This window comes from Hippichthys cyanospilos, chromosome 3, assembly GCF_059441005.1.
Source record: "Hippichthys cyanospilos isolate Australia breed blue-spotted pipefish chromosome 3, RoL_Hcya_1.0, whole genome shotgun sequence".
In the NCBI taxonomy this organism is placed as follows: domain Eukaryota; kingdom Metazoa; phylum Chordata; class Actinopteri; order Syngnathiformes; family Syngnathidae; genus Hippichthys; species Hippichthys cyanospilos.
In genome coordinates this window covers 21,748,200-21,809,147 of record NC_142371.1, presented here as the reverse complement: position 1 = coordinate 21,809,147, position 60,948 = coordinate 21,748,200, and the positions used below count along the sequence as shown (strand labels likewise).

The 60,948-nt window shown below is 39.7% G+C and overlaps 6 protein-coding genes across 13 annotated transcripts; 2 read left to right on the top strand and 4 right to left on the bottom strand.

Moving 5' to 3' along the window:
* Positions 1 to 207: 207 nt before the first annotated feature.
* Positions 208 to 7,524, top strand: maneal (mannosidase endo-alpha like). 2 transcript variants are annotated; one of them, XM_088411018.1, is made up of 4 exons: positions 208 to 899; positions 1,947 to 2,056; positions 4,761 to 4,837; positions 5,625 to 7,524. In XM_088411018.1, exons 1-4 carry the CDS (start codon positions 425 to 427, stop codon positions 6,232 to 6,234), a joined length of 1,272 nt encoding a protein of 423 aa, XP_088267144.1. In that variant the 5' UTR covers positions 208 to 424; the 3' UTR covers positions 6,235 to 7,524. The 2 variants fall into 2 exon arrangements, with proteins under 2 accessions (XP_088267144.1, XP_088267143.1); XM_088411017.1 differs by having other exon boundaries at positions 209 to 899; positions 5,598 to 7,524.
* Positions 1,860 to 11,569, bottom strand: yrdc (yrdC N(6)-threonylcarbamoyltransferase domain containing). 2 transcript variants are annotated; one of them, XM_088411019.1, is made up of 6 exons: positions 11,303 to 11,569; positions 10,655 to 10,850; positions 9,532 to 9,646; positions 9,342 to 9,461; positions 8,920 to 9,050; positions 1,860 to 1,982 (listed from the first exon to the last, which is right to left on the bottom strand). In XM_088411019.1, exons 1-6 carry the CDS (start codon positions 11,472 to 11,474, stop codon positions 1,871 to 1,873), a joined length of 846 nt encoding a protein of 281 aa, XP_088267145.1. In that variant the 5' UTR covers positions 11,475 to 11,569; the 3' UTR covers positions 1,860 to 1,870. The 2 variants fall into 2 exon arrangements, with proteins under 2 accessions (XP_088267145.1, XP_088267146.1); XM_088411020.1 differs by lacking the exon at positions 1,860 to 1,982 and adding an exon at positions 7,523 to 7,989 and having other exon boundaries at positions 11,303 to 11,568.
* A 940-nt stretch (positions 11,570 to 12,509) lies between these two features.
* On the bottom strand, positions 12,510 to 23,197 carry mtf1 (metal-regulatory transcription factor 1). Of its 4 annotated transcripts, none has more exons than XM_088411571.1 (12): positions 22,975 to 23,170; positions 20,389 to 20,867; positions 18,865 to 19,103; positions 17,850 to 17,981; positions 17,632 to 17,705; positions 17,174 to 17,307; positions 16,924 to 17,001; positions 16,640 to 16,742; positions 15,983 to 16,557; positions 15,837 to 15,903; positions 15,261 to 15,535; positions 12,510 to 15,169 (listed from the first exon to the last, which is right to left on the bottom strand). In XM_088411571.1, the coding sequence occupies exons 2-12, from the start codon at positions 20,830 to 20,832 to the stop codon at positions 15,056 to 15,058; spliced, it is 2,235 nt and encodes a 744-aa protein (XP_088267697.1). In that variant the 5' UTR covers positions 20,833 to 20,867; positions 22,975 to 23,170; the 3' UTR covers positions 12,510 to 15,055. The 4 variants fall into 4 exon arrangements, with proteins under 4 accessions (XP_088267697.1, XP_088267699.1, XP_088267696.1 ...); XM_088411573.1 differs by having other exon boundaries at positions 12,510 to 15,152; XM_088411570.1 differs by having other exon boundaries at positions 12,510 to 15,535; positions 23,102 to 23,197.
* An 808-nt stretch (positions 23,198 to 24,005) lies between these two features.
* On the bottom strand, positions 24,006 to 41,718 carry inpp5b (inositol polyphosphate-5-phosphatase B). Of its 3 annotated transcripts, XM_088411034.1 has the most exons (23): positions 41,457 to 41,718; positions 40,873 to 40,952; positions 39,290 to 39,387; positions 38,977 to 39,006; positions 38,746 to 38,856; positions 37,551 to 37,694; positions 31,823 to 31,904; positions 30,788 to 30,958; positions 29,866 to 29,967; positions 29,640 to 29,754; positions 28,698 to 28,814; positions 28,429 to 28,616; positions 28,230 to 28,341; positions 28,052 to 28,161; positions 27,626 to 27,761; positions 27,144 to 27,254; positions 26,892 to 27,057; positions 26,562 to 26,797; positions 25,656 to 25,763; positions 25,462 to 25,546; positions 24,824 to 24,951; positions 24,628 to 24,739; positions 24,006 to 24,406 (listed from the first exon to the last, which is right to left on the bottom strand). In XM_088411034.1, the coding sequence occupies exons 1-23, from the start codon at positions 41,511 to 41,513 to the stop codon at positions 24,297 to 24,299; spliced, it is 2,709 nt and encodes a 902-aa protein (XP_088267160.1). In that variant the 5' UTR covers positions 41,514 to 41,718; the 3' UTR covers positions 24,006 to 24,296. The 3 variants fall into 3 exon arrangements, with proteins under 3 accessions (XP_088267160.1, XP_088267161.1, XP_088267162.1); XM_088411035.1 differs by lacking the exons at positions 38,746 to 38,856; positions 38,977 to 39,006; positions 39,290 to 39,387; positions 40,873 to 40,952; positions 41,457 to 41,718 and adding an exon at positions 37,774 to 38,068; XM_088411036.1 differs by lacking the exons at positions 37,551 to 37,694; positions 38,746 to 38,856; positions 38,977 to 39,006; ... (1 more) ...; positions 40,873 to 40,952; positions 41,457 to 41,718 and adding an exon at positions 34,588 to 34,738.
* Positions 41,719 to 42,623: 905 nt separating this feature from the next.
* On the bottom strand, positions 42,624 to 49,225 carry LOC148426252 (uncharacterized). The gene is made up of 9 exons (XM_088409637.1): positions 47,698 to 49,225; positions 46,977 to 47,066; positions 46,819 to 46,905; positions 46,711 to 46,748; positions 46,520 to 46,615; positions 45,779 to 45,935; positions 45,006 to 45,079; positions 44,659 to 44,757; positions 42,624 to 43,658 (listed from the first exon to the last, which is right to left on the bottom strand). Exons 1-9 carry the CDS (start codon positions 49,223 to 49,225, stop codon positions 43,401 to 43,403), a joined length of 2,427 nt encoding a protein of 808 aa, XP_088265763.1. The 3' UTR covers positions 42,624 to 43,400.
* Positions 49,226 to 54,883: 5,658 nt separating this feature from the next.
* Positions 54,884 to 59,892, top strand: LOC148426251 (uncharacterized). The gene is made up of 8 exons (XM_088411144.1): positions 54,884 to 55,092; positions 56,256 to 56,365; positions 57,068 to 57,152; positions 57,297 to 57,484; positions 57,568 to 57,637; positions 58,760 to 58,877; positions 59,409 to 59,645; positions 59,737 to 59,892. The coding sequence occupies exons 2-8, from the start codon at positions 56,282 to 56,284 to the stop codon at positions 59,792 to 59,794; spliced, it is 840 nt and encodes a 279-aa protein (XP_088267270.1). The 5' UTR covers positions 54,884 to 55,092; positions 56,256 to 56,281; the 3' UTR covers positions 59,795 to 59,892.
* Positions 59,893 to 60,948: the final 1,056 nt, after the last annotated feature.

The following is a 60,948-nucleotide window of genomic DNA, read 5'->3' as shown; positions in this document are numbered from 1 at the left end:
CATCCTTGAGCACCACATAGCTCAGCCCCTGATCCCAATGCATGTAGTCGATTTCCGAATGCAATTGAACACATCATGACGACGTGAAGCTTATGTACAGTATACGTACAGTATTTGATTTTTTGTTTAAACGTCTAACAAACCTCTATCTCCTTCCCCCGCTTGGGGTCGCTACAAATCACCAAGTGACATCCCGAACCGGAAGCACGAGCTCTAACTCCAAACCGGACTCACAGGCGCGTGCTCGTGCGCGCGTACTGCGATAGGACCACCCCCGAGCAAACTGGACGGGGCGAACCGGGCTGGCGAGCATGTAGACGCGGCTGCGTTTAGCCGGAGATGGGCCGCGGACAAGCCGGAGCCTCGGGCAACGGCTGATAGCTCGACAACGCATCCGCGCCAGAACCGGTACCGCCGAGCGAGCATGGGCCGACTGCGGAGGAGAGCTTGCGTGGCTCTCTTTCTCTTCGCGCTCTTCATCTTCGGAGCCATGATGGCACTCCGGACCCTCAAGACCGGGGACGGCTTGTCGGATCTGGTCCCCAACACGTCGGAGCGGCGAGCGGCTCAGCGGACCTCGTCGTCCTCCTCGCTCGGTCACCAGCGAACCAAAGCGGCCGCGGCGTCCAATTCGGGCCCGGAAGGGAGCATCTTCGATGATGTTCACATCTTCTATTACGCGTGGTACGGAACCCCGCGGGCGGACGGCAAGTTCGTGCACTGGGATCACATCCTGGTGCCGCACTGGGACCCCAAGATCGCGTCCAGCTACCCGCGGGGGAAGCACACGCCACCCGAGGACATCGGCTCCAGCTTCTACCCGGAGCTCGGTCCGTACAGCTCCAGGGATCCGGACGTGCTGGAGTCCCACATGGAGCAGATCGCGGCGTCGGCGGCAGGTACAACACATGGGCTGGGCCGGGCAGGGAAGTAATCAAGTACCAACATTTCGTTACTCTTTATTGCTACTTTGAGTATTTTAATGAAAGCAGAAGTAACTCAAATACTGTTACTTTTGTACTTAACAGAGTACGCATCCTATTTTCCGCACATTTGAAAGACGTTATCTGTACTTCCGGTTTTTGTTTTGTTCAGAATAGGCTTATTCTATTGCTTATTATTTATGTCAACATCTTGTATAGTTGACAGAATACTTAATTTTACTTTTGTATTGGAAGGAGTCAGATAGATGATTTTTGTCATCATTATTGCGAATTTAAGGAACTTTTACTGGGAGTCAAAATCCAGCACCATGGACAGCTCCTCACGCTTGCGCTGTGTGTTGGAGTCACTCGCATATTTTTGCACAACATTCTCTTGCTACATAGGCAATTTATCTTTTACCTCACATTTTTTGTCATACGTTTTAAGATCAAACAGGACTGAACGGGTCTGTGCAAAATTATACAAAAATAACATGAATCAGAAGCGTGAAAAAAGCCATGTCTATTTTAAAATATATTGTTCAGGCGCCATCTATCGGCAAGGCTGTCCCTATTTTACATCTAATAGTTTTACTACTTCACAAGTGGGTATTGTTAACTTCATGAAGAGATTTAGTTTGAGCTGTGTCTAATATTATGTCCAATGGCTCAGTTTGCTCAAATATTAATGCTTGTGTGCCGCTAGGCCAAGAGACACCAGAATCCTCGGTGTCCAGTAACAGCCTCAGCGGCTAGTGTTCTTGTGCACTTGAACACCAAATGTTTGTACCTGGGGGAGGTTACGCTACACCGCAACGTTAAGATGACCTCTGGCCAGCTGTCCATCTGCGGGAAAAAGTGCAGATAGGATGCAACGCAATCTGTTAATAAGACACTAGAGGCAGAAACATCCAACTGAGGACATTATCAATTTACCCATTATGGAGTTAAATCACATTATCACCAAGCAGAACAGTTGGGTCATGATGTCCTTCTAAAGCATTTGTTTTGATGTTTCTGCAGGGGTTCTGGTGCTGTCCTGGTATCCTCCCGGCATAGCTGATGACAACGGGGAACCCACAGAAGATTTTGTACCTTCTATACTAGATGCTGCATACAGGCACAATCTCAAGGTAAGAAAACAAAATCCTACTGTGGCAACAGAACAAAACAGATCAGGATGGAAACCGACAGGGCAGGACAAGACAAGACAGGACATAATACAATGGAACAGGACAGTGCCGGATGGGAGGACTTACGCTAAGATACAACAAAGAATAGTATAGTGAAGGAAAGGACAAGACACAACAAAATGGAACAGGACACAATTCAATGGGGTGGCCAGCTCAAAACAAGATGGGAGAAGCTTGGGCAGGATGGGAAAGCACAGGGCAAAAAAAAAAGGAATGACAACTGCCTATAAGAAGACAAATCCGGAAGGGACAGGATTGGATAGGATTGGTTGGAATAGGTAAAGTACAGGACAGAAGGGACAAGACACATGAAGATCACAGAGAGAGCAGAGTAGGACCGAATGGCTTAAGATAAGGTAAAAGAAAGGATAGTAGAGGACATTACAGAATGTATAGCGCAGGATGTGGCTGGACAGGACAGAACAGAGAGGAATGGGCAGGACTAGACAACAGGGAAAAATGAGACAACACAAGTATGAGTGAACTGCTCAGAAGTAGAAAACACGACATAAAGCAGGACAAAACAGGACAAGATGAGACAGCACAAGGCAAAAGTATACGAGAACCATCCGGAAAAAGGAAACCCAGGGTAGAATGGGACAGCATAAAACAGGACTGGGACAGACAAAAGTCAAGACAGGATGAGTTTAGACAGTCGAGGCGTGGACATGGTAGGAGGGGACAGCAAATGACAACGTATGTACTCGGACAGGACAGAAAAAGGTAAGGCAGGAGTGGACGAGATGAGACACGAGAGGTCAAGACAGGTTGGGAGAGGAAGATATAGGGCAGAATGACAGAGGACAGGACATTACAAGACTAGAAGGGAGAAATCAGGACAGGACTGGATTACATAAGACAACACAGAATGGAATGGGGGGGGACAGGACACAAAAAGGATGGATAGTACAGAACAGTATAAGGCCGTCTGAAACTGGACAGGACAAGAAAAGTTCAATCTAGTTTGTCTTTCTGGCCATGGTAAAGCAAGACATTTTTTGGGGGGGGCACTTTTCAAAGAATTGCTGAGTATGCAAATCTTCGAGGGCATGTCTGCGGTTGACGCTGACATTTCCGGGACTTGGGGAGGGACACGGATCAAAGAACTGCTGCTGCTGCAGTCCATCACCGTAGGGACTGAACGTACGAGCTCGGCGGTAGCGGTGGAACAATTGCCAATTAGGTCGGAAAATGGGGGAAAATAAGAAAGCATGCGGTCGAACGGTGGCCATTTTGAAAGCTTATAAAAATTTAAAACTCGTCAAAAAGGAGTGCTTATGTGAATGATTCCATCCAACTACTCAGTGAAGCTTGAATATGTTTGAATTGATATGCTCTTGAAAAGCTTCAGCGTCTTTCTTTCTGTTTGAGAAGGACAAAGACGGAATCGGAAGGGGTTTCACATGTCCCAACAATCGGCGTTAATAATGCAGAGACGCCATTTTTCGCTACACGTAAAGACAATCAACCGGCTGACAAGCGCAGTGGACGTAACAAATCCTCTTGGCGAACGTATAAAAGTCTACAAAATTTCATTTGCTCTTTTACCGATTCTATAATGCTTATAAAAAGTGTACACCCCCCCGCTCAAATGCCGGTTGAAGTCATTCCGTGAGCAATTGAAGGAGTGGAGGACAAGGTGGTGGAGGTGGTGCTAAAAAAGCAAGCAATGCACCTTTTTTTATTATCATTACATAAACCGAACACTATTTGAGCAGCACCCACACGCACGCGGGCAAGCCGCTCATGCATTGTGTCGAAGATCTCCGCATTTCTGCTTGACGGCGAGCAGAAATGATCCAGATCAAGCGCCCGATTTATTAAACGCATGCAAATCTGCTGGGAGTGAACACACAATTTGGGATTGTAGGAAATCAGGCTCGAAGCGAGGGCAGAGTGAGATTAAGTTTGGAGCAGTGGGGAATTTTGCATGGCGGGTCCCTGGAGTCATGATGGCCCCCTGGGACAATCTCTCATCCTGCAGGGGATTGAAATATTTCGCAGGGTAAATAGGACGGGAGAGCTGCCGGCAATTCACTGGAGCGCCATATTGTAATTAGCGTTGGGAGTTTTGTATACGAGTATTGCACAGAAGTAAGTACTGTATTTCATTTTATAAAGTGCGAGGAGTGCCACAAGAGTCACTGCCAAGTACAGATCAGTTTTCATGTTTATCGTCAGTTGTCATTCCAAAGAATACCTTAATTCTCCAAATATATATATATATATATATATATATATATATATATGTATATATATATGCACACTACACACATGTATATAGTATTACAAATAAATTTACTGTAATGTTACTTCATAAAACCTGACATTACAATTACATTTAACGGCTGATGTTTCCAACTCCTCAGACATTCGCCTTCATGTTTTTTCCCCCCTACAAAAGAAGTGTTTCAATGTTGATCATTAAATATTAAAAAAAATGCATCAGTGGCCTTTAAATATTCAACTTATGAACCTTTTCAGTATTCTGCGTTATTCTGGATCCCTTGCGACACCGCTGATTGTTTTTTTTTTCCAACCCTTTTAGTTCAGCAAAAAATGAAAGAAAGAAAATGGGCCATTGCAAGGCATACAATTTACATCAAAACGTGACTAGTGTTGAATATGATGTTTCCATCTGCAGGTGGCATTTCACATCCAACCGTACAGAGGACGGAATGAACAGAGCGTACTTGACAACGTCAAGTACATCATTGACAGGTAAGGCGCAGTGATGTCATGCATGGGCTTCTGCTTATATAAATTCTATTTTTGGAACACATTACATGCACTTTTCATAGGTGGGATCACTGGATTCATTCTCATCTATTTTAAGTAAAGAAAGAAACCAAGCCATTGTGGTCCAAAATAGCAAATGTATATGATAAATCATTTGTGTCAGTTATAAAAAAAACTTTGGAACTACATTGATAGCATTTTACATACAAATAACAATTGTCACCCATAACAAAGTGCATCAGTTTAAAATGGAAAAAAAGGCATAGTGTCAATAAGTCACTATAATACATGTAGCAAAAATTCATGTGATTCAAAACATTATTAATAGTAAGAGTGATTATTTACTGGTTGTGACTACTTGTACGATGAACAAAATGGTCTTGAGGCAATTTTTTTTCATGTTCCAATTCTTTTGCTCTTAAATTGAAATTATGTTGTCTGCGTTAATTTGCTGATGCCTGCAGAAACCAAAATCTCAGGAGTATATTACAGGTTTATGTCGCTATTTCTTTTGCAAATTATTTTCCTATTAAATTAGACCACAAAAAAAACTTTATATGAAAAAAAAAAAAACCAACCTCTACCACATGGATTTTTATTTTCAGGTGTATCTCACTTGATATTTTTCTTCCGTCTACTTCTGACCAGACCAAAAAAAAAAAAAAATTCTTTGTGAGTTCTGATTTGAGATGACAGTCAGCTTATAAAAATGGAGTTAGCCCACCTGTCCCTTTCACCAAAGGTACGGCGACCACGCGGCCTTCTACAGGTTCACGTCCAACACGGGGAAGAGCCTCCCCCTGTTCTACATCTACGACTCGTACCTGACGCCGGCGGAGTCCTGGTCGCAAGTGCTGACGGCCGGCGGCTCGCGCAGCCTGCGCGGCTCGGCCTACGACGGCGTCTTCGTGGCCCTGATCGTGGAGGAGCGCCACAAGCAGGAAATCGCCACGGGCGGCTTCGACGGCATGTACACGTACTTCGCCTCCAACGGCTTCTCCTTCGGCTCGTCGCACCAGAACTGGAAGGCGCTCAAGGCCTTCTGCGACGACAACGACCTCCTGTTCGTCCCCAGCGTGGGGCCGGGCTACGTGGACACCAGCGTGCGGCCGTGGAACAGCCACAGCACCCGCAACCGCGTCAACGGCCGCTACTACGAGACGGCCCTGCAGGCGGCGCTGGACGTGCGGCCCGAGGTGCTGGCCGTCACCTCCTTCAACGAGTGGCACGAGGGCACGCAGATCGAACGGGCCGTGCCCAAGAAGACGCCCGCCAGGGTCTATTTGGACTACCGGCCGCACGGGCCCCAGCACTATCTGGAGCTGACCAGGCGCTGGGCCGAGAAGTTCAATAAGGAGAAGGAGCAATGGCTCATGTGAGGCCGCTTGTGGGAGGGATTCCAACGCCAAGCGCTTGAACCGAAGTGAGCTACATTTTTAGTAGGATATTGTACGAAAAGTTAAGCATTTTGGGGGGTCAATTCACATTCACGCTGCCGTAAAAGTTGCCGTTTTTGCAGCCACGCGCACGCGCGCGCACATACACACACACATATATAAATGTAAACAGCTTAGAATCTCATAACTTTGCTGAACATCATGGACAGTCACGTGCATTGTGTGTGTATACATACATGAGTATATAAACACACACATATATATACATATATATATATATACATATATATATCTATACATATATATATATATAATATACATAAATATATACACACACACTGTGTGTATATATACAGTATGTGTATATATATATATATATATATATATATATATATATATATATATATATCTGTGTGTATGTGTGTTTATATACACTTTTGTATACACATACACACACGCACACACACACGTATATACTGTATATTTGTTATATTTGTGTCCACCCCCCCCCCCAAAAAAAAAAAAAAAAAAAAAAAAAAAAAAAAATCAGGCTTATGTCTCTAAAAACGAAAATTGAAATATTGCTATCTGATATTTTTCCCTTTGAAATGATATATAATACATGGAGGTCGCTCAAAAATTGATGAAGCAATTTGAACGTTGCCAAGTGGAAATCCCTAGTTTTGAGGAAAATAGTTTTGGCATATTCATCTTTTAATGATGCACATTACCTGACAACATTGTATACTAGTTCCTTATTTTCATCCACTTGAATTACAATTTCAAGCTTTTGACTGCTGGGAAATTAGTCCCAAAAAGGACACTACTGTCAAATTCATATTTTCGTCCATAATAGACCTCTCAGCCACATAAACCTGGTTTTGTGAAAACACATAATTTATATATATATATCACATCTACACATTGCTAATTTTTTCGTACATAGTCCTGCTAAATTGTAAAACCGAAACATCCGGTAATTTCACTAACAGCTTTGTAACAGCTATCGGTGCACACAATGTAAACAGCTAACAGTTTGAATTAAAATGCAATTAATACCCATCCCAATAGCTTGACACTTTGCTGGCCTCAGAAGATATTTCAGGGAAGCGAGAGCGGGAGTTGTTGCAGGACAGGCAAGTTTGGGCTTTGTCATTTGTGGGTTAGTTTTATGACCGAAAATGTGTATATTTGCCATTTATTTTGTTTCCGGTTGCTTCGTAAAAGCTTCTTCCGGAGCGGAATTTTTCACAATAAAAGCGTCCAAACCTGCATGAATATCAGCTTTTATTGTGCGAGTAACAGCATCGAGGTAACAAGTTTAGCATGAAGAAACCATTCAACTCCCTCAAGGCTTACAAAATGATTCCCAGTAAAGATTTTTTTTACCGTTACATAAAAAAAAAAAAAAAATCCAACCCATTGCATGTAACACATGATTAAATAAATCTTAACAGAAGGACACAATTGTTTGATTGTGACACAATGCGGAGTGCCATGTGATCCCGTAAGTGACTAAAAATGTAAAAACAGAATACAGCATACAGTATGTCACTATAAAAAATAGGATAGGCAGAAACTTAATATATTAAAATATTTTGCATGCACTCTTCTGGTTTTGAAAAAAAAAATAAGATGCTTGATTGCACGCTCCTTTTTTGACGTGAAAATCATCCCAACTCCTCGGAGGTGAGTCCATATTTACCTTCCAGCACGTCCACGGTTGACGAAAAGGCACTAGAACCCAGTTAAGATTTGTTTTTATTTGTCTGTTTTATTTTAACAATTCAAATGAGTAATATTAGTACAATAGAAGCGGCCTGAATGTTTGTTTATTAGAGGCTTTGTTGGTTTGCTAAGTTAACCATTCAAGTACGTACGCCATTGAATATAATCTGCAAGATTTGCATTACATTTCTTAATTTGTGATCGTTTTATTAATTTTACTTTATTAATCAAATAAATTGGCCACTGAAGGTCACCAAAAATAGATTCTGTTTACAGTTTACAGTTCATATTGAACACATTGGCAACATTTATATATATTTTGTACGAATGAAGAATGAAATAATTCCATACTGAAATAATTGATTGCGTAGCCAATTAAGTATTATGGTAATCAATTACTTTATATAATTAAGTACTAATGTAATTGATTTATTTTTGGCACTTAAACACTGATATACTTGATTTGATTAAGGCAAATTATTTGATATATACTGTTATTATACTTTTATATTTGATCAGGTAATAAAGTACTGTATCTAAAATTGATTGCTTTTATGTATAAAATATTGTATTTAGTATTAGCCATTTTAGACACTCATTTAGCCTAAGACTTGATTTTTTTTTTTTTTTTTACAAAGATATAAATGAGTACTTGTGATTGAATGCCTGGACTCTTAAAAACCGTAAAAATTTGTCTTTGGGACTGAATGACAATCACATTTTTACTCATACATATTTATAAAAATAAGATCTACTTTTTTCTGTCAGTGGTAGTACATGCATTTATAGTCAAATCTCATTTGGTTTTATTATTTTTCCTAAGAGATATTCACTAAGAATATGACTTTTTACAAGTAATATTTAAGAAGTAAAGCAGTAGTAGACCACACAGGACTAGTAATCAGTTTTCTTCTAATCATATCAAGAGGAGGAACTCACCAGCCAGGTCTGATGATGCGGTACTTTCCGGGTGCTGACAGGTCCACCACGGTGGACCCGAGGCGGCTCTGGTCTCCTATTGGTCCTCCGTCCACCACCACGGCTAGCTTGGGCCAAAGATCTTCAAACTCCTTCAAATCCAAAAGACGGAAAATGAAAAAAAATATCCCTAGCAGTTGAGCAAATGCTATGGCTATGAAAACAGAAAAAAAAAAAGGCACTAAACGTTTTTTGCCGGAATGAAAACTTTTTTTATACATACTGCTAAGCAAGGCTACATATTAGCAAAGGTTGCTAACAAGCTGCTGGTTTTGTTTCAATGGAATAATTTATCGACTGAATAAAGTCATCAACGTGCAACGCGAAACAACAAATCCATCCAAAGAACGTCCTTCTCGTGCCCGTCCCATGCGAATACTTACATGGACGGCCACGGTGCTGTTTTGTGCGCTGACATTAGCGCTGGTTAGCGCCAGAGGCTCGGCGCACAGCTGACAAAGACGCCGCATGAAGGCGCAGTCCGGAATTCGGACGCCGACGAGCTGAGCGGGGCAACAAACAGTCAAGGGCAAGCTTCGTTTCAAATCAAAACAAAAACAGCTGACGACTTACCGACGTGAACGGGTTGAGTTCTTTGTTGAGCGTTTCTGACCTTTCCATCACCAGTGTGACCGGGCCTGGCAGGAGGTCGTGGAGAAGATCTTCTTTTACTTTCACCTTGCAGTACCTGCACAGAGACGAGATGTTTTGTCTTGAGTTGTGAGAATTCCCGGATGAATTAAGAAAATTACACTTCGTGTACTTAAATCAAAGCGCATGGCTAAAGAACGTCTGCTAGCTTAATGCTAGCACACGATACAAAGTGCATTACATGAGCTAGCATAGAGTAGCAATGATTGACGATTTATTACATTTTCCCAGTGGAAAATGGGATATCTGATATCACTCAAGTACTCATCAATATTAAGTATGAGAACTAGAATGTTCGATCCAACTTGTCACGTGCCACCTCTTGTTACCTGTTAATAATTGATTTTTGTGAATTGTTTTCTACTGTAATCTCAAAAACAGGACACTTTAGGTTTAGTATTTTTCTGTGGACAAGTATTTATTCATTAGTATTTCTTTTTAAGAACAGGTCTGACACTTTGTTGATTATTTTTTGTGAAGAAATATTTATTTATATTTGTTTTTTTTTTTTTTTAAACAGATCTCATCTATGATCCAGAAGAGGACATTTTACTTTGATTATTTTTTTATGTGGACCAATGATGTTTGAAGGGTTCTAAAGTTTCATGAATCAAACACTGATGGCATGTTTTAAGACATTTCTTTAATCCAAAAATGCTTTGCACTGGTTGAAGGGAGTAATGTGCCTGTGGGAGCTTCAGGGGCATTACGGTAAATGCAACAATACACACTCCTACTCCAGCTGTACCTATAACAGACATGGCAACCTCCAAAGGAGTGCCACCCCTCCATGTAATTTAATTGAATGATAACTAACTAGAACTACCGTTATATTTAAAACATACTGATGGTCTTAAAAACACATTTATTTGCAAGTTTTTGAAATATATAATAATGTATTATTTTTTTAATGAAAAACGGTCTAAATCTTACAAATTGTCACTTAAAAAAATCCGTTAGCTAGACAATTGAAACAAAAATAGTTCGGCATTCCAGGTATAGGTTTGTACCATTTGGTGATGATGAATTACGTAAATGTTCTTACTTGTATATGTTGTGGATTTCGCCTACACAAATGGCCAAAGGCTTTTGTTCGTTGCGACCCTTGATGTCGTAGATTTCGCGGACTGCTGCGGAGTTCTGGGCAAGGCACGCTAGGCCGTAGATGGTGTCTGTGGGCACGGCGATCACGTGACCTTCTTGCAGGGCCTGTACAGCGCAGCTCAGGATGTCAGCAACATCTGAGGCGAATGGATTACACTTTTAAAGATCTTTTTACATCAAGTTTCTTTAGTGACGTTTCAAATACATTGTCCGGCTGAAAAAAACAAAAACAAACAAACAAAAAACAACCTTGCACCTAAATTGTCCCTGAATTGTGAAAAACAACTTTATTCTACAGCCATTAATTTGTACTCAAAAGTCTTAAACGTTATGAGTATATTTAGAGCTGCTTATTGTAAAATTAAACAAAAAATTCCTAAAGTTTCTCAGTTTAGGCTGCTAAGTGGTGGTTCAACGTATTAAGTTTTAATACATATTTAAAAGAGCGGAAGTTCGAGAATTAGTAGAACAATCCAACAGGTGCCAATTAGAATCTGACGCAATACACCGGCACGATTACGTTGCCTCCGCTTTCAATTCTGCGAAACTTATAAAAAAGAAGAAAAAATGACTCGCCAGTTCTACTTACCTGTACGAGCCTCCCGAGGAACAAACGGCCCATCACCGGCGGCCGTTGGCAAATGCAGAACTTTGGTCTTCAGCCGCTTACACATCTCACTTCCTACTCGGTAAACTCCAGGAGAACAGTGAGCACCTCTGTATTTAATTATTTGAACTGCAAACTTCCGAAAACAAATCATGAAACAGCCTCAGAAAAGGAGAATTGACAGGTCAAGCCGCTGGAACATGTTACAGTCCGACAACATGGGTCAATACGGAAGTGAACTTTTCCGGGTTACGCCCCCAAGCCTCGACGACATATTTCTTAAAGGGGCAGTGACTTAAAAAAACATACTGTACTGTATTATTGCCAACCTTACCACATAAATATGGTTATTAGTTTTGTTAAAAGTGGCCCTCAGAGATAACTGTCGCTCACTAAAGTAGTAATTCTGCCGTTACTGTCAAATTGGACAATTTTAAAGATTAATAAATACTTTTAAAGGTCAAAACCATCTGGACCAACCAAAGAGAGGCACCAAGATAATGACCCTTTCAAGAACATAAGTATCAAACTCCAGTCCTCGAGGACCACTATTCTACATGTTTTCCGGTTGTCCCTTCCCAGCACACCTGATTCAAAAAATTGCTTATTACCAAGCCCAAAAGGATCTTGAAAAACGATCCTAATCATTTGAATCAGGTGTGTTTGAGAGGGTTAGAAAACATGCAGGACACCAGCCTTAGAGGACTGGAGTTTAACACCAATGATTTAGGATATTTGAACCACCTGCAGGCTAATGACTTGCATTAATTCTGTGCACAATTGCTTTGTTGGGCTTTTCGCGATAGAGTCCACAATGTCTGAGGCTAACGACGCAAGTACCCTGGAAATGGAACCGGTCAGTGGAGAATTATTTTCTTTTTAAGAAAGTTGAGTTATATGAGCCGATAAATTATGTAAATTGTTTCATAGACTGTACAGGACGTCGATGAGATGATTCAGACTTTGTCTGAGGAAATAACCTTGTGCCATGTAATCCTTGAGGACTTGAAAGATCTTGATCACGTTCTGAGGGTGAGGCAGCTTTTACTCCATCTCGCAAAACGTGACTCCATCTTTTAATTAACCAAGTTTTTTTTTTTTTTTTTTCCAGACAAAATCTCTTCAGGATGTGACCTTGCCGCCACAAACTCGATCGACTTGATGCAAAAATAATAAAATGGTGCCACCGTTTTGAGACAATAAGGTTTTATTAGTATATTGCTCTTATTTGAGAAAGTTATCATACGACTTTGTACGAAACGAGCATATGCAAACATTTACCATGATACATTCTCTTGAAAAAATACAAATCCTCGCTCTCTGGGTGACGAGACATCCCTTTTGGAAGCACCGACTGTTGTTGAATTATTTCTTTTTTGAGTTGTCAAATGAATGTTTTTCATTTGCTTCCAAACAGGTGTCAAAAACAATTGTCAAATTGTAAAATGGAGACAAAAGGCAGAGCTGGTTAGCCGGCACATCGTTTACTCATAAAGCTCAGAAATGAAAACCTGCGTCTGTTATTCCTATTCTTATTTGAAACAAAATAATTCTTAAAACAGAATCTTTCATTAACTCGTGTGTTCCTTCAATGCAAACTGGGATTAAACTACTTTCCTCGAGAGGGACGCGTGCTTCAGTGTTCACACATCCCAAAATAACTTTGTTTCATTTTATAATATTGTGTAGTTGGCATGAGTGGTAATATCTATTTCTCTCTCTCTCTATATATATATATACATATATATTATAGCCAACATTTGCAACTGGAGTGATGCATATAAAAATACTCTGAACACAAAACTATTCAACAAAGGAGGGAGATCTTGTGTCGGAGCGCCTGCGTGCATGCCTCTGAATGCCTCACTTTAAAAATTGCATAGTTAACTCATCGTCCGTGTGAATAACGACGTTGTCTTAGCATTTGGACCCTCATAATACTGCATATCTGGAATGGTTCTGAGAATTTACAGCAAACTGGCCAGTTGAGTGGTTTTTGGGGAATGAAACTCGAAAGGAAAATAGAAAAAAAAAAAAAAGAAGTGAGCACTCATTTGATGCATTTTGCCCTAGCTCAAGAAAACAGTGACCAAGAAGCAGGGGAAATCTGTTTACAATGTCACAATATAAAAATCATGTACTTTTTTTTTTTATGTTTTGAAATGTACTGTATAAGGACAAATCGCGGATGGTAAACTTTTTTTCTATCCGGTCATTTCAGTTTGTGGACAACACTGTACATTCGTGAAAATAGAATGAAATCTTGCGAAAAGTATCAACGATGAAGGTGACGGGTGAAATTTCAGGATGAAACTCAAAATTTCACAAAAATGACATTTTTGGCTATTGAAGCGAGATGAAACCAGCCAGGACAAAGTTGAACCAATACAGTATATGCAGTAAATATACTGCTTTACAGTAATAACTAATACATATGTACTCAAGACTTAAAAGCTAAGTGTAGGGAGTCTCTGTTGCATACCTATACAAGTACAGGCATTTTTTTTTTTTACAACAGGCTAATGATCTTCGAAGCTCAAACCTTTAGCTGGAATTTTATAATAGCCATGTTTGCCAAAAATTGATTTATTTGGACTGATTTTTTTCTATGCCAGTATTTTGTCTTAAAATGAATAGTGGATCCAAATATGGGCTATTCTGACTCCTAATAATCAGTGCGTTCATCCAGAAAATTCACCTGAAAGCCAAAATCCCCAATTTTTGGGTGTCTAACCCTAACCCTGCGAGGAGGGTTTACTGCACCTCTCCACCAAAATCAGCTGGGATACATACCAATATTGACGCTACGCTAAACGGTTTAAAAAATGTCAGACTGTAGGTTTACCAGCAAGTTTTGAAATGTTAAATACAGCTATTGCGTACAAAACTGTTGGTGCTGGACAGTAGGAGGCAGAGTGGATTGGTTGAAACAAATTGGCGGGAGCCGGGATCTTTTATGAGCTGATGCGTCCCTGAGAGGGGCCACAACTTCATATTGACAGTAGTTGTTAGTTGTGGTTTCAGTGAGGACATTTTCTCGCTATAGAGTATATTTCTTCCCGAAGAGGAAGAGTCATTCAGTAACACATAAAAAAAACAAACTAAAATGCATGTGTGATCAGAATAAATTAATAAAAGACTCTTCATCTATCATAACAGCATTGCCAGTAGGAAATTAAAGGCTTAAATAAATTAAAATGTACAATTTTAAGTTAGATTTAAGTTACAGGGAAGCGATGCAGCCATTTTGTCGAGGCGGCTCAAATCTGAATTTTGAGAAAAAAAAAAAAACACATCTTTTTGTGTCCATCCGTGAGATTGTGCTGGGAGCTACTCTTGATCAGTGCATTAAAACCAGCTCTAAGCATGTGTCAGGACTTTTTTTTTTTTTTTCCTATTTCAAGTGCAGTTACGAAAAACCTGCTCCGAACCAGTCGAACGGGAACACTCACAATTTCAGTGTCTGGACAGCACAACTAGACTGGATTTCATTATTGACGTATATACAATTTGAATGATTATTAACAAGCCTCCTAAAAGGACAAAAATACTTCTACTGCATTTTTCCCTGCATTAATTGCCGTTGTCTGTTAACAGTGAACTCAACTACTGCAAGAGATTCAAACGTTTGTGCAGCTATGTCGCACAATGCCACAGAGAGGAGAATGCACTGAAGGTACGGGAGGTTCGAAGCACGCGCTATTTAAGGAAAGAGGCAAAACCGGGCGTCGCGTCTCACACTCGCGCTTGTCTAAGGACCGCCTTCGGTGGCCATGCTGAAGTCGTCCGCGACCAGCAGCAGGGCCTCGATGTTGGCGGCCGTCTCCGGGCTCTGCAGTGAGAGGAAGTCTGACACGTCCATGTTGGCGAGTCCGTGAGACGATGCCGAAGACGGCGGCGGGGGGAAGGTCCGCGCGGGGGAGGGATCGACTTCACCCACCTTGGAGGAAGACTCTGGGAGGCAGCACGGAGAAGAGGAGGAGGCGGCGGGTTGGGGCGGAGGCGTTTGGGGCTGCGTTGGAGGAAGGGAGGGCGGAGGAGGAGGGGGAGAGGTGTCTGCCGCTTGCTGTTGCGCTGAGGAGGAGGAGGAGGAGCCCGCCGAGCAGGCTTTCTTGTCTTTGGCCGTGTCCCTGCAGGCGCAGTGACACTGGCACGACTCCTCCTGCTTGATGATGATGACGGGCAGGCTCAGGCCAATCTGCTGCACGGAGCTGCCTGAAAAGACCATTTGGAGGAAGAACATTTCAAATCATTGACAAAAAAAAAAAAAAAAAAAAAAAAGAACTCCTCCCTAACACCTACGTTAAGGACCATAGTAATAGGAGTTAAATCATTCAAATTTGCCATACCCTTGCACGTGAAAATCAAATTCCTTACTGCGCTGGCAATAGGTTAACTCATTCACTGCGATTGACAGCTATGTATGTCAAAAGTCCATTTGAGCTTGGCTGGCAGTGGATGAGTGAGAAACATTTCGTATTCCTGAAGGCTTAAAAAAGTTCAAAACAAATCTTACCAGCATTGCCGCCCACTGGTATGGCTGTAGTAAAGAACACCTTCTCCACTTTTGGACCACCTTGTGACTGTGGAGAGAATAGGCGAGACGTCAAAATGGAATCGCAAGAATCACTATGATGAGTCGCGGGCAGCTTTCTAACTCACTGCTTGTTCGGGATTCTGTTGGCTGTTGGCCGCGCTGCTCAGAATCCACTGAAGATTTTGGTCGGACATAACCAGGCTGGGCTGCAGCAGGTTCTGAGTTGGCGTGATGGTAATAGTGGCGGGGCCGGAACCAGAGACGGCGTTACTGGCCAAAGGCACAGGTTGAGCTACAGCTGCCGGAGCATCCGAAGCGGGAGCCGTCAAAGCGCCCGGCAGTGGAGCCGCTGGAGTGGGCACGGCAATAGGAGGGGGAACCGGACCCGGCTGGGCCACGTTATCCGGCTGAAGGAATGTCGGCGGCAGTGTCACGTAGTGCTGCGGCGCCGCGTGGGTCTGCGCTTGGACGGAAGCCTGAACGGGGCCGTCCGAGATGTGGACGAAAGCGGGCGCTTGAGCGGAGGTGGTGACAGGGGTGGGGGCGGAGCTTAGAGTGAGGTCCTGGGAAGGAGGAGGGGCCTCTATGACAGAGGCTGGGCGGGAGCAGGTGGGAGTGACAGAGAAAGAGATCAGAGACGAGGCTTCGGTCACCGAGGGCGGGGTGGGGGTCTCGAGACTGAAGCGCTCGGTGAGATTCTCTGAGGAGAACGCAAGTGTAGATCAGCAGACGTACAAAAAATATCACACGGCAAAAAAAAAAAAAGTCACAAACGTTCTTACCAGTAGGATGGGCCTCATCTTGGCTGATGCTATTTTCAGGACTTTGGAACATGAGCTCAAAGATTTTCACAGGGATCACATTGTTCAGGTCCAAATTCTGTGCCTGTAATAGGGTTAGAAATTAAAAAGGAAATGCAAATTTGCACAGCTACTAAGTCAGCACTAACTGCAATCTGAAATTCCAACTTCCTTTAAACTCAGTTTGAAATCAGTTTATGACAGCCTCAAATTATGACAATCTTAGGAACATCTTTGTTGTGATTCTAAATCCATACTGAACTTACATTATGTATTTGCTCTCGCAGCTCGGAATCAGTTGAGATCAGACTTAAGTCACTGAGGCACAGTGAATGATTTGCGTCCTAAAAATGTTTCAAACAAATACAAAAGGATGAATGCAAACTAATTAATCTGGCAGCATGTCACAGAAACAAGATGTAACTGCTAGCGACTGATGACATGTACGTGCGGGATTGAATAATAACACAACACACGGTGTCCCGCGGAGCGAGAGGCCGTCATGTCGTGACTCACTTCGGACAGCGGGTGCGTGAGGGTGACGCTGAAGGGCTGTCCCTTGTCATGACCCCGAATGTGGCTCTTCAAACTGTACTGACTGCTGAATGTCTTCTCGCAGCCATCGCTGGGACAGTTGAAAGGCTTCTCGCCTAGAAAGGAATTGCAAAAGTGAATGGCTGAGCAGAAACACAACATTAATGTATAGCACTCACCGTGATTCATTAGGCTTGATAAATTATTACATTTTCCTCAAATTGTTCAATAAATTATTCACCGCAAATTAAGCATATATATATATATATATATATATATATATATATATATATATATATATATATATATATGTATATCTCCAACCCTGAAGTAAGCACATCCTTGAGTAGGTTTTTGTTATTATAAAACAAGAATATACTAAACCAAAGGCTTGTGCTTGACATGCACACAAAACATAGAACAAAGAACAAAAAACATACCTGTGTGGGTCCGTACGTGCGTTTTTAAGTGATGACTTGCTGCAAAAGCTTTCCCGCAGCCATCATGGTCGCACCTTGTGAGGACAAAAAAATAGTCACTTAAATTTTTTTATACGCTGGCTGTATCGTCCTCCGAATAAAACACATTAGGAAATATAGAATAACAAATTGTTCTCGTGAGATTTTATTCTCAAATGGTTTGTTAAAGCACTGCTCACCGGAAAGGCTTCTCTCCAGTGTGTGTGCGAATGTGCTTCCTCAAGTCGCTGAGAGTGGTAAAGTACTTTGTGCATCCCTCGGATTCACAGTTGAATGTTTTGCCCGTGTGGAGTCTCTGGTGTGCTTTTAGCCTGCGGAAACAATTGAGTCAAGTTTACCACAAGCGGCAAATAAAAACTTCGTTAATTTTTCATTTAAATGGGCTTGCGTATAGTTTTCAAGTCACAGGGTGAACATAACTTCATCAGTCCTGGTCAATATCCTTTATCTTTACAATGTAAGGCACCAATTTCTACACGGATGTTTCTTGCAGGTGTTGTAATGGTGGCAGGAGAGAAAGATCAAGACCAAAAAAAAAAAAAAGAAGATATCACAAGTTTGGAAACATTTCTATTTAAAAACAGTGCAAGACAATAAAGTTCAACTATTGTATGGGGAAAAAAAGGCATACTACAGCAGTACTTGGGAAAAGAAAAAAACGTATACAAAAAACAATTTGAAATAGGGCTCCATTGCCTGTCCTGGTGCACAACCTAGTGGCCGAAAGGCTGACACTAATTGTGTGCTTAAAAACACTAATTTAGTAGTTAGCAGCCTTTCATAAACGACAATATTAGCACATGAAGATTCCCCAAAAAAGCAAAAAAAAAAAAAAAAAATCCCCAAAAGCACTCTTATCTGAGAATAAAATGTCACATGTCACTCTATTGTGGCTCCGTTTTCATGCAAGATTTACACACCAGGGGGTAGTAAAGCACAAAACGTAGCTAGACAGCTTGTGATGATGAATAAAAAAGTGTAACGTACTTAAATCTACTTATATCCCTATGTAGGCATGAAATAAATGGTAGTTTTCTGACCTAAATAGTAATTGCTAGTTCATTAAAGGGACACCGTGTAAGATTTAGACAGGTTTTCTTCACAGACAGCAGGATGTGCTGCAGGTGCAGCATTTACCATTGTCCTTAGCTATAACAAACCGATTACGAACGTGACAATGTTCCACGTAATTACCTGTACAGGGTGTTAAAGGCTTTCTCGCAGCCTTGCGCGTCACACTCGAAGGGCTTCTCCTTGGTGTGGACGCGGACGTGGATTTTGAGGCTATAGGAGGTGAGGAAGGCCTTGCCGCAGCCTTGCTGGTTGCACACGAAGGTGTACTCGCCGCGGTGGGTCTTCTGGTGCGTGCGTAGGTTCCCCGCTGTGCTGTACGTCCTTGTGCAGCCTTCAAACATGCACTGGTAGCGTTTCACCTGAGGGATGGAGAAAGGGGGTGGCCTCAGAATGGTGCACATGAACCAGGTCTTGTATGAGGTTGTTTAAACTGTATATGTTGAAAAAGAAACAGGACACATTTCATCCACTTTTCATGTAGTGACTGGATATTTTCCTTATTCAGTGCCACCAACGAGTATACTCGTCAATTACATTTTATAAATGCTACTCTACTGTAAATTTAAATCTTGGAAAGACCTTCACCAATACACAAAAAAAACAGTAGATGGTATTGATGCCACATTTTATGAATGAGATCAGCAGATTTTGTGAGACCACTCTTGATAATGTCTAAAATCTTAAAAACGGCTGGCAGTGAATGAATTTAAGTGCAAATACAGGGACTCAGCATTAGCACTCGGAGCAAGCGAGGACAGCCAAAACCACTGTTCCCACATACAATACAGCACATTTATGCCGGTTTTAATGCAGGACACCATCAGTCTCTGACTCTCTTCACTCATCCACTCAGGGCTTCAGGGCAACAGGCGTTTAAGTTCTCTGGAATGTGGCCGTAGCCTCAATGAAAAGAATTTAACTAGTAAACATTATGAGGACTTTTTTTTGCTTTGCTCAGAATCCAAAATATAAATACACAATCAAATGTGCAGACATAAATCAGCCAAAACAAAGACCGTAAATCCAACAATGCACATTGAACAAGAGCAGTTGTGCCAAATGTTGGCTGGGTAAACATCTACAGTATGCTGTTTGTTTGGTAAAGCGTAACCACATGAATTCCACCTGCGCAATCTCATTACTACAGCGTAAGAGCTGAACAAAATATTTATAAAAATTGAGCAATAATATCTTGGCAAATACACCATTTTTGAATTTCTAGCAAGCATGTGTTAATGAGTACCAAAACAAGGAAGTGAATCATCTTCCCTTTTGTTGTGACTCATGACACTTGTTTCACCATCTTTTTTCTTTACAAGTACAATATGCAGACACGGGATATTCAATTATTATCATCTGGATCTATTCAAACATTCAAAACAAATGCGTTCAACTATTAGCTGGAAGGGTATTTATTTATTCAACCATAAAGGGCACCATATATGTACCTACTTGGGGCTAACATGTCATTGCACAAATGCATTTTGTGAAAGCATTTTTCAGTTTTTTTGCAGATATTTTGTGTTTATGAAGGGTTCAGGTGTAGACTAATCAGAGCACGATAGTTTTCACAATTTGGTCATGTGATGGTCAGAGGGTGAAATACTATAATAAACTATGAGAAGAACTAGTCCGCATGCTTACCTCGGTCTGCTTGGTCTCCGGACACTCCGAGTGCAGGGTGAGGGTAGCGCCCTCTATGTTGCGCGGCATGGGGGTGGAGCCCGGATTAATGGTGAACTGGATCTGGTCGGGCGAGATGGTGTGGTGCACGTAGCCCTGCGACATGGCGTCGGCCATGAAGGACTCCTCGTCGCCTTCCCCTTCGGTGAGGAAGTTGACACCATCTTCGTCGGCTCCGCAGTGGCCCTCCTCCTCGCCCTCCTCGTCCAGCCGGATGGGGTCCCGCTCGATGAGCACCGTGGTGCGGTCGTACACGCGGCCGCCCGACGACGACGGCTCCGCCATCAGGCGCTCGCCCTTGTCGAATCGGATCTTGTCTTCGTCGTCCTCGTCGGCCCCTTCCAAGGGGTCCACCTCTACCTCGAAGTACAGCGGCGCCTCTGTGCGAGGGCCATTTTCAGACATGGTCCGACTCCTTAGGGTAATTTGCGTGTTTCAATCTGATGAAGCATATGACAGATTTCAATCAGCACTGATTGGCTACGATGGGATAGCAGTTTAATGAAAAAATAAATAATAAATACATTTAAAAAATAAAAAAAGAGTGGCCAATGATAAGTCAGCTGCTAACTTGAATTCAAAACATTTGCCGACACCCATGTCACTCATCGGGCACAACCACACCTTGTTAAGTGACACAAACTTAAAAGTCAAAGAAATTATGGTTTGAAGTACGGTGAGCCCAAGTGGACTACAACAATATTCTTCATCATACATGCACAATTTGTTGTTTGAATCATTCACTACCATTGACAGCTATCAACGGCAAAGATCAGTTTTTACTGGGCTGGCAGTGAACAAGTCAACTCATATACCGCTATTGACAGCCGTAGAAGCCAAAAATCCATTTCAACTGGACTGGCTGTCAAATAATTAGTTTTCTTTTTATACAATTACTCTATGAAATAATCATAAGAATAAAATATTTAAATAAAATCTGACTGCTAAAGCCGCTGTAGACATACTCACTGACCGAGGATTAACTGCCTTTTTTTTTTTTTTTTTTTTTAGTGATGACAGTTGTAAAATACGTGACAACCATTGAATTATTGCTGCAAACTATGGGAAATTTCCTTGAAGTAAATTGAAATATTTTCCTGTATAATGCCGTGTCTCCTCTAGGACGAGCAGTACTAAGGTAAAAGAAAAGCAACTGCTTCAACGCTTTCATTGTTACATTGGCTAGGCATGAACTGATCGCTCACAATGTGGAAAATCTGAAACATGTATTTTAACGCAGAGCAAATATCTAACTTATTGATTTGAACATGGAACAAATGAAGAGTTAGGAGCATGAGATTTATTCTGCTTTGCTATTATTTTTACATTGTTGCCTAAGTGTTGGTGTGTCTTATAAACAGCAAAAGAAAATATCAGAATTTGTCCCCAAAATCAAAGGTGTGTATTATGTAAATATGTATTCAAATAAGCATGACTTTTGGATGTATTTGTTCTGTTGTTAACAAGATGCTTTTGCAGGTGCTTCTAGGATATTAAACAGTATTTGAAGTTTGGTAACAGTACTTTATCGGTCACTGCATCAACCCGCTGACTACAGATGAAAATTAGATTGTAGCTATTACCGGTCTTGTCAACACATTTGTTGTGCAATATCCTCGTTAAATAAATAAGCAGTCAGTATAGCACCACATGACTAAAATATAGCATTTTTCGATTAACAATCAGGTACAATGACGACGAGATGGAATTTGAACAAATTTGTTTTTTTTTGCAGACATGTTTATCAACTTGGTGCTCCTTCACTTAAGTCTACATCCATAATATAGTCCTCATCACATAAAATGACAGATTCTTTAAATAGCTAACATACTTGATCAATAAATGATTCTAAAAATTAAAATATACACTCTATTATGCAATTTCTACAACAATAAAACACATTTTTGGTTTTGAGTGGGTGAGCTGAAACGAATTTAAGTTAATCCACTCAATGAGACCAAAGATGTTTTTTCGGGTTCTTTCCACTGCTATGTCAAGAGAATCTAGAACTTTCCTTTCAATGGCACAAGGGACGACACTGTTAAAAGCGTCACGAGATAAGCAACTCACAAAGTGGACATTTGACATTCGTGACAGAATAGGAAATATTCAAAATAGCATCATTCACCTTAAAAATGACCTTACAACCGCCTTGTCATTTTATTGAACATAACAAGGCAAGCTAACATTCCGCCGGTACAAAAACACAACACAACGTGAATCGTTCACCGTGCAATAATCCCCCAAATATTCATGATCGTGTGTGTTTTTTTTGTCAAGTTTGTCTTGATTTTTTATTTTTCAGATGAGAGGCACAGTTAGCATCACCGCCTAAGATGCATTGCTAAAATATACATTTTAACACATACAAACGTTTGACCCTACCAACTGAGCTACGCAAAGGTAAAAATAAATACGCATTAATTTGTACACATGCAGTCTATCTATTTGATAAAAAACGCCAATACGTAAAATCAGCTTCAAATCGGTCATCTAACGTTACAGAAGATGCTAGCTGCTAGCTTAGCTCAGAAGCTAATCACTTACCGTTTGAATGTCGACAGCTGACCTCAAAACTCTCAAGTCTTCACGCAATTATTTTCGCTGACAACGCTACAAACTCGCTTTCCCCGACTCACATACCCGGTCGCGATGTTAAATGTATTTATTTTACCTGAGATGGATTTTTGGGGAGGGCTTATTCCCGTGCTTTGGGATGTTTAGCAGTCTAGCCTCCCCTGGATACCAAACAACGTCACACGCGTTGAAGTATTCCTGGTGCATTGTGGGAAATTTCAACAACAACTTGACCTCACCGCCCACTGTTAACTCATTTCGAAAAAGACCATACCATTTGGTTTCGTTTTTGTTTTGTTTTTTTAATTAAAAAAATAAAAACATAAGCGGTAACCATCACCCAGATAACTCCTTTTGAAACTGAATGTAAATCTGGCATGACACGATTTTGTTTTCGTATAAAAATGAAACGTAGTATTTGATTTTTATAATTGCCAAATTGGAATGGAATCTATTTAAAAAAAATCTTTTAGAATTAAAACATTGGTGTTACAAGAGCTGCACTTTTTCACAAATTGTGATCACATTGTGCCTTTTTTCTTTATTTAAATATCTCTTGCCCAATTTTTATTTTCCATGCACAAATATTTTGATCTGGTTGATTTCAATATCCTTGTAATGATGTCCACACCTAAGAACTACAGATCGTTTTGAATAGCCTGTTTGAAAAACTGTTTTTGTAAAGCAGCACAAGGGGATCGTGTAACCTTAACTGTCCTTTTCATGGTGAAATAAAAGTGTTTTGAATAAATGGGCAAATCAACATAAGTTGAGCAGGTTTTATGTTTTTGCGATATCTTGCTCAATTGTGGTAGAAAAGCAGTTATAAGGGACGGTTTAAGTAGTACCAATACTGGCCTGTGGAAGGCAGCATCGTGCCATTGGGCTTATTGCTGAACAACAGAAACTAGAAAAAGAAAATAGTAGACAGGGTTGCAAATATGAGAAAAAATTCCAGTAAATTTCCCTAAGTTTAGTGTGAAGAATAATATCAGGAAACAGTCATTTTACAACAGCTTTTATATATAAAACAATAATGTTGTGAATCAGAAACATTAAAATATATTTTTTAAATAAACATTTAAAAAGAGGCTCGGCAATAAATTCCACAGATCACAAAAGTTACACTTATACAGTATCTTATATTAAGTATACACTATATCTTTTTTAATGTTTCTGAAGACTCCTCAAGAAAATATGCAAAATTATTAACAGTTCATTTAAAATCTAGGACAATTGTTTTTTTTCCGTCTCTCTCTTTTTTAGTGTTTTATTTAAACGTGGTTCTCCGTTTAAGATGGGCTCTGGCCCAAGAAGTGCTGAAAGAATTCCCGCACTTTCCTCTTCTCTGCAAGATCCTGTTTGGTGGGCGACCGCAGGAGCAACGAAGCAAATATGGTGGCTGAAGAGGGAAACAAGTTCATTAAAAAAGTTTTGATCAACCAATTTAATCATATTTTTTTAAATTTTAAATGAATAGTAGTATGGCAGTACTACTTGTTCATTTGTGTTTGACCCCTGAACATATAATTATCATTTAAAAAACATGTAATTCATTTTTAAATACATTTTTAATTTTAAAAGGTGACAGCATGAACCTGACTGATTTTTTTTCAGTCTCACCTGCGATGGTAACATCTAATCGATTGCTTGCCGAATTCTTCAGAAGCTCCCGCAGGAAGGCGGCTATATAATTAAAAACATTTCGGTGGCACTGAGGTAGCGTGGAAATGACCTTAAAAAAGGGTAGGAGAAAAAAAAATCTCAAATTTAGAACGAGCAAAGGAAGATGAATGAAATGGCAGAAGGCAGACAGTACCTTCTCACACTGGATGGCATCGGAGCAACATTCGAGGCACTGCTGGTAGAAAGCATAGGGAACAACAGGCTCTGGGAGGGCATCCAGGAAAAGAAGCAAAGCTTCTGCTACTGAGTGGTTGCTGCCAGCTACGCATCATTCCAAAGTCAAGGGTGGATCATTTTCGAATAAATACCAAACAAGAGCGAAAACTATTCTAAAAGCTTATATGCAAATGTTTCTACTCTCCCCCACTGTCGTATGGTGTTCCACAAGGTTCAATTTCGGGGCCCACGCTATTTTCATTACAGTGACTACTGGGTTCTATCTAAACATGGTAATCTCTTCTACTGCTGTGTGGATGAGCGCCAAATTTGTGTCCTGCTAAGCATAAAAAGGACACTTTCTCATTAAGGACTTTTTTTCCTGTCCGGTCCATGTACAGCACTTTATATGCACCTGTGGTTGTTTTAAAGTGCTTTCTAAAAATTGAGTGAGTTAAATAAGAACTGAATGTGACAAATGTACTGTATTAGATAAAAATAAATAAATCTTTTTAAGCATTGTTTGAACTCTTATTTTAGTCATTCTTAGCATAGGTGTACAGTAGAGGAAGCCAGCATGCAAACACTTTTGAGGACCACTAATTGAAAAGATACAGAGAGAATCCGCCACCCCAGTGTCGAGGCAGTCTCGTATTTCTGCAAATTCGCTCCGGAGTCCAGGTTGTTGAAATATGTCTTCCTGAGAATACAACAATGACTTCCTTTAAGCCAACACCTTGTTTCAGTCAAGGCAAAGCAGACAAAAAGCAAGCAAAAGTCATCAAAAATGAAGGCTTCAAAAATCAAACCTGCTTGCTTGCATTGCGAAACAAGTGATCCACCATCATCCAGAGTTCTTTCGGAATTTCCAGAGGCTTTTCCGTGCTTCCCACGTTGTCATTCACAGATGTAGCCATCTGTTGGTTCAGCACAAGCGGAAGCAATTTCATCAAAACCGACTTGTAATATCAGTCTTCACCACTAGATGGTAAAAACCCCAGAAAAGAAACTCCATCTCTAACAGAGAAATGCCCTAAAATGGTGTCTTTCAGTTAAAACAGGATCTGCCTAATTTGCTCTGAGACAGTATCAGCAATGAAAAATTACACAAGAACATTTCTCAAGAGTACACAAACAGCAACCCCTCCACCCCAAACTCTGAGAGTTTATTTGAAGAGCATTAGCTTCTTAAATTCATTGCATAATTATTGTTGACAAAAGCAGACGGTGGTTTAAATAATATAACAGTTTTGCTATTCGTGAGTATTGTGCCATCTTTTGATGTGAACTCATGGAAGAGAAAAAAAAACGTATATTACAGTAGTTTTGGATTTGAGGAGTAGACATCTTATCTCAGCATGAAAATTTTACTCTTCTATAAACTGATTCAATAAAATTTAAAAAAAGTTTGTAACATAACTTGTTGAGTACCAGCCATTTTTAAACCCTCTTTTTGGGTAACAATTTCAAAAATGTATCAAAATATAAATAAGTACCTGGGATTGAATGTAATTTTTTTTTAATTTTTAAAAATTTTAAGATTTTTAATGTAAAAATACATTTTGATGATTGAAAGCTTTAATCGTATTTTTGTGATACGGCAACCCAATACTGCCGATGAAGCATTGTGGCCGCAACCATTCCTAATTTAGTTTGGTTAACCAAACATGCTTCTTTTTGGAAGGTCAACCACCCCTACAAAAAAAAGCACCCACCATTTGACGGAGGGTCTCCTGAGGCATGTCCTGGATAGGCTCCCTCAGCCGACACAGAACATGGATGGGGGTGCCGTAGCAACTGGGCAGGTAGCTTCCCGTCACAGAAATAAAGTAGTCCTTGCCGCGTTCTAGGTGGAGCACCAGGATGTCTTCCATCTCTTGCTTGCCGGCATTCAAGTCGGGCGCCATGGTGCGGTTCACAAAAACCTCTAGGTCGATGTCCGCGGAAGCTCCTAGAGTTGAAGAGAGGTCCATTGCCATCACTCAAGTTCCTCCGGCTCCATTACGCAATTTGTAAAGAGGACTGCCACGTCAAGCACGGCTCACCCTGAGCAATGAAGCCTTTGGGGGGGTTGGCCGTGAGCCAGGGCTTGCAGTACGTGGTCTCGTTTGGCTTCTGGATGAACTCAAACTGGCACGGTACCTGGCCGTCATTATTGATGGTCAGCGTCCTGGCCTGGTGCTCCATGTACTTCACATTCTCAAAGTGGAACTAGGGAAGCAAAAGGGAGGAGGGGGGGAAAAAACTTTATGTCATCTGTTGCACCCAATGTATTACAAATTTAAATCTAATTTTACCTCTCGTTTCGACAAGGTTACCGACGGAATGCACTCATTCTCCATTTTGTCTAAATTGCGAACAATCTCTTCGAAGGTCTTTTTGTAGGAGTCGGCGTTAACTCTCTTGATCTGTAAATAATTAAGATGCATAGAAGACGTTACCATTGCACAAACATATATGGCACTTTAAAAGATAGAAACAAAAAAAAAAATACAAATGACATGAAGCAAAAATATCGTAAGTTAAAAAGAATAGCCCTCACAGGTTTATTGCTACGATGTTTTTAAATGATTGATGTCGCATTTTCGGATTATGTTAAAATGTAGTAAGTAAAAAAAAAAAAAAAAAAAAAAAAAAAACCTCTGCTTGGTCTTCGGCCACATTTATTTGGCGCAACTGCTCAACTTTATTTATACCACATTTTAAACAGCCATTATTGCATAAAGAGTGGTGAAAATGGAGGAAAAAGAGTGGTGCATTAACAGACAAGGTTCCTTACCCCAATGGAGAGCAGGGAACTGACAGGTTTATGGTCGCTGGTCTTCAGCGCCATGTGACTCTGGTAATGTTGCTGACTGATGTCCTTCCCTCGCCACAAGATGCGGTCACACCATGCAGGCACGCGGCATTTTTCACTAAACGTGCAAGGAAAGACATTCTGCTCTTGATTCTCCTTTAGTGTTATTGCTACGGGTGTATTTTATTCAGCAAGTGTTACAATATGTCCCGCGGCGGTTAACACGACTACAATTCCATTCTTCCTTCTCCATGACAATTGTTTCATATGACTCACTAATTACGTCTAAAGAAACACGGCCCTCTTGAACAGAAACAGTCGTTCGAAAACCATTTGGGACTGTCTCATGTTAGTGAGTCCACGTGTGATGCAAAGTCCAAAATTTACACAGCAAACAGCGATGCCCACCTTGTATCCCACATGTCAGAGCCGGGGTCATATTTGTAGGTGGGCTGGAAATCAATCTCGCCCTCCACAAATCCAACAAACACCATCTCCTCGTCGATCTGCCTCTTGAGCTGCCGACGGACGCAACTGGTGAGCGTAGATCGATCAGGCTGACATTGCAAGGAGCGAATTGGATTACCTGATCGTACGTGTGCAGCATCTCAAAGTCCTTCTTGTTGATCAGGTCCTTCACGTCGTTGACATCTAGGTCGCTGATCCTGTAGTTGAGGTCACCGATCCATAAGACCACACTGGCCGAGCAGAAGGATTTAAGACCGTTAGGCGACAAGACGGAAAATCATTAAGACATTTTAGGGCAAAAGGCGTTTGTGTCATACTCGTGCTTCATGATGGTCAGGCGAGGCTGCGTCGGGTCAGCCTGGCGAAACTCGAGGCGGCTGCAAATGTCTTTATAGTCCTGATTGCGCCTCTCGTACTCTTCCACGTGTGCGGCTAGGTGACAGTTGACCACGCAGATGTCAGAGTTATGGAAACGAAAACGGACGCCCACTGCGCCTTTGTTTCCCTGCCAGTGCACATGTGATAAAAGTCAGAATCAGACAAACCAAACACCACCATTTTTGGATGGATAGAAGTGATCTTTTACCATCCTCCCCATGATGCCTGTTCCAACCGACTCCACCTCTACATCTGAAATGAACTCCGCATGCTCCTTCTTCACATAGAAGAGCAGCATGATGCCCACAAGCCGTACCAATTTCACCTGTGACAATTTTAGAAGACATTATAGAAACAGGCTTAGGAAGTTAAAAAAAAAATCACTGTTGATAATACTTAGAGGATACGTGCTTTGCAACATGTTCTAACTCCACCCTCATTATGAAAGTTGGACTCTGCATTTGCATATTACTAAACTAAATGAGATAGTTGGGGTGCTGAAGTTGTTCATCCGTTGTGCGTTTTCACAGATGAACAGATCACAGCTCTACAGAAAAAGGATTAGGGCAAGTGAAGTCAAAAGCTGTTGGTACTTGTGAGTATTCTCACTTTTATCTCAGAATTCCAACTGTTCTCACAGAATTCATTAAACCATATAAATCTAGAATTCTTGAAGTCAATTAATTGTGCAGTCCTATTTTCAGATACGACTGCACAATTAATCGAATTTTAATCGCGATCACGATATTGGCTGCCACGATTAATTCAGCTTATCCTCGGCGATATTAACATTTAAAAAGTCAAGCACTTTTTTTGATTGCAAGACAAATCAAGCACTTTGGCATCCTACCACTAGGGGGCATTGTTTCCTAACGGTCAGTTGAGACCCATTTTATAAAATCCGATTGGCAAAAAATTGCAATGAAATGACCGAAAATGACAAAAGAATTCCAGCTAGTATGTTCTCACTGCAGTGACTATGATATACACACACAAAAGAAAAGAGGAAACTGGTAATCTAAAGTCAGCAGTCGCGGAAAAGGGGAAGAAGATGTAAGAAAAAAAACATTGCAAAAAAAATTATTCAGACAGAATACACCAAGAGCTCACAAACGTCCTTATTAGAGAGGAAAAAAGTTGACTTTCTTACTAAGGCATACTTGGCATCAGGATGCAAGGCGTCGGACACCGCCTTCGTCCACTCCAGCTCTTTGGGGGTGTCGTTGAAGAAGAAAGCCTCCTTGCTAAGGTCCAGCTCTTGGAAACTAGCCCAAAAAAGAAAGCATTTATCAGTTATTCAGACACAGCATTCAACCTTTTAGAATAATTTGCCACAAAAATGTACATCGCCTAAAGAGTGGTTCCAGTTTACATACCCCACACAATAAAAATCAGGAGGGTCCACCGTGCAGCTCAGCCACGGACGGAGGCTTTCTTTGGGTGTCTGCCCGTTCACATTGTACGTGCCTAAGAAAAAACTGAAAAAAAAGGGTGAGCCTTATGTGGAAGTAAATGCATGTCAAATAAATTGGAAGAATGAATAAAAATAACATAGCTTCAGCCTTCACTCAATATGAAAAACAATCAATGTAGTCAGGAGAATGTAAAGAAGTTTATGGGTCTTATTTAAGATGAAAATCACAAACATATTTGCGCGTGGATGTCCCTTCAATAGGGCAGCGAATGATGCTCTGATCCACCATTTTCCACATCTACTCGTTGCTCCTTTTGAGTGTTTTGGCTGCTTGTCCTATCAAATAGCGCGTTCACAGATATACCACCAGAGAGCAGTATGAGATGTTGATGTCAGCAAACATTCATCCCTGAGAACAAGGGGCCCTCCCTTCATACCAGTCAATAATGAATGAGACAAGCGCCACAAGCAATGTTTAAACGGTGCTAACTCCTCCAGGCGACAAGAACTTTGTGTAGACAAAAGCTTTGCACATCAAGTACAGACTTAGTAATTTTGAATAACATTTTGTACATAACTCTTACAAGATCAGAATTGTGTCGACTGTTCGAACTATATTCATAGAAGTTCCTTATAGTAAAATCCTGCGTAGTAATATTGTGTAGTAATGTAAAAACTATATTTCTTGGTCCTAAATGCATTAGTGCAGAAGAGGGTAAGGGCTAGTTTTAAAAAAAAAAGAAAATCTTGGGACTTCTTAGAAAAACGTGAGCCTTCTCAGTTCAAAGTAAATAATCTGATAAACTTTATTCTTCCATCACGGGCCCAAATCTTCTTTCATACATTAGGATTGAGATACAGATAGAAATGATGTTAACAGGTACCTGAAATGCTCTCGGTAAATGTACAGGTCCTCGTTCTTCAGCAGCTCGCACTTGATGAGGTTGTCTCGCAGGCCGAACTGAGGCATGGTTAGAAGGTGGGATTTGTTGGACGCCGTGTGGCTGGAGGAGAGCACCAGGTCATCCCGCTCGTCCCGGCTCGAGACACCCTGGCTGCGCCAGGCGGTCGCACAAAGAGACGGATGAGGGAGTAGTTAGCCGGGGCTGGCACAGACCAAGATGGATGACGCTATTACATCATTTTGTCACACTGGCTTGCGGCCTGATTTAACACAGCCCTCTGTGTTTTTCTATGATTTAATGGGAAAAAATGAGGACATTGGCTTAACAAATGACCGAAAAGCATAGATGCAAGAAACGCAGAACAAATAAGGAACAGTGTGCCTTCAAACTATTTTTGTCTAGTCAAAATAAAAAAGAGCGGAGGGGAGGTATCTTTCTAGGAATAAGTTGTAACTCAACTCAACTTTGAAAATTAGGTGGACTGCTGTGGCTCACAATTAAGCGTGTTTTTGGAAAAAAACACTACTAGAACAGTATTGGACAGGGCAAATTGTTTAGGATTTTAAAATACTTTTGAGGTAATCAGAGACCATGTAATGCAGTGGTTCTCAAATGGGGGTCCGGATACCCCTGGGGGTACTTGAAGGAACTCCAGGGGGTACTGGAGATTTTAAATAAAACAAACATGCAAAATGCCTTTAAAAATTATTATTGAATTTATTAAATGTTTCAGGAAAATATAAGTTCCTAAAACTATTTTTATGTTTATGTTGATATAAACTGTGGGCCACAAAAAACAGGATGGTGGGCCACAAATGGCCCCTGGGCCATAGTTTGGACACCAGTGTTTTAGCAGCCTGAGCTCTAAATTCAATGCCATGCCTTTGTTTCATTTCTTCCTGGAAAACAGAAAGCCTTTCAAGAACTCAAATCGACTTGACGAGAACCCCTTTCCCTCACCGAGTACAAAAGCTGATTACATAAGAGGATTAATTGCGCGTGTAAATGCTTTACCTCTCTGCGTTGGAGCTGTGCGTTGTGCTGTTGGAGGCTTTCGGACGTTCCAAGCTCCGTTTTTTCTTGTCTGTCGATTTCTCTGTTGGTAAAATAAAACAAAAAAAAGAATCCTTATTGAGCACGGGGAGCTGCTTTCACTGATCACAAAATTATGTGTATATATATATATATATATATATATATATATATATATATATATATATATATATATATATATACATATATATATATATATATATATACATATATATATATATATATATATTATATATATATATATATATAGAGAGAGAGAGAGAGAGAGAGAGAGCATATGTAGATAGATGTGCATTGTCATTGTCTGCCACTAATGACAATGCACATCTATACAAAAAACAACAACAAACACATAAAATATTTTACAAAGTATAACGCAATTTATCAACAAAACGCTTCATGTTCCATTTCATTTGCTCTCAGTTTGACAAGGCCCTGAAAAGCATCGCATTTGATTTGTTGATACTTGCAAAAATCTTAGTGAAATCTCACAAACGCCAATTAGAGAACCACTAATAAACTGAATATTTTTCTGAAAATGCCCGTCAAAACTGCCTGTCTTTTTAAATGCAAAACGTTTGATACAGTGTTGTGTTGCATCCTAATGGGTGCGCGGGAGACAGCGTGGTCCCTGTCTAAACACAGATGGCTCCTGAAAAGGTGAGCAACCTTCTTTCGGGCAGGAAATTAACTCAGTATGAGAGCTTAAGCCAAACATAACAGTTGTTTTTATAAAGTCGGGAGAGGAGTAACGATGTGAAACATCCTTTGGTGTGTAGCGGAAATGGAAAAAGGCAAAAAGAGGAGTGCCCTCAGAAAAACTCTCAAAATGTCATGAAATGCTTTCAGATCTCTGCGCTCAGATCGGAAAACTCGCTTGGGTGATTAAAGATGGTATATTTATTGTTAAACAATAGAATGGAAAACAACCTGCAAAAGCCACCCTTCAAATACAAATCTATTTTTTTGCTCAGTAACACACCCCCAAAAGAATTCAAATTACCTTTTGCTCATGCGTGATTTAGTTGTTTAGAAAACTACATTACTTCCTCATGTTGAGGTCAGAGTTGTATCTTCCCTCAACTAGGAACATTTATACAAAATTGATGCAAGAGGAAGGCGACTTTCCATTGCTTTTTTACTGTTTTAACATTAAACTTCCTCTTTGTTGCGCTTTTGTGCCCATTCTATGATGTGCCAAAATGCCACAAAATGGCGCTAAAATCCTGAATGTCACAGAAATATGTTCTTATCTGAGATATAAACATCTTTTGTAGTGGGGGGAGGACGCAAGTTTAGCCTGGGTTGTTAGTGAACATATGTGGATGTAAACACACTTCAATGTTATAATCTGATGAAATGGAAAGTTTTATCGAGGTGAAAATGAACTGCTTTCATTTTCGATGCTTTTCAATTATACCCATTTACACAAAAGATAAGCACTTTTACATTTTATTTCTTTACTGTGTTGAACGTTTACCATATTACAACCTCAAAACAAATGTCTGTATCACACTGTAATTTTTGTCATATTGTTGCACTCTTATCTTTCGAGCTCAAGACAAGAAATTAAAACCACTCATAACAATTGACTTTTGATCACTGACTACAATGGGTTAAAAATTAACTTTTAGAATCTACAGTAATTCCAGAATACAGATGTCCATTGCTATATCATGGATAACTTTTGCCTTTTTTTTGGTGTCCATTTTGTGTCAGGGAGACAGCAAATTAATTGCATCCCACCTAAACAAACGAGACAGCGATGGAAAGGCCAAGATGTCCTCTCCTGAGCACACTACGACTTCATAGTGTAGTTTGGAGTCAGAACATATAGTCCCAATGTCCAGGACACAATTGTGATTTTGGAGCTATTCACCAAGATTAGGATGCCTCGGCATCTTTGTGTTGCTATTCAACACATTGGCGTTAGTTGACCTGTGTTTGTTCACCTGCTTGCCTCAAAGCAGCGAATTGCTTTGTGCTTTCCTTCACATTTAGACTCCAAATTGCAGTTTAACTTATTTTACACAGATGTTGTGCCTGCAAGATTCCATTTTTGTCACATTTACAACACATTTTGCAGAATGTGCATGCTTTAACGCCTCTAATCTTTTGATGGGTTGGAACTGCACTTGCAAAGATATGTCTCTTAATCAAACGCTTTATCATCTCAAACACATCAGCCATTCATAGCCTTTCAAATACACTTGCACAAAGTTCAATAGAGTATTACACAACCGCAAACTAGATGAATGTACGGAGGAATGAGCTTTTTACCTAATGAACCATAAATATCATTAACAAACACAAAGGCGCGTTTATTAGTTTACCGAACTCAAATGCTAAAACTATCCCAAAAAAAGAAAAAGAAACCGCTGAAAAGATGAAGACACAACGTTCCCATGAATGACGTTATTACAACACTGTAACCACAACAACACAACGGTAGCATCACAAAACACCCAACCGACGGGGTAACAGCTTGCCTGGGAACAATACGTTCAAAAAGTAAAAAAAAAATGCATAGAAATAGGGAATGTATGAGAAAATCCGCAAAGTCGCCCTTCTGAGATTTATTAGCGTCGACAGGCAGCGAGCTCCCCACCCACTCACTTCCTTCCTTGAGCTAGTCGCTAATTAGCCGATGCTAACCATCAAGCACCATCAACAAAACAACTATCGCTTCAAGGATAGAAGGAAATGATAATATTTGTTTGTCATACCAGAGTCTGTCATGACCACTGAAAAGTCCCCGCCCGGTTCCCACGCATTCTGTGGAGGAGAAGCAGAATCCGGGGAGCTGCCGACAGAGACCAGCCCATGCTAACGTTACCGTGGGAGGAGCTAACGTGGCTTTGACATAACGCGCACAACCAAAGCTAAGATACAACTTCAATCTTTTTTTTCTTTTTTTTAAAATTATTTTTATTTACTTTTCTTTCATCGGCCAAAAAAACGCTCACATTCATATGCTTGCCTTTGTGATATTGGAAAAAAAATAGACCAAGATACAGTGTTCCCTCGCTCTAACGCGGTCCACCTTTCACGGCCTCGTTGTTTTGCGGATATTTTTCATCAAGATTTGTATTTAACCCTTTTCCAGTCTTTTTTTTTTTTATAAAAAACCCTTTGATTTTTATAAACCCATTTGACGTCAAAGAAAAAGCTTTCAAATAAGACACTCGGGAGCTGAAATTTCCCCCAGATGGCGACAGGATATCAAAGTTCAATATGGCACGGGCACTTAGTTATCACACTATAAGAAATATGTCATTCTTTGTTTAAAATAATGATGAATGATGCAGAAACAAGGGAACAATGCCAATCATTGAAAAACGTTTTCCAACTTTGATTTGATAGGTAAAGTGTAAAAGCAAAAAGAATTAAAAAAAAGTAACAATTTACCACTAAATGTCATTACTAAAACAGTCACACCCTCTTGGGGTTGTTAAAAATTAATCCATTATATTCACATTCATGTCAAATGGGAGTCAGCACACACCTAGCATCATTTCAAGTTCTCATTAAACCCACATTAAAGTTCAAGTGTTCCAGTAGTTCCTGTTTTGACCTTCATTTCAATTCTATGATGAAATGAAAACCTAAATAAATCAAAAATAACATGTAAATAAATTAGAAAAAACTAGGCTAGTTCAGGCTCGGTTTGGTCATGAGACATTCACAGACTGAGCTGTGATTGGTTGTTACTTGAGCAATTGTGATGTCATTTTAAGGCGACAGCAAGTGACAAAATGGTCGCCCCCCTGAGATAGATTAAAAAAGGGTGTGTTTTGCTGCTTAATTCCTCTTCCACAAATGCAACATTAATCAAAATTCAGAGTTTACGCTCATGGTGGCGCTTGGAAAGAACATTTTTGACTTGACTTGCAGTCCACATGTTTACCTAGCATTGTTTTATGTAACACCACATGTTGAGATTCAAACAGATTTGTTTGCAGTACTGTTGTAAAGTAACGCATGATTTACGGCTTTGGAATTTTATCATCAAACTTGGGACGTCAAAACCACTCAAATTTGACCTGAACTGATGGTGTAATTTAAAAATGAGTATTAATGTTTGTGTAAAGGTTTTTGTTTTTTTTTCCTCAGCTATTTTTGTTAAGAATGGTGAGCTACATACGGAGCACGGGCATGAATTTCTCCTTCTCCGGCTTATAACAGTAGTTCTGAAATGGGGGTACTAGTACCCCTGGGGTGTACTCAAGCTTTTAAATAAAACAAACGTGCAAAAAGTCCTTCAAAAATAATGATTGAATTAACTGTTTCAGGAAAATATAAATTCATAAAACAACATTTCTGTTTAGTAGGTTCTTCAATTTCATCATTTTAAAAAGACAGATTCGCCCCATACTAGAATGGTTCAAACCAATTGTCACGTGCCACCTCTCGTCACCTGTCGAGTTCATGATTTATTTTTGTGAACACATCTTTACTACGATCCCAAAAGTTGTATATTTTTCTGTGGACACATATTTATTTATAATTATTTCTTTTGAGAAGAGGTATGACACTTTATGTTGATTACTATTTGTAGACAAATATTTAATTATATTTAAGTTAATGATTTATTTTGTGAAGAGATCACTATCTATATTTTTTTCTTTTTGACAACAAGTCTGACACTTTTAAGTTGAATATTTTTCTATGGACAAATATTTATTTAAAATGATTTATTTTTGAGAACAGGTATGACACTTTGTTTATTTTTGGGGGGGACAAATATTTATTAATAATTAAGTTAATAGTTTATTTTTATAAATAGTTCTTTACTGAAAACCAAAACAGGATGCTTTATGTTGAATATTTTATTATCTTTCTGTGGACAAATATTTAATTATAATTAAGTTAATGATTTATTTTGTGAAGAGATCACTATCTATATTTTTTTCTTTTTGAGAACAAGTCTGACACTTTTAAGTTGAATATTTTTCTATGGACAAATACTTATTTAAAATGATTTATTTTTGAGAACAGGTATGACACTTTGTTTATTTTTGGGGGAACAAATATTTATTAATAATTAAGTTAATAGTTTTTTTGTAAATAGTTCTTTACTGTAATCCCAAAACAGGATGCTTTATGTTGAATATTTTTCTGTGGACAAATATTTATTTAGCTATTTCTTTTTTAGAGCAGGTCTGACACTTTATGTTGATTATTTTTTGTGGGCAAATATTTGTTAATAATTCAGTTAATGCTTTATTTTTGTGAACAGAACTTTACTATAGCCCCAAAACAGAACACTTTTTTTTTTTTGCAGACAAATATTTATATATCTTTTTTTAGAACAGATCTGACACTTTATATTAATTATTTTGGTGGAAAAATATTTATTATTAATCAAGTTATTTCTTTTTGATAACAGATTTCTTTTCTTGATTCAAAAGAGGACCCTTTAGCTTGATTATTTTTTTATGGAGCAATGCAAATGAAGTTTGAAAGGGTTTAAAGTTTAATAAATCAGACACAGATGGCATGCATGTTGCCATATTATTAATTTTTTTTACCCCAAAATACTTGGCACTGGTTAAGGGATACTTGGCTGCAAATATATTTCACAGGGGTACATAACTGAAAAAAGGTTGAGAACCACTGCCTCAGACCAACACCACAATTTTTTTTTTTTTTTTTTGAGGCCCGCAGTCAATCGGAGATTGCGCCAAACCTGTTTTCCTGTGCTGGTTGAGTTTATTCAGCGTTGTGCCGAGGGGTGCGAAGGCTTGCTTGACAACTCCCTGGCCTTTGGCGGCAGTTCGATATTTGTTGATCCACTCAAATTTGGCTTCTTGTGTTGGAAATTTGCAAACATCTAAGACAAAACAGACAGAAAAAGAGACGACTCAGATAAAATCGATTAGACGTCAAAATCGGGTCAGAGGTCGGCTCACCTTCGCCATTTCTCACCAGCTTACTTTTCGCAACAATAGGTTTCACCTTGTGTAAACCCTCCATCTTTGGTACCCCAATTAATCCTTTGCCGGGTGCCCGAAATAAAACACCACGACCCAAAACGTCATCATCCCTGTCCGTGAGAGGCATCTAGTGAAAAATAGCGACTCGGCGACAAAAATGACGTGTCCCTGACAAGTGTCTGACTAATTCCATCACGCTGAGCTGGATGAGTCAAAAGTTGAACGTTTTAAAAAGGAGATTTAAGAAGAAGACGCGTTGACACGAGGAGAAAAGTGCTAGAGAGGAGCAAGATTTGAACTCCGCCTCTTCTTGCGTCATACTCTCCCCACGCCACACCCAAGTTTTATTTTGAAATGAGTGTGTGAATGAGGTAAATACAGGTACACCTCGAGGAATGAGGGTATTTCTTTGAGTTGGCCGCATAAATAAACAGGAAGCCGGCCTGGATAAACAGGTTTCTTAAAAAAAAAAAAAAACAAAAACAGCAAAAGGAACTCATGTTAGTTTTCATAACTTTTAAGTTATATAATCTGTTTTATCATCATCATCACAATATTAACTCAAACAATGCCGGGAAGTATTTTCATATTTATTTATTTATTTAAAGAGTCCAGACATTCAATCCCAGATACATAAAAAAACCTTAAAATACGTCTCTGGCATTATGAATGAACAATGAGTTAAGGTGAGTTAAGTAGTTGCGCTAGCAATACTAAGCTAGCATTAGCACCGCAAAAATCCAGCCTGCTATGTTGGTAGCTGCAATGTTACTATACAATATATTTTATTGATTTGAAGCTGTATTTTGAAAGAAGTGTATTTATTTATTCATTCATTTAGATGACGGTCAGTGTTGTGCCAAATATATATAAAGAATGCATGTTTGGCTTCATCTGCGTTTGTGTTTACATATGAACTGACGAAAAAAAAGCCCCCTTATGACCTACCGCTCCACGCCCGGATGACCTCGCCAAGGAAGAGTCTTGAGTGAGACCCGAAGGGAAGTCTGAGCTCCAGATTTTCTTCCTTGTAACTCACTCGCACTCGTGTATCAGCACCTTCGTGAACAAAAGGGGGAAAAGAAAGAAAGAAAGAAAAAAGGTTTTATAAGAAATATTTAGATGACACAAAAAAGAATAAGACACACACAAAAAACAAAACAAAAAACAAAACCTCACCAACAAGTGCGAGCTCCTCTGCGGAGGAAACTGTAACAGAAAAATAAAGGTTTGAATAAATAATCAGAAAAATCCCAAATTGAATTCATTTCACTATTTTAGTTCGAAATTGAAAATCAGATAAACATACCATACAATCGAGAAATATTTCCAAATTGAATATAATTATATAATACACAACCAAAAAAACTGCATAATTTCGCATCTCAACAAATGAGAATTGACCCAAATTCTGGTGGATTTAATGTTTTGAATCGAACCCAAACTGTACATGAACTTTTTTTGATACTAAATTTATAAATTGGCAGCTCACTCTCAACAACAGCGAAGTCCAAGTCAATGGGTACAATGTCCTCCAGACACACGTCCTCTGCAGTAATGGCCATCCTTCGATGAGTATAAATAAAGATTCTGTGTAAAAATAAATAAATAAATTGGGGACATTTTAGCTACATGCACTCACCGGACACTTCATTAGGTACACTTGCACAACCAATATAAAAGGTCAATCAATCAATCAAATTTTATTTATATAGCCCTAAATCACCGAAGTCTCAAAGGGCTTCACAGAATGAAAAGAGGTCATACAGAGACATCTTTTCAATGTAAGGTACACAACAGCATCCCCTGTCAAAGCTCCCAGAAGGGGAAGGAAAAACTCAAAAACCCCAATTTGGGGAAAATCAGAAACCTCCAGAAGGGACCACAGGTGGGAGGAGCCCCCTTCCAGGCCCACAGGTTGAAGTGGATGCTGCATGTACCGAACACAGAAACAATATAAATTACAGAAAACATATTGTGCTATATAGTGCAGTGATGTCTTGACAGCAGGCAAAGCCATTGGGCAGGAACCATCCCGCATTCCAGCCAGGTGGACCGCAGACGGCTAGACTCCTAACCCGTGATGGTCGACCAGCGCAGGACCCAATGGAGGCGGTCAAGTCAACCCTCACCATCTAGCTAGCCCCCTCTCCCGGCCGGAAGAGGGGGGCAGGAAAAAAGAAGAAAAAGAAGAAGGCTGCAGACAGGCTAATTTAACTAAATGCTTTTGAGTATAGATGTGTTTTTAGTCGGGATTTAAAGATTTCTACCGAGGTGGCTGCGCGAACTTCCATAGGTAGGGCATTCCATAGTACTGGCGCGCGAATGGAAAATGCCCTTGATCCCGCAGACTTCTTTTTAGCCCGTGGGGTCGATAGCAAACCGGCATTTTGCGATCGAAGTTGTCGGGACGGAACATAAGGTGATACTAAGTCGACGAGATAGGAAGGAGCTAAACCGTGTAAAATTTTATAAGTAATTAACAGCACCTTAAAATCACATCTCACGTGTATTGGAAGCCAATGCAGGTCAGCTAGAATCGGAGTAATATGATCAAACTTTCTCGTCCTTGTCAATAGTCTCGCCGCTGCATTCTGTACACACTGCAGGCTTTTAATGTGAGACATGGGAAGGCCAGAAAACAAAATGTTGCAATAGTCTAGGCGCGACGTAACAAATGCATGAATTAATGTTTCTGCATCGCTAAGAGAAAGAATAGGGCGAATTTTAGCTATATTGCGGAGGTGAAAAAACGCCGTTCTTGTCATGTTATTAATATGTGTTCGAAAGGAGAGAGTTGAGTCAAATATCACGCCGAGATTTTTTGCAGAACTACTTTGGGAAATAATACAGTTTTCTAGGTTCAGCGTGGTATTCTTAAGCAGGTGCTGATGATGAGCAGGGCCAATAAATAACATCTCAGTTTTATTAGGGTTGAGAAGCAGAAAATTGGAAGACATCCATTGTTCAATCATTGTTTAAAAAGGTGCATTTAAAAAAAACTGATACAATAAGCAGTGTTAGTGCTTTATATAACTGTATTTTGTAAAATGTTATAGTAGTAATAGAACTCACGCATGTTCTTTCGTAGAGTTCACCAAGCCAAGCAATCTGCTTTCGATCACGTCATCCAACATGACGTCACACTGTACAGCATGTTTTACGGCTCAATTGAGGAAAATGCAATTTTGAAATTTCAAAGACTTTACTCCCTATTTTTTCACAATAAATTCTTTTTGCACACAAATGCATTCTAAAAAAATCACAGGGATAAATATGGATGAATATTTTTTTGTCACGCGTGACAATAAAACGAAAATCAATAAATACGATGTATCGTGTTACGACACAATTGTCGTAATTTTAAGGCCGCTTCACACGACCAATCGTGCTTTAGTTAAGTAATATTGCCACCTTGTGGCCAAACACGGTGATTACCGAATTTGGCTCCAATTTGGTTTCGTCCCACCCGCTGAAACATGCAAACGTGTCCTCGAAGAACATTTTTTTTCTCGTTTAGCATGTTACATTTTGCGCACGCAAAACTCCTTTCGTTGCATCACGGCGATCCTTTTAAAAGAACACGACAGGATCAGACGTCCTAAACTTGGATTAAGAAAGTAAATCCCCCGCGCAAAGAGCAACAAAAGAAAGGATACTATGATGCAGTTTTCGTGTCCTTGCAGGGTGTCTTGGACAGCAATCGACTGATCCATGACGGTCTTGGTATGTCCTGAGACAACTTGCAGGAAGTATACGCGTGGGTGGTGGTCGTGAATCTCATGGGTGGGCAACACAAGCAGCGAATAGGCGACAGGCAGACAGCAGCAGGCTTGTTTGTTGGATCTTGACTTTTCTTCTTGCGTGCAAAAATCCGATTGTTTTGACGATAAACTTTCAGTACTGCTGGCGGGGGTGGCGGTTCTCTCACACGACTGCCACGCACTGATTCTAAAACTCTCACCCCGGTGACGTCACAACTGGGCTGTCAAAACCCACACGCAACGGAGACAGCGTAGCCGGTCCGTTTGGATTTTACGTCATATTTAGTTTTAGATTTTGTTTTATATTTCAATTTCGTAAAAATTGCATATTGAATGGGTGCAGGTATATTAGGTTTTTATTTTTTATTTTTAATTCTGTTTTTCATCTATAGTTTTTTCATGGAATGCTTTCCGAGTGCAAAAGGGAACTAAACAATGTTAAAAAATAATTACAATTCTCAAAAGACTTACTTTCCTTCTTTTATGCGGATATGCAAATTATGTCCCATAAATACACCTAAAATGAACTCTCGTGTAAGATATTGACAATAGAAATATGAAAATGAATAAAATAAGAAATTAAACGTTAAATCGTTGTTGAAATTGCCACGTAGAACAATTAACTTAAGTCATATTTTAATATTTTTTGGAAGACAAGAAATGAAAACAACATTTTTAGATTACACATTGGTATTTTTCTTCAACTAGAATTGTGAACGAATAAAAAAACAAAAACAAAAAAACAAAACGATAAATACCGGGACATTACAAAGTGTGTTCGAAATATGTCTGTATGTGTTAAAATATCATATATATGTCAACAATATTGAAATATCAAATTTCCATATTTTGGGAAAATATTCCAAAGAAAAACAGCACCATCTAGTGGAGGATTGCTACATTTCCAAATCGCTAAACGTACACAAAAATTCCTATTCAAAACGTACTTAGAATTTTACCAGTACAGTATTTTTAATTCAAGTAAATATTCCCCTTTCGTTTTTCAGTGGATGTTTTTAAACTATAATCATATTCTCAAATAATACAATTCCCACTCAATAGTCACCGGGCATATAGTAGAGATTTATTTCCATATACAGTACATATACCATCTTTTGTACAACACAAAACTATCCTGATTTAATACCACTTTGACCTTGAAATTGAATTTTAAGACATTCTAAACTTCATCTCCACAAAGGTATTCACAATACAAAATATATAACAACACAAAAGTAACTAAACGAATTTCCACCACGCTGTGTAAAAGTTCCCTGCTGGTGTTGCATAAAGTGCATATTAATATTAAATATATTGTCACAGCTACGTAGTTTTATGAACAAAATGAAGAGAAAGAAATTTTGGACACATGAGAGTCTTCCTTTTCTGAATCTCACGTATTAAGGCACATCTCTATTTCTCAACATATCCTACTGATAGCCAGCCTGTTCATTTGTGTCCAACTGTGGTGGACATTTGTTTTTGGTCTTTTTCTTTGAACTCAATGGAGCAGGCTTACCAAATCCTGTTGTGCTCAGGAGAGGACATCCTGTCCTTTTGAATGATGTCTCATGTGTTTGGGTGGTATGCAAATCACTTTGTTGTCTCTCTGAGACAAAATGGACACAACAGTGGATGTAAATCACTAGGCCGGATTCCAGGAGGATATACAGAGTCATTGGAAGCATTTATGTTGGATTTTACGAAGCGAATGGAATGTGTTGTCTCTTTAAATACTTCAATTGAAACTGTGAGCGACCATAAAATGGCGGCGGGGGAAAAAAATGTTGCAAAATACAATCGCACATCAGCAACAAAGGGGGTATACGTTTTGCAATCTCACAGCAGGAGGGCAAAGGTCAACAGTAGGCACAGCGCGCACGCCGTCGGTCCAGTGTGGAGACGAGGGTCGGCGGCTCGGGAGGACACGTGATTGAGTGTCCCGTTGAGCCACAGGCAGGACCTGGTGGTGGTGGCGTTACAGCACTCCAAGTGGCATGGAGGCGGCGTGGCGGTTTTGCATGGCGTTTGGCCCGAGCAGTTGGTGGCGCAGCCTGCTGTCCACTGGGTACCGGCGCTGACCGTTTGCTTCATTAGCTGGAGAGAGGATGCCGCAGGAAAAAAAAAAAAATAGCAAGTACTTATATTCTACTGCGAGACATTCTATTCATTGTGTCCACTGGAGTGGACATTAGTTTTCCGTCGATATCTTTTGACTTACTGAAGCTATCTTACTAAGTCCTAGTGCACTCAGTGGAGGACACCCTGGCCATTCCAATGATGTCTCGTGTTAACTTTGCTTTGGTGAGACAAAATGGACATGGCAATGGACACAAATGAATAGGAGTCAGATAGCCAGTTATTCATTTGCGTCCACAGGGGTGGACATTCATTTTTGGTCTATATCTATTGACTTATTGGAGCTACCTTACTAAGTCCTAGTGTGCTCAGTAGAGGACATCCTGGCCTTTCCAATGATGTCTCATGTGTTGACTTTGCTGTCTTGCTGAGACAAATTGGGACACAGCAGCACAAATTAATTTTTGCTCTCTATCTTTTGACTGATTAGAGCTATCATACCAAGTCCCTGTGTGCTCAGGTGAGGACATTCGGCCCTTTACAATGATGTCCCACGTGTTACCTTATGCTGTCTTGCTGAGACAAAATGGACACAGCAAGTACTGGACACAAATGTATAGGCTAGCTCTCTGGCTCTTATTGATTGTGTCCACTGAATGGTCAATATCTTTTGACTTATTGAAGCTACCTTACGAAGTCCTAGTGAGCTCAGTTGAGGACACCCTGGTTTTTCTAAAGATGTCTCATGTGCTGTCATCTTTTTCCACATCATTTTTGCAATATTAGTAGTGTAATAACAGAACTTTGACTTGTTGTCGTCACAATGCGGGTGAAATTTCAGCTCCTTCAAAAAAAGTAAGCTTTTTACGTCAAATATTATTGATATTGCATTTCGAATATTATAAACAATCCTATTTAGACAATTTAGGTGTTTTGCATTACTGTCCCATAGTGTCCCCTACATGAACTGAACCTTGACCTCAACTGGCATCACTCTGGGGTGTGTTGTGCTTCTCACCTGACAGTGCAGCTGCGTGGCGGAGCATGTCTGCAGTGTGTTGCTAAAGCTGGTGTAGCAGGTGGCACCCGTACATGTCCCCTGGTGGCATTTGTTTCCCTGGGAGGAAAAAAAAAAGACACACGCTGATGTTACACACAAACAGATAGTGTCTCTTTTTCCACTGCGTGTTAGCTGTTAATGTTGCTATAAGGAAACGTTTGCTAGCTTAGTTGCCAGAAGCGTTAGCTAGCTTAGTATCTTCAATTTCTTCTACTATTATTTTTTTTCTGTAACTATGAATGATGTTGTTAAGTGTGTGCTATGCTGTGTTGGTCAAGCAATTTTGAATGTCGTTTTGTTGTTACCTTTGCCGTCGTAGCTTGCTGGGTGGGGGCCATGGTCATGGCCTTGGTGACGGATACGGTAGTCGGAGAAACCGCTTGACAAAAAGACATTGTAAAATAGAGACACAAGACACAAATCACATAAGACGAGATCTGAGTACACGAGAAGAGACGATGACATTTTGGACGAATTTGGAATAGAAAATATTGCTCAATATAAATGTTCTATTTTTTGTCATTTTCTATTTAACTAAAATTAACAAGCTAGCATGCAAATGTAAACATGAAAAGGAAAAGCACTCTTCTTATAGGCTTTTTTTTCCAGCTAACGGCTAATTTATGTAAATCTTTGCACTAAATATGGACAACAAACGGCGTACAATAAAATGTGTCATAAGTTTGTTTTTTACTTCCTTGAATTGGCGATTGAACGTGATTTCAAAAGAACACTGTTGTTTACATCGGGAGTCATGACTTGTGATTCATTCCACAGTTTGTGCATTAGAAAGCTACAGATATTGTGAGATACTTACAGGAAGAACTTCAAAATAAAATCACGCTAAGGCGTCTTTGTGAAGACATTATTTGGTATTTCTCACTATGTAGGGTACAAGATATTATCCTGTGTTTTCCATTGCACTTGTGGCCCAACAGGCAAAAAGGACGAGAAATCTCATGACACTCTCGCGAGATCTCGTCATACAAGATCTCGTACCATCCCTAATACGGTGTATAGAAAATGATGGAGAAAGAAGTGAAAACGTACATGTCGCATGGATTTACTAGTGACATACCGGTAGACGTCATCATCAGAGATGCGAATGTGTTGGCGAGGCAGCCCGTGGTGTTGCAGCAAGCGACGGCGCAGTTGGTGTCCGTGGCGTTAGCGCAGCCGCTACTACAGGATGCGGTGCAGTTTGCCGTGTAGTACATCATGCCCATGTTCAAAAGCTGATTGGTAGCAAAAGAACACACACAATTTAAAATATGATTTTCTTTCTTGGTTCATAAGCTAAAAATATATTTTTAAAAAGACATGTGCACGATGTCTTGCGGTCATTCCATGAACGATCTCGCGATAGATCAATTCGATGGTAGAATCCATTCATTTGTTAAAATGGGACTAATTATTATACTGTATTATGCTGAAGCTTGGTGTATTCGGAGATATTTTTTTATCTTTTTACAAGGCTTGAAATTATTATTATTATTTTTTTTTTGCAGAGCAGTTTTATGAATCAATAATAATTTGTGGAGCAATTTTCTAATTTCCACCACAAGAGGGCAGATGGTAAAATCCACAAATGAGCCCCCCCATATAATTATAATGCTAAATAAACATGAAGTACAGTATATTGGTGCCAGTGACAAAATCCATTTTAATGGGCTGGTTTATACCATGAATTGAAATGACATCAGCTAAAAAAGTTGCTTATTTTCAAGTAACCAAGTCAAACGGTAAAAGAAATTGTCCAAACACCACTGTTTATAAAAACGGAGACATGTTTTGTTCACGTGAAAATTTGCGATCTTACCTGACACCATTCACCACTGGCACACTGCGTGCCATTTTGATTGCTGTACATGGCATTGCATTCTGAGCAATTACAGGAGAATACTGGACAGTATATCTGCATTTGGAAGCCAAATAAACAGGATGATGATTGTAGCTAAAAGTACAGCTAGCTAGCAATATAAAAAGGACGGATGAGTGAGTTGGACTTGCCATGCCCATTGTTGTCATGGTCGTATTGGTCATGTTTCCTGTAAAAGACGAACAGTAAATGTTAACGCTGGATATGATAAATGGTACAGTCCAGTAGAAAATACCTACCGGTTGAGGTGGACATCATCGTCGTTGTGTTTTGACCAGAGCCAGTGTTCGGACTCACGGTCGTGGTGGCGCCGGACATGGGTATGTCTGGAGGAGAGGTGGGATTGTTTATGCTTAAGAAAAATCTGATTGGTGTAAAGTGGTGAAGCAAAACGTACTGGCGGAGGTGGACATCTTGGTGGAGGACATCATCATGTTCGAACTAGTGGTTGGGTTTGCAGTCATGGCTGTGGTGGCGCTGCTGGAGCCTGTTTTTAAAGTACAAGTGGACATTAAAAAAAAATATCCAGAATAGAATGCAATTGGAAAGAACCCCAAATATTTTTTCCCTTGAAATTTTTTACCTAAAAAAGTGTAACCTTTTTTGTAAGTTTATTATTTTCTATTGACAAATCAGATTATGAAATTTGATTGTTGTCTAAATTGTCATGGTAGACCTTCCGTGAGGTTGGAATTTTGCCTTTTGAAAAGATAGTCTTCTGTAAATAATTTTGACTTTTAAATGAGCAAAATCAACTCTAGTAAAGCAGCCAATCGCACGGCACACAGAAACTAACAACCATTCCCACACCCAATCACAAGGAAAGTTATGTCCAACAAATGTACAACATAATAATGAAAAAATACATTAAGGAAAACAAAAACATTTACGTGTCCAGTACACCTGCCATGCATATTTTTGGAATGTGTACAGACATACCTAAGGGCAATTTGGAGCATCCGATATACCTAACATGGGCATGGGGAGTACATGGAAACTCTACATAGGAAGGCAGGAGCCTGAATCAAAACCTACAACTTCTGAACTGTGAGGCAGACGTGCGAACCACTCTTTCACCATGCCCTACCCTAACATTTATCCAATAAAATAAAACACACCGGTTGACATGGACATCTTGGTGGTGGACTTCATCATCATCGTCGTGGTCGGTGCTCCAGAGCCACTATTGGGACCTGATGTGGTGCCGGACATGGACGTGGCTGTGGAGGAGGCAGAGGTGGTTCCTGTGTTAGGCGCACTGACTGAACTAATGGAAGCCACATGTGTAGAAGCAGCAGCGCTTGTTCCGGCAGCTGACGTCTGCACGCTGCCTGCCGCCGCAGCTGTGGATAAAGAATTGCTTGGCGTGGGTGAGGACGACAACCACGACATGCTGCTGGCTGCTGCGGACAAAGTTTTGCTAGAGGTGGCGCCATCTGCAGGTGAGGATGACTTCCACAGCATGGTACTGGTTGCTGTGGATAAAGGGGAGCTTGTGGTGGCGGCAGCTGCAGGCGAGGAGGATGGTGACCACGACATGGTACTGGCCGCTGTGGATAAAAGTGTGCTTGTGGTGGCGCCATCTGCAGGTGAGGATGTCATCCGTGACATGGTGCTAGCTGCTGAGGATAAAGGTGTACTGGAGGTGGCGCCATCTGCGGGTGAGGATGTCATCCTCGACATGGTACTAGCCGCTGTGGATAAAGTCGTACTGGAGGTGGCGCCATCTGCAGGTGAGGATGTCATCCTCGACATGGTACTAGCCGCTGCGGATAAAGTTGTACTGGAGGTGGCGCCATCTGCAGGTGAGGATGTTATCCTCGACATGGTACTAGCCGCTGTGGATAAAGGTGTACTGGAGGTGGCGCCATCTGCAGGTGAGGATGTCATCCTCGACATGGTACTAGCCGCTGTGGATAAAGGTGTACTGGAGGTGGCGCCATCTGCAGGTGAGGATGTCATCCTCGACATGGTACTAGCCGCTGTGGATAAAGGTGTACTGGAGGTGGCGCCATCTGCAGGTGAGGATGTCATCCTCGACATGGTACTAGCCGCTGTGGATAAAGGTGTACTGGAGGTGGCGCCATCTGCAGGTGAGGATGTCATCCTCGACATGGTACTAGCCGCTGTGGATAAAGGTGTACTGGAGGTGGCGCCATCTGCAGGTGAGGATGTCATCCTCGACATGGTACTAGCCGCTGTGGATAAAGGTGTACTGGAGGTGGCGCCATCTGCAGGTGAGGATGTCATCTGGGACATGGTACTATCCGCTGTGGATAAAGGTGTACTGGAGGTGGCGCCATTCGCAGGTGAGGACGTCATCTGCGACATGGTACTATCTGCTGTGGATAAAGGCGTACTGGAGGTGGCACCATCTGCAGGTGAGGATGTCATTCCCGACATGGTCATGGCCACTGTGGATAAAGGCATACTGGAGGTGGCGCCATCTGCAGGTGAGGATGTCATCAACGACATGGTATTGGCCGCTGTGGATAAAGGCGTGCTGGAAGGGGGCTGGGGGGTGGAGGTCATGGGTGCTCCTGTAGAAGACGAGGCAGTGGGGGGCACGGTTGTACCTATGGGTGTGGAGGCGGCCGTACCGGTAGTAGGGGCAGGACTGGTGGCACTGGACCTGCCTCCTGACATCGTGAGAAGAAGTAAACCGACTAAGAGAAGACGTGGTGCCGGGATACCAATCAGGCCTGGAAAAATCAAACATCAAAAAACAAGTCAGGTTTACTGTTTTATTCCTATTTTTAACATTATCTATCTATCTATCTATCTATCTATCTATCTATCTATCTATCTATCTATCTATCTATCTATCTATCTATCTATCGTATTCTTAGCTACTCTTTGCAGAGGATAAAGAATATATTCTTGTATTACCTAACTCAGTATCTTTGCAACTAATAAAACAATGCCATCTATTAGCTCATCTATGGTTTTTCGCATTGTGTGTTAGCATTAAGCAAGTGGGTGATATATAATGAGGTTGTTTTTTGAGCAATAATATACTTGAATTAGGAGAGCAGTGTTGAAAGGGGGAGAATTTTAACGGTGACCCCTGGGTGAACCCTCACCCCAACACAAGAAAAACTCCATTTGGCATCCACTTTAACCCAGAAAAAAAGACATATATAGCCACCCAGTAAAGATGAATCTTTTGATGTCTACAGCCGCCAATAGTAGTGAATGATTTAAAGTAGAAGACTTGTAAAAACTTTGACAATCACTATTGCAGAGAATACAACAAAAGTTTTCACCATGGAAAATAATGATGCTACTAACAAAGTAAAGCAAAGCTTACCGTACCTGTGAACATTTTGATAGTGCTTGAGGCAATTGTCACTGTATCAGAAAAAAGAGCCTGTAATGACAAAATAAAAAAATGACGCTTATAACATAACTCATTGATATCATAACAAAAGATGTTCCCATTTGAGCGATGCATTTTAATAGGGCTTTTTTTGTAAAAGACGCCAAACGCCATCTGCGCAAATATCCTCTGTGAGAGCTTTGTCAAAATCCCTTTTACAATCCTACCAATTGTTGAGGTGAATGTGATCTCATAATTGTTTGCTTAGTGGCAATGGAGACAAAAGAAAAGACTGAAAATCCTGACCATTTTTTTTTTTTGGCCAATTTGTCTTCTCGCATTACTGTCACCTGAACACTCAGAAACAAGATTTAGCAGTAGGTCCATCCTCTTTGGCACATATTTGTTTAGAGATACACTGCTATTATAACTAAATATGAATCCATATTTGCGCACATTTAATCCACGCGTGCAATTAAATTGTTTGTTCTTGGATCAGTCCCGTGGGAGATTGACTAAGGAGTGCCACTTGTTTTTTTTGTTTTTTTTTCCCTCCCCTCCATCGCGGGCTCCTCTGGGCTCCGCACCCTGGAAACGCAATGACAACAGCGACCCACGTTCATATAGCAACGCCATCAACGTGATGATTTCATATGCCGCAAACCGAAGAGTTTTATAAGGTCAACACGTTCCCATGGTAACGCATGACCAAATCAAGAGAAGGAAGAAGTATTAGCAACAGTTAAAATTAATAGAATGGGAAATATGATAACATTGAATAGTGATGGTTAATTAAAAAAAAAAATCTGAATTATACATGAGTACATTAAGTCATCAATTACTATAAATATAATATTTATGGAATCATTTAGTGAATGTAAAAAGTTCACTAAAAATCAGAACACATTTTATATATATTTTTTTGCCAAGCTTTATGATGTGGATGATACTTTTTGATGTGGAATGACTAACTAATTTCTTAATGTTTGAAAACTTATGATATTCAAGGTATTACCAAACTTTTGATTGGAATGATTCATACATACTGTAATACAAATGTATTAACTACTACTAAATTGCACTAAAGGAAACCTTAATGGATTTTAAGTACGTAATGCGCCATATTTAATATGTCATCTTTGATGTTGTCTACTATCAATATATACAATTAAAAACTTTTATTAACAATATAATGAAGAGAAATACTATAGTATACGCAACAACTTTATAACTAGTACATGTGAAAAAAACCCACCTTATACGCAAGTCTTATACGCAATAAAAATTAAACATGCAAAATGAATATTTTATGATTATTAAAATGTAATGTACTGGAAAATATAAAAACAAACTCCAGCAGTGCCTCCAAAGCGCCTTAGACACAACAGCCTTTTAAGTTAGCTTTCTTGAACTTATATTGTATATTATATATAATTCCGGCTATTAATTTTCATTTTCTTCAGGGTAATATTACCAGTCATACATTTATGTATTCATCCCCAACTAAAAACAAGCAGGCTCTTAGTTTGCTCCTTTTTATGACATTTTTAATAACACATTTTTCACTGGTAAATGAAAAATTAAATAAAAAACACAAACTGTGACGCTATATTTGTTGGCAATATTTCACGCATATAGAATGTTCCATTAAATGGGGTAAATATTATAAATGAAGTCTTGACCAAGCATTTAATGCTTCTTGCATATCTTGTGCAAAAAAAAAATCCACAATAACAACAACAATAACGGTGATTAAAAACAAAACAAAAAGTTTTAATGTGGGTGTACTCACCTGGTGTAGCTTGTGTCAGCTGCGGGTGAAGTGACGGAGACCTCCCATAAGACTTGTGCTCTCTGTAACATCCCCACCCCTCCCTCTCCTCGCCTCTCCTCTCTTCTCCTGCCAACCCTTAGGCTGGCTTCTCCTGGTGACGCCACTATTGACGGCGATGTGGACGCCCTTTACCTGTCTAACATTACCACAGGGGGGTTGGGGGGAAAAAAAATCAAAGAGAGGGTTGTTTCTATTCCGTATAAGAAAACATATATGTACATAGCACCACTGTTTACATTACAAATTCACCAGACATCATGCAGCAGATTAGCAGACAAATCAAGAATTACCACCCTCATCCGAAATTAAAAATGAAATAAAGGCAATTGTGTATTACCACTTTTGCACTTTTAGGACCATTTTATGTCATTTTCTTCCACACCAATCTCACGGTATTTTTAGCACATTTCTGTTAGTGTGACACCTAGGTGGTTGTGCCATGTTGGACTTTTCCATATTGTCATCATCAGGGTGAAATTTCAGCTCCCTAGTGTCTTTTCAATGATTTCCCTTTCAATGATTTCCCATTGATTGTGATCTATAAATCAAAACAATGGATCAAATACTGCACAAAGTTAGCCTATCAAAGTCTTGCGTCCATTTTTTGGACAATCTTCCGCATTATCTCTGCAATATTTTCACCATTTCAAATTTTGACATGATGACACCATCTGGATGAGATTTCAGCAAGTACAGCAGCAAAATGGCTATTGCTGCTTAATTTGTATTCCACAAAGAAAATCTGAATCAGAATGCTGTGTTTAGTGGACACATAGAACATTTACTGTAATTATAAAGAAAATGTTTGGGTAGGCTTTACTCATTTAAGTCAAAAGACAATATATTAAGACTCACCATATATTTATTATCCTGTGAAGTTAATGACTAATATTACTGCCGCACTGAGAATGAAAGAAAAAGAGGAGCTGAGTCTATATCCATATGTCTATCTGAAACTGCCTGCACGTGGGCAAGGAGTGCACATAAGAATGAGCAGCACTATATTTTTTAAAACTAATACTTTTACTGTTTATATATTAAGAAATATTTTTATATTTTTTTTTATTAAAAAAAATAAAGTACAAGATGAAAGAGTGATATTTTGTTCATTAAAACACATTCCTGTATTTTAGTAACTGTTAGAATTAGAGGCCTAAATAGATAGTCTGAAAAATAAGGTTCAGTTGTCATTTTTTGTAACTCAGAAAAGTTATAGAAACTTTTATTTTTTAAGCATCAAAGTGGAGCTCTAATTCTATGTTTCTTCGCAATCTCAATTTGCACTTTTTTGACGTATTTCAATCACAACCTTTGTGAGACTTTAGTCACTAAACTTGCAGAGTATTTTTTTGCCACCTCTGACAAAAAAAAAAAAAAAAAAAAAACAGAAGCGCGCCCTGCAGTTAAAGAAATAACTCCATGTATAAACGCTCATTTCTGACAGGTGATATTTGAATGTGGTTTACGTAGGCCTTTAGTTTCGGTCAAACACAATGTGAAATCAGACCCCCTACTCCACCCACCACTTCCCAACAGCCATTACCCCCCCCCCTCCAACACACACACACACACACACACGCACACAACAATTCCGCCTTTGTGAGCAACACAACATCGAATTCTTTGCTGGCGACACAAAAGACACTCGCACAAATCATGAGACAGTTGTGCTCTTTGCGTCACACTCTACAAGTTGCAGTTATTGTTTTTGTTTTCAAATAGTTACACAATGAAATAAAGTCACGGCAGTTTGGAGCAGTTTTATCCTGACAACATATTTGATTTCTTCTCTTCGAAAGGACAAAGGCTTAATCCGAACACTAAATATCTGTTACCTGATCACATAGAAACTAAAACATGACCCATTGTTCTATTTTGATGTTGAATTTTATTCTAGGAGGATAATAATCCAGATCCAGTTCTTTTCCTCTTTGGTCCAGAGGACACGATGTCCATCATTTTCCAGAACAAGTTGAAATGTGGACTCGTCAGACCACAGCAGTCCATTTGGGCTTCAAAATTTCTGAAAAGCAAAGCTTCACTTTTCTGATTCATCAACAATAGGCTTGATTTGTTTAGCTTGCAGATCATTCGTACAACTTTTACGACATGATTTCATAAATTTACTCTAATCACAGTAACAGAGTTGCAAATCTGCGCTAATGTTAGGTAGCTCTTTTGCTAGCTGTTACTCCTGACCAGGAAGACTGGCTGACTTATGTCACTAAGAAAAAAAAAACATTGTCTTATTTTGATTATATGCATGACGGGGTTGCATGTGGTGCAGTGAAACATTCAAGTAAGGCTAAGTATATTATGATGTTATGTTATGTTAATGTTATGTATATTTAAATCAGTGCTTCTCAAATAGTGTCTCTGTTTTTGTCATGTGAAATGCAATTGTGATGAAATAAGATTTACATTTTTTTTTCAGGCACTTTGATGCATTTTTTTTTTCTGTTTTAAACCAAGCTGTAATCTGTATAAACGCTGGAAAAAATAATTAACAGTTTTTGAAAGTTGATTTATATTGCTTTTTTCTTTTGATAATGTTAAAATGAATACAGGTTTAAGTACACTTTTACAATTTTGATAGATGATATTCTTATTTATACTCAGCATGTCGAGTGGGCGGGGGCACAAAAAGTTTTGTCTTTATTTTTTTTTGGGGGGGGGGTTAAATAAAACAAATAATACTCACAGCATGTCGAGTGGGCGGGGACGCGAAAACTTTTCTCTTTAACCAAAAAAGGAGATTCGGTTTCCTTATACAGGATGTGGGACAAGACGAAAATATCATTTAAGGGGGTATTATTTTAAAAACTATTTTCAAGCATTCTTTTCTCTTAGTATTTTCACTTGCCTCAGGGCGAGCACATGTATTCATGAACTGCATGTTTTAGTATTTTGTATGTGGAGTATTTAAAATTTGATGGGGGGGTGTAAAATGTCCTCCAATTCTGGAATAAACCTCATATTTTTTCATTGACATTTTACCCATGAAATGTTTTGGGTCCAGAGAATAACAGTGTTACAGATCCGCAGGGGCCTGTCCTGGTCTCACTGGGGGGGGGGGCGAGAAGTACACATGGAGGGCAGGCTTATTCATTGCGTTTATAGACGAGGCTCAGTGGACCAAATTAAGCATCCCGCATGCAACTAGACTGTAACTCAGAGACTAAGAGGATTAGACGCGAATTACGTAGCAGAAGGACGCATAGCAACAGGTCAGCGTGCGCTACATTAGCAAAGGAAAGTTGCCGCCATTGAGGATTTAAAAAAAAAAAGGGGGAGGGCAGCATTGTTTTGAGTCTATCTTCTATCTTAGTTTTATATGCTTCAACGGAGCCTTGGGCAAAGGTTAGTGTCCAGTTTTGACCTTGTGATTTTCTGTTTGCTGTCACTCAAAATGAAACTGATAAGCATTTCTGTTCTGTGTATTGATACAATGAACCCTTGCGTACTGTAATTAGGGTTCGGCATTTTGGGTTTTAGGAGAGGAACTTAACCTCTGATACTTGCAAAAAAATAAATCACTGTTTTGGTATAGTTGGCAATAAATGCATTGATTAAAATGTTACTTTAATAAACGCTACTTTAGCACCATCTTGTGGAAATGTGTTATTCGCCTTGCAAATGGAAAGTATTGACTGTTTGAGATGTATTGTTAATTGGCAATTGTTAAATGAATGCACAGTGAAAGTGAAAGTATATTTCGATTGACACAGCTACTAATAGCCAATGTAGCTTACAGTCTGATTACAATGTAAATATGAATATTGGACCGAAATACCATGAATTGAGTTTAATAATCTACTATTTGTGTGATGCAGAACTGTCGACATTATTCAATTAATTGACAAATAATTTATGATAAATTTAGCCAGCTATGGAGCTATTATCCAACATAAAATTGTCCAAAGTTTTCTGCAGTCTTTTGTATTTGATCAAAACAAGACATTTATAAACATCTTTTACTATGGAAAATATCCCTCATGTAGCATTAATTGGTGTTAAGCTGTAGTTCTTTCGCACTCCAAAATACTAATTAAACAGCAATTGGGAAAAATTGTTTAAAAAACAAATTTGTCCAGATGATTCGATTAATCGATCTAATAATTGATTCTAAAAGTTTTGATTGTGACAACACTAGTGTGACGTCATGACAGTTCACGCTAAATTGTGTCATTAAGCTAGCATGCTAACTAAGAGACTATAGTTAAGTGCCATGGTTTCATGATTGTGTACAATCATGACACTGATGGTTCTACCTGAGGTGCCAAGGGGAATAAATTATAAACACACTCTTAGCAGGCATTGTCAGGAGCATTAATACAATTATGAATTTAGTATTGATACATTAAGTAGCAACTGGAGTGGCAAGGCGTTTGGAAAAAGTGGCAGCTGCCACCCTTTGCTACCAGGTAAAATGGCCTATGCGCTTGTATCTATTGACAATTATATATCCCATAGTAATATAGCAAAAGAGCAGTATTAGTAAGAGTATTTGATTCCCTCCACAGTCATATCACCACCATGTGAAGAAAATATGCTCCCTCATGATGGCAGCATGCTGTGGACCGTCTTTACGTGGACTTTCAAAGGGATATTGTGTACTTGCAGGTATCTTTGGGTGAGCCATTCTGATGCATCATACAGATTTTGAGATTTTTTTTAAGACATACAAAAATATTAAGAGGTGCAGCACCATTAGTCGAGAGCGGCTTCTACTGAGCTTCAGGTAGTCTGTCGCTAGATGGCAGCAGCGAGCCTCACAACATCCGGCCAACGTCGGCTGATTTTGATCGCTGTACAGTAAATACAGGAACAGTTGCCGATTGTATTTGTGTTTTCCATTAATTGTGCAGCAGTCATGTAATGCCTGGTGAATTAAAGCATAAATAATACTGTATATACATATTTATGAATACTGTCAACGGAAAAGCAATAAAAACCTCCACAAAGTTTTGAATTTTCTCAGAAAACCATGAATATTTTTCAGATTTAAACACTGTCAAAATTTAAACCTTGAAGAAAAAATATCGGAGAAACAACAAGCGCATCAAAGGTCAACCGCATTTTAGTGAGGGAAGAATGTAATGGCAATTTAATTTATTTTCATAGGAACATGGATTTGAAATAGGAATGATTTGGCATACGAGCATATTCCCATAACAAACTCAACAAATTAAGGTATCGTTTGTACTTGAAGATTTATTAACCTTCTGCAATCTGGCTGAAGAGTTTTTACTTGTTCCACCTGGCATAAAACACAGCAGGTGAACAAAAATACATTATTTGTGGTAAAAATTACACCTGGATTTTGATGTTGCAGATTTGTCCATACAATGCAATCCAGTTTCTGCCGAGGGAAAAACCCACCATAGTGGAAAAAAGCTGTCCTCAAAAACCACCTACAGGTACACTGTTTACCTATACAAACTGTGGTTTAACTGCGACATATAAAATTCACTTAAATTTTCAGATAACCTTTCAAAATGCCTCAACATCAAGCATGTTTAAAGCAATGCACTGCGTGACAAACGTAAAACTTTGGTTACCAGGTTGCGAAAGCAAGATGGCCACCGCCGCCATACCGGGTTGCCCGGACCGGATGGTGACGCTCCAGAAAAGGCTGAGCAAAACCGAGCAGGACATCTTGTCGCTTAGGACGAGAATCGCATGCGAGAGAGCGTCCTGGGAGAGGAAGTTTGCAGATCTGCAAAGAAAACAAGAAGCACTTTGCAATCAGGTATTACAGTAAAGATGGACTAAATTTCTATAAATGGGGAAATCATATGTGAGGGCAATACGTCATATTTTTATTACACTCAGATTATCTTTGAAACTGGAGCACTGACCAAAGAGGACAATGGAGACATATTTGGCGAGTACTCGAGCAAAGGCAAGTAGCAAGAGTCCATAAGCATTTACCCTTGAAATCACGAGTGTCAAATTCATTTTAGCTTGTGGGCTGCATAAAGAAAAATCTATTTTCAAGTGGGCCGGACCAATGAAACTATGATATACATTTGTATAACTTTATAACAACAACTTCACATTTTTTATTCCCTTTTAAGACTGTCCAAAATAGTACAAGCACAACATCACTGTTAATCATCAAACATTAACATTACTGTTAATCATAAAACAATTCAAGTTTTTCAATTACTATTGAAAAAAAATCAGCTAATTTTTCAACTTTCAATTAAAATATAACCTATTATTGTTGCACAATAATTAATAACTAATGCTTTAATGGGGACAGATGAATAAATATATAGGAAATAAAGTGTAACTATTCTTCCCTTTATACGCGGTAACTAATCACAAGGATGACTCCAATATTGATAAATGTTGATGACTGCTGTGCTTTAAAAATTAATAGGTGACTCAAAGGATTAAAACTATAACTAAGAACATAACATTTAAAATAATAAAATAAAAAAAAAACAATGTCCGACATATGTTATGATAAACAGTTGATTTAGCTAGCATGTTAATGTTTGTGAGCTAACACGCTAATCGCTAGTTTAAATGCTAACCTATGCCTTACTTGGAAGCTCTCTTAAATGCTCATTGTAAACAAATTTCTAGCATCTCTCTGATAAAAATTCATAATTAACAAACTACATTGATTTTGATAGTCTGAATATCATACAGAACATTTACAAGATACACAAGTACTGATTATGCTAGGCCAAGGACACGGAACTGCAGTCAATTGCTCTAAACAGGATGAGCCTAAAGTAACATCATCGGTTTTGATTTTCACAACAAAACATAAATCTACACTTATGAAATAAAGCAACTCCGAAGCCAAAGAAACACAAATAAGGAATTATACTGTAAACAAAAGAGGTAATTGTTAGCAGAGCAAATTTAACCCATTACACAATTACTTGGTAGTATAACTGACAAGGTAATAATTAACTCTAATTGTGGAAACAGGAAGTGCCCACGTGTCTATTGTTTACGAACATTTTCACCATCATTACCCACCATCTATGGTCTCTTTTCCGATTAGCGTTCAGTGAGTCCCGGCATCACAATAGAGGTTCTGATGCTTCATCTCGTGGAAGCCCATTATCCTTGTCACCAGCACCAAGCTCCGCATCAGTTTCAGCTTGCTCTTCAGCATCAAGGTACAGCTCCAAAGAAATATCATAACTCCCCAAATATAAGTATAGTGTATAAAACAATGTAAAAACTATAGCAAAACAGAACAAATCTCATCTTTGTAAATTCTTCTCATTTCTTGTGTTCATATCTGTAAGTTGAATGTTGGTTGCAGGTTATGGAAAGTGTGTTTCAGATTTTCCACATAGTGAGCAGTCATTGAACGTTGCGCCAGTGTATTGTTAAGTGCCCTTGAAGCAGTTTTTTTCCTTCGCGACGCAGCTTGAGTTCATTTTTCCATAAATCACGAAAGTTTGCGTAGCATCCACCAAATTTACGATTGAATATGTGAGCATAAAGATATGGTGACCTCTTGAAATTGATGTTGACAGTTAGTGCAGGGGATATAATATGCACAATATTTTGCTATACAGTAATTTTTTGGGATGAGGGTGTCCAGCCCCATCTGCCTATTAATTTTTAAAGCCACTGGACTGCTGTTCTGCAATATTTCCGCCATCTGTTCTGCAATATTTTTTTTTCTCACCCATCCACAGTTTTCAATCAGAACGCTCTCTGGGGCCACATCGAGTTTTTGTACCTCACTCCCCCATGGACCTGCACCTTGGCCACCGGGTTCGAATCATGCTGCCTTCCGGTCGAATCAGCACGGGTACCATCCGTTTCCTGGGCCACCTGCAGGGGGAGACAGAGCTCCATCTCGGGGTGGAGCTTCAGTCGCCTGATCACGGCGTACGGGACGGCCACCATAAGGGACGCCGTTACTTTGACTGGTGAGCTCCTGGTCAAATCTTGTTCTATAGAAACTCATGCTGGAGAATATTACTGTGATATTAATTTCATATTTCTGTGTGTTCTGTGTAGCAAACCTGGCTATGGTGCCTTTGTACCATTTCACAGGTTATTAATGGCCTGGGAATAACAAAGATGCATTCAATGGACTCATTTGAAAGCAGCACATCTTGGATAAATTACGCTTGATGGAAATAAACAGCTGATGCTTTGACATGCGGACAGCAAGCAGGAAAAGCCACGTGACAATATTGTGATTCCGTTTCTTTGAAAACCGGTTATGCAAAAAAAAAACAAAAAAAAAAAACAGTTCCTTATACTGTATGTATGAACACGCAAGGTAAAAACTTTATTGTTCTTAATCTTGACATGACGTACATAAAAAACACATGTAAAGAGAAGTTTATGGAGTAATTAAAGCATATTTTCACACAGAGCACATGATCTGTCCCACATGCACTCATTAACTCACACACACCACACCTTATACTTTCTCACATGCTCTCACACATTCACACAGGATACTCATGCTTTCCTTCATACATATGCATTATTGACTCACACACAAAAACACACACAATCTCACTCTCACTCACTTAAACAGATGCACACATGACACTCTCACACAAAAACACATTGCCACGCACAAGGAAACTAACGGTCACCTTCCCCCATGCCCACACATGCTCTCTCACACATTCACACAAATCACATGTTTTGCCATTCACAAATAAAATCCTCATGCTCTCACATCCACTTAGATGAACTCTCATTTACTAGTCTTGCCAACACACAACCCACTCTCACACATACACATTAATACACATGAACAAACACACAGATTCTCATGGTCATGCACACATGCACTCTTACACATTCACACAAAAAACAATCCCATGATTTCTCTCTCACAATCACACTCAGACTCATTCACTCTCACACATCCCTAAAATACTCAAGCTTTCTCAAAGCACTTTGATGAACGAATAAAATCTTTCACTCTCATGTCCATGCAAACGGATTCATCGTCATGCATACTCACTTTCATACATTCACACAAAAACACTCATGCTTGGCACAATGGCACACTCAATTGCTCTCACACCCTTACCAAAAACACTCATACCCTCTTACACAGTGATGAACAATGACAAAACAATAAATTGCTCATGCTCACACTCACATAAGTATTTATATAAACGCACATTACCAATCATACACACACACAGACACACTTTGCCATGCACATATTCAGACAAAAACACACACATGCAGTCACATTAC

Excerpts from the sequence above, each read along its gene's own strand:
- maneal (XM_088411017.1), top strand. The coding sequence starts at position 425 with ATGGGCCGACTGCGGAGGAGAGCTTGCGTGGCTCTCTTTCTCTTCGCG. Across the intron at positions 900-1,946 it reads GATCGCGGCGTCGGCGGCAG|GGGTTCTGGTGCTGTCCTGG; the intron begins GTACAACACATG and ends ATGTTTCTGCAG. Across the intron at positions 4,838-5,597 it reads GTCAAGTACATCATTGACAG|GTACGGCGACCACGCGGCCT; the intron begins GTAAGGCGCAGT and ends CTTTCACCAAAG.
- yrdc (XM_088411019.1), bottom strand. The coding sequence starts at position 11,474 with ATGATTTGTTTTCGGAAGTTTGCAGTTCAAATAATTAAATACAGAGGT. Across the intron at positions 9,647-10,654 it reads GAAATCCACAACATATACAA|GTACTGCAAGGTGAAAGTAA; the intron begins GTAAGAACATTT and ends GTCTCTGTGCAG. Across the intron at positions 9,462-9,531 it reads AACTCAACCCGTTCACGTCG|CTCGTCGGCGTCCGAATTCC; the intron begins GTAAGTCGTCAG and ends TGCCCCGCTCAG.
- mtf1 (XM_088411570.1), bottom strand. The coding sequence starts at position 20,832 with ATGTCTGAAAATGGCCCTCGCACAGAGGCGCCGCTGTACTTCGAGGTA. Across the intron at positions 17,982-18,864 it reads GCCTTTAACACCCTGTACAG|GCTAAAAGCACACCAGAGAC; the intron begins GTAATTACGTGG and ends TTGTTTCCGCAG. Across the intron at positions 16,743-16,923 it reads TGCGAGAGCAAATACATAAT|GCACAGAATTTGGACCTGAA; the intron begins GTAAGTTCAGTA and ends ACCCTATTACAG.
- inpp5b (XM_088411034.1), bottom strand. The coding sequence starts at position 41,513 with ATGGATCAGTCGATTGCTGTCCAAGACACCCTGCAAGGACACGAAAAC. Across the intron at positions 29,968-30,787 it reads ATTTACCGAGAGCATTTCAG|TTTTTTCTTAGGCACGTACA; the intron begins GTACCTGTTAAC and ends CTTTTTTTTCAG. Across the intron at positions 27,255-27,625 it reads GTTCCCTGCTCTCCATTGGG|ATCAAGAGAGTTAACGCCGA; the intron begins GTAAGGAACCTT and ends AATTATTTACAG.
- LOC148426252 (XM_088409637.1), bottom strand. The coding sequence starts at position 49,225 with ATGTCAGGAGGCAGGTCCAGTGCCACCAGTCCTGCCCCTACTACCGGT. Across the intron at positions 45,080-45,778 it reads TCTGATGATGACGTCTACCG|CGGTTTCTCCGACTACCGTA; the intron begins GTATGTCACTAG and ends CTTTTTGTCAAG. Across the intron at positions 44,758-45,005 it reads AGCAAGCTACGACGGCAAAG|GGAAACAAATGCCACCAGGG; the intron begins GTAACAACAAAA and ends TTTTCCTCCCAG.
- LOC148426251 (XM_088411144.1), top strand. The coding sequence starts at position 56,282 with ATGCTCCCTCATGATGGCAGCATGCTGTGGACCGTCTTTACGTGGACT. Across the intron at positions 56,366-57,067 it reads GTACTTGCAGGTATCTTTGG|ATTTGTCCATACAATGCAAT; the intron begins GTGAGCCATTCT and ends TTGATGTTGCAG. Across the intron at positions 57,153-57,296 it reads TCCTCAAAAACCACCTACAG|GTTGCGAAAGCAAGATGGCC; the intron begins GTACACTGTTTA and ends TTTGGTTACCAG.